This window comes from Zonotrichia leucophrys, unplaced genomic scaffold (assembly GCF_028769735.1).
Source record: "Zonotrichia leucophrys gambelii isolate GWCS_2022_RI unplaced genomic scaffold, RI_Zleu_2.0 Scaffold_334_56776, whole genome shotgun sequence".
Lineage (NCBI taxonomy): Eukaryota > Metazoa > Chordata > Aves > Passeriformes > Passerellidae > Zonotrichia > Zonotrichia leucophrys.
Genome location: NW_026992539.1, coordinates 1 through 56,776, shown reverse-complemented (window position 1 = coordinate 56,776; position 56,776 = coordinate 1). Strand labels below are relative to the sequence as shown.

At 49.2% G+C, this 56,776-nt stretch overlaps 3 protein-coding genes across 4 annotated transcripts; 2 read left to right on the top strand and 1 right to left on the bottom strand.

Moving 5' to 3' along the window:
* Positions 1 to 48: 48 nt before the first annotated feature.
* Positions 49 to 16,152, top strand: LOC135441538 (serine/threonine-protein kinase LMTK3-like; the record flags this gene model as incomplete). Its single annotated transcript, XM_064701090.1, has 10 exons — positions 49 to 167; positions 1,923 to 2,007; positions 4,444 to 4,640; positions 8,343 to 8,427; positions 9,687 to 9,811; positions 11,549 to 11,692; positions 12,791 to 13,390; positions 13,483 to 13,817; positions 13,860 to 16,103; positions 16,145 to 16,152. Coding segments are annotated over 10 exons (3,942 nt in total), but the record flags the coding sequence as incomplete, so codon positions are not given.
* Positions 16,153 to 31,693: 15,541 nt separating this feature from the next.
* Positions 31,694 to 39,770, top strand: LOC135441537 (GATA zinc finger domain-containing protein 14-like). The gene is made up of 6 exons (XM_064701089.1): positions 31,694 to 31,706; positions 32,349 to 32,512; positions 33,073 to 34,156; positions 35,382 to 35,614; positions 37,702 to 37,881; positions 39,538 to 39,770. The coding sequence occupies exons 1-6, from the start codon at positions 31,694 to 31,696 to the stop codon at positions 39,751 to 39,753; spliced, it is 1,890 nt and encodes a 629-aa protein (XP_064557159.1). The 3' UTR covers positions 39,754 to 39,770.
* Positions 39,771 to 43,132: 3,362 nt separating this feature from the next.
* Positions 43,133 to 56,291, bottom strand: LOC135441536 (cytohesin-2). 2 transcript variants are annotated; one of them, XM_064701086.1, is made up of 7 exons: positions 56,225 to 56,291; positions 55,562 to 55,710; positions 54,298 to 54,410; positions 51,291 to 51,369; positions 49,501 to 49,572; positions 47,357 to 47,511; positions 43,133 to 44,146 (listed from the first exon to the last, which is right to left on the bottom strand). In XM_064701086.1, the coding sequence occupies exons 2-7, from the start codon at positions 55,676 to 55,678 to the stop codon at positions 44,059 to 44,061; spliced, it is 624 nt and encodes a 207-aa protein (XP_064557156.1). In that variant the 5' UTR covers positions 55,679 to 55,710; positions 56,225 to 56,291; the 3' UTR covers positions 43,133 to 44,058. The 2 variants fall into 2 exon arrangements, with proteins under 2 accessions (XP_064557156.1, XP_064557157.1); XM_064701087.1 differs by lacking the exon at positions 56,225 to 56,291 and adding an exon at positions 56,062 to 56,119.
* Positions 56,292 to 56,776: the final 485 nt, after the last annotated feature.

The following is a 56,776-nucleotide window of genomic DNA, read 5'->3' as shown; positions in this document are numbered from 1 at the left end:
TGCCGTTTCTGTTTGGCTGCTGAATTTTGGTGTTTTTGGGTTTTCCAGGTGATCCTGGGGGAGCTGAGGGGGGGTCCCGGCCCCGCCCAGGTGGTGCTGAAGGAGCTGCGGGCGGGGGCCGGGACCCCCGAGAGGAGGCGATTCCTGGCCGAGGCCGAGCCCTACAGGTGCCAAAAACACCAAAAACGCCCCAAAAATAACCCAAAAACCAACCCAAAACCAAAAATAGCCAAAAAATATCCCAAAAACCACCCCAAAAATGCCCCAAAAATATCCCAAAACTGCCCCCAAAAATATCCCCAAAAATAGCCCAAAATTACCCAAAAAATACCCAAAAAACACCCAAAAATACCCCAAAAATAGCCCAAAAATAGCCCAAAAATAGCCCAAAAACCACTCCAAAACCACTCTAAGACTGCCCCAAAAACCAACCCAAAACCAACCCAAAAATAGCCCAAAACTGCCCCAAAACCGGCCCAAAAACTACCCCAAAAATAACCCAAAAAAACACCCAAAACCACCCCAAAATTCCTCAAAAACCACCCCCAAAACCACCCAAAAACATCCCCAAAACCACCCAAAAATACCCCAAAAAACAACCCAAAAAACCACCCAAAAACACCCCAAAAACCACCCCAAAAACCACCCAAAAATACCCCAAAAACAACCCAAAAATACCCCAAAAACCACCCAAAACCACACCAATATTCCTCAAAAACCAACTCGAAAATATCCCAAAAACCAACCCAAAACCGCCCCCAAACTGCCCCAAAAATAGCCCCAAAAATAGCCCAAAATTACCCAAAAACCACCCCAAAACCAACCCAAAAACACCCCAAAAACTACCCCAAAACTGCCCCAAAACTGCCCCAAAACTGTCCCAAAAACCACCCCAAAAACACCCCAAAATTCCTCAAAAACCACCCCAAAAACCCCCAAAAATACCCCAAAACCATCCCAAAACTGCCCCAAAACCAACCCAAAAATAGCTCAAAATTACCTAACAAAACACCCCAAAAACCACCCAAAAATACCCCAAAATTCCTCAAAAACCACCCCAAAAACCACCCCAAAACTGCCCCAAAACCAACCCAAAACCACCCCAAAAACAGCCCAAAATGCCCCAAAAACCAACCCAAACATAGCCCAAAATTACCCCAAAAACCTCCCAAAAAACCACCCAAAAATTCCTCAAAACCCACCCCAAAAACCACCCCAAAAACCCCCAAAATACCCCAAAACTGCCCCAAAAAACAACCCAAAAATAGCCCAAAATTACCCAAAAAACACCCAAAACCCACCCAAAAACCGCCCCAAAAACCCCCCAAAATACCCAAAACCATCCCAAAACTTCCCCAAAAACACCCCAAAAAAACACCCAAAACACCCCAAAAACTGCCCCAAAACTGCCCCAAAACCGACCCAAAAACCACCCCAAAAATAGCCCAAAAACCACTCCAAACTGCCCCAAAACCAACCCAAAACTGCCCCAAAATACCCCAAAAATAGCCCAAAACTGCCCCCAAAACAAACCCAAACATAGCCCAAAATTACCCAAAAAAACACCCAAAAACACCAAAAACCGCCCCAAAAACCACCCAAAAATATTCCAAAAACCAACCCAAAAATAGCCAAAAATATCCAAAAACCGTCCCAAATCCCCAAAAATTCCTCAAAAACCACCCCAAAAACCACCCAAAAACATCCCAAAATTACTCAAAAACCACCCCAAAAACCACCCCGAGATAGCCCAGAAAGACCCCAAAATTGCCCCAAAACCACCCCAAATTTTGGCTGAAATTTGGGGGATTTTGGGGCAGAATTTGGGTGAAATTGGGGTGATTTTGGGGCGATTTTGGGTGAAATCGGGGCGATTTTCTGCCAAATTTTGGGTGTAATTCCGGTGATTTCGGTGTCCCCAGGACGCTGCGCCACCCGAACCTGCTGCGCTGCCTGGGCGGGTGCCGGGAGCGCCCCCTGCTGCTCGTCTGGGAGTTCTGCCAGCTGGTGAGCGAAATCCGGGAAAATTCCGGAAAATTCGGGAAAATCCGGGAAAATCCGGGAAAATCCGGGAATTTCGGGGGGGGAAAAATGAGATTGGGGCCTAACATTGGGATTTTGGGAGGGAAAAGCAGAATTTCGGATGGGAAAAAAGCGAATTTTGGGGTGTAAAATTGGGATTTTGGGTTAATTTTTGATTTTTTTTTATTCCTTTTTAGGGTGACCTGAAGCGTTACCTGGGGGGTGATTTTGGGTTAATTTTTGATAATTTTTGATGATTTTTGATAATTTTTTTGTCCTTTTTTAGGGTAACCTAAAGCATTACTTGGGGGGTAATTTTGGGTTAATTTTTGATAATTTTTGATAATTTTTTATCCTTTTTTAGGGTGACCTAAAGCGTTACCTGGGGGTAATTTTGGGTTAATTTTTGATAATTTTAGGTAAATTTTGGGGGTTTTTTTATCCCTTTTTAGGGTGACCTGAAGCATTACTTGGGGGGTCATTTTGGGTTAATTTTTGATTATTTTTGATAATTTTTGATAATTTTTTTATCCCTTTTTAGGGTGACCTGAAGCGTTACCTGGGGGGGAATTTTGGGTTAATTTTTGATAATTTTTGAATTTTTTTTATTCCCTTTTTAGGGTGACCTGAAGCGTTACCTTGGGGGTGATTTTGGGTTAATTTTTGATCATTTTAGGTCAATTTTAATTTGATTTTTATTCCTTTTTAAGGGTGACCTAAAGCATTACTTGGGGGTTCATTTTGGGTTAATTTTTGATTTATTTTATTCCTTTTTTAGGGTGACCTGAAGCATTACCTGGGGGGTAATTTTGGGTTAATTTTTGATCATTTTTGATTTATTTTATTCCTTTTTTAGGGTGACCTGAAGCATTACCTGGGGGGTAATTTTGGGTTAATTTTTGATCATTTTTGATTTATTTTATTCCTTTTTTAGGGTCACCTAAAGCATTACTTGGGTGGTCATTTTGGGTTAATTTTTTGATACTTTTAGGTCAATTTTAATTTGATTTTTATTCCCTTTTAGGGTGACCTGAAGCGTTACCTGGGGGGTAATTTTGGGTTAATTTTTGATTTGATTTTTATTCCTTTTTAAGGGTGACCTAAAGCATTACTTGGGGGTTCATTTTGGGTTAATTTTTGATTTATTTTATTCCTTTTTTAGGGTGACCTGAAGCATTACTTGACGGGTATTTTTGGGTTAATTTTTGATAATTTTTGATAATTTTTGATTTTTTTTTTATCCCTTTTAGGGTGACCTGAAGCGTTACCTGGGGGGTAATTTCGGGTTAATTTTTGATCATTTTTGATAATTTTTGATAATTTTTTTTTATCCCTTTTTAGGGTGACCTGAAGCGTTACCTGGGGGGTAATTTTGGGTTAATTTTTGATCATTTTTGATAATTTTTGATTTATTTTATCCCTTTTAGGGTGACCTGAAGCATTACCTGGGGAGTAATTTTGGTTAATTTTTGGTAATTTTTGATAATGTTTTTATCCCTTTTTAGGGTGACCTGAAGCATTACTTGGGGGGTCATTTTGGGTTAATTTTTGATAATTTTTGATAATTTTTTTATTCCCTTTTTTAGGGTGACCTGAAGCGTTACCTGGGGGGTAATTTTTGGGTTAATTTTGGGATAATTTTAGGTCAATTTTAAATTGATTTTTATTCCTTTTTAGGGTGACCTGAAGCGTTACCTGGGGGTGATTTTGGGTTAATTTTTGATAATTTTATGTCAATTTTAATTTGATTTTTATTCCCTTTTAGGGTGACCTAAAGCGTTACCTGGGGGTCATTTCGGGTTAATTTTTGATAATTTTTGATAATTTTTGATAATTTTTTTGTCCTTTTTTAGGGTGACCTGAAGCGTTACCTGGGGGGTGATTTTGGGTTAATTTTTGATAATTTTTGATTTATTTTATTCCTTTTTTAGGGTCACCTAAAGCATTACTTGGGGGGTAATTTTGGGTTATTTTTGATTTATTTTATTCCTTTTTTAGGGTGACCTGAAGCGTTACCTGGGGGGTAATTTTGGGTTAATTTTTGATCATTTTTGATTTTTTTTATTCCCTTTTTAGGGTGACCTAAAGCATTACTTGGGGGGTCATTTTGGGTTAATTTTTGATAATTTTTGATAATTTTTTTATCCCTTTTTAGGGTGACCTGAAGCGTTACCTGGGGGGTAATTTTGGGTTAATTTTTGATCATTTTTGATATTTTTTTATTCCCTTTTTAGGGTGACCTGAAGCATTACTTGGGGGGTCATTTTGGGTTAATTTTTGATCATTTTTGATAATTTTTGATTTATTTTATTTCCTTTTTAGGGTGACCTGAAGCGTTACCTGGGGGTTAATTTTGGGTTAATTTTTGATCATTTTTGATAATTTTCGATAATTTTTGATAATTTTTTTATCCCTTTTTAGGGTGACCTGAAGCGTTACCTGCGGGCGCAGCGGGGGCAGGGCGTGGCCGGGGGCGTGGCCTGGGCAGGGGGCGTGTCCGGGGGCGTGTCCGGGGGCGTGGCCGCCCCGCCCCCCCGCGCTTTGGGGACCCTGCAGCGCCTGGCCCTGGAGGTGACGCGGGGGCTGCGCCACCTGCACCGCCACGGATTCGTCCACAGGTACCCAAAAACCCCCAAATTCAGCCCAAAAATAGGAGAAAATACGAAATTTTTAAAAAAATCCCCACGAAAATCCAAAATTCCCGCAAAAAATCCCGTCAAAATCCAAAATTCCCATCAAAAATCCCGCTAAAATCAAAAATTCCCATCAAAAATCCCGCTAAAATTCCAAATTTCCATTAAAAACCTATTAAAATCCAAAAATCACATTAAAATTCCCACCAAAAATCACATTAATATCCCCGTAAAAATCCAAAATTCCCATCAAAAATCCCGTCAAAATCAAAAATTCCCAGCAAAAACCCCGTTAAAATTCCAAATTTCCATTTAAAAAATCCAAAATTTCCCCATAAAAACCCCATTAAAATTCCCGCCAAAAATCACATTAAAATTCCCACCAAAAATCACATTAATATCCCCGTAAAAATCCAAAATTCCCATCAAAAATCCCATCAAAATTCCAAATTTCCATCAAAATCCTATTAAAATCCAAAATTCCCACCAAAAATCACATTAAAATTCACACGAAAAATCACATCGATATCCCCATTAAAATCCAAAATTCCCACAAAAAATCCCGTTCAAAATTCCCATAAAAATCCAAAATTCCCAAAAAAAATCCGATGAAAATCCAAAATTTCCCCACAAAAATCCCTGTAAAAATCCCCAATTCCATAAAAAAATCCCAATAAAAAAATCCCACCAAAAATCCCATTAAAATTTAAAATTCCCACCAAAAAGTCCCTGTAAAAGTCCCATTAAAATCCCCATAAAACTCCAAAATTCCCATCAAAAATCCCGCTAAAATTCCGAATTTCCGTTTAAAAAAATCCAAAATTTCCCCATAAAAACCCCATTTAAATTCCCACCAAAAATCACATTGATGTCCCCATTAAAATCCAAAATTCCCACAAAAAATCCCGTAAAAAAATTCCCATAAAAATCCAAAATTCCCGCAAAAAATCCCGTCAAAATCCAAAATTCCCATCAAAAATCCTGTTTAAAATTCCAAATTTCCATTAAAAACCTATTAAAATCCAAAAATCACATTGATGTCCCCATTAAAATCCAAAATTCCCACAAAAAATCCCGTAAAAAAATTCCCATAAAAATCAGAAATTCCCACAAAAAAAATCCGGTGAAAATCCAAAATTTCCCCACAAAAATCCCTGTAAAAATCCCGAATTCCATAAAAATCCCATTAAAAACCCCATTAAAAAAAATCCCACCAAAAAGTCCCTGTAAAAGTCCCATTAAAATCCCCATAAAAATCACATTAAAAGCCTCATCAAACTCCAAAATTCCCATTAAAAATCCAATTAAAATTCGCACGGATTCGTCCACAGGTACCCAAAATCCCCAGAATTCAGCCCAAAATTGGGGAAAATACGAAATTTAAAAAAATCCCCATAAAATTCCCGCAAAAAATCCCGTAAAAATCAAAATTCCCATAAAAAACCCCGCTAAAATTCCGAATTTCTGTTTAAAAAAATCCAAATTAAAATTCCCACCAAAAATCCCGTAAAAATAAAAAAATTCCCATCAAAAACCCCGTTAAAATTCCAAATTTCCATTTAAAAAAATCCAAATTAAAATTCCCACCAAAAATCCCGTAAAAATAAAAAAATTCCCATCAAAAATCCAGTTAAAATTCAAAATTTCCATTAAAAACCTATTAAAATCCAAAAATCACATTAATATCCCCGTAAAAATCCAAAATTCCCACAAAAAATCCCGTCAAAATCCAAAATTCCCATCAAAACCCCGTTAAAATTCCAAGTTTCCATTTAAAAAATCCAAAAATTTCCCCATAAAAACCCCATTAAAATTCCCACCAAAAATCACATTGATATCCCCATTAAAATCCAAAATTCCCACAGAAAATCCCGTAAAAATCAAAAATTCCCATCAAAAATCCCACTAAAATTCCAAATTTCCATTTAAAAAAATCCAAAATTTCCCCATAAAAACCCCATTAAAATTCATCCCGTAAAAATCCAAAATTCCCATCAAAAATCCTGCTAAAATTCCAAATTTCCGTTTAAAAAATCCAAAATTTCCCCATAAAAACCCCATTAAAATTCCCACCAAAAATTGCATTAATGTCCTCATTAAAATCCAAAATTCCCATAAAAATCCAAAATTCCCATCAAAAACCCCGCTAAAATTCCAAATTTCCATTTAAAAAATCCAAAATTTCCCCATAAAAACCCCATTAAAATTCCCACCAAAAATCACATTAATATCCCCGTAAAAATCCAAAATTCCCACAAAAAATCCCGTTAAAAATTCCATAAAAATCCAAAATTCCCACCAAAAATCCGATGAAAATCCAAAATTCCCACAAAAAATCCGATGAAAATCAAAAATTCCCACTAAAAATCCCACTAAAAATCCCATAAAAATGAAAAATTCCCATCAAAAATCCAGTTAAAATTTAAAATTCAGGTTAAAATCTCTGTAAAAATCTAAAATTCCAACAAAAAATCCCCCCCGGAAAATCCAAAATTCACACTAAAAATCAGATCAAAATCCCATCAAAATCCCAATATTATCCCATCTTCACTTAAAAAAATATATCCCATTAAAATTCCCTGCAAAAATCAAAAAATTCCTATAAAAATCCCATTAAAATCCCTTTAAAATTCCTGACAAAAATCAGAAAATTCCTATAAAAATCCCATCAAAAATCCCAATAAAATTCCCTGCAAAAATCAAAAAATTCTGATAAAAATCCCATTAAAATTCCTAACAAAAATCAAAAAATTCCTATAAAAATCCCGTCAAAAATCCCATTAAAAGTCCCTGCAAAAATCAAAAAATTCCTATAAAAATCCCATCAAAAAATCCCATTAAAATTCCTGTAAAAAATCAAAAAATTCCTTTAAAAATCCCATAAAAATCCCTTTAAAAATTCCTGTAAAAAATCAAAAAATTCCTATAAAAATCTCATTAAAATCCCTTTAAAATTCCCTGCAAAAATCAGAAAATTCCTATAAGAATCTCATTAAAATCCCATTAAAATTCCCTGCAAAAATCAGAAAATTCCTATAAAAATCTCATTAAAATCCCATTAAAATTCCCTGCAAAAATCAGAAAATTCCTATAAAAATCCCATTGAAATCCCATTAAAATTCCCTGCAAAAATCAAAAAATTCCTATAAAAATCCCATCAAAAATCCCATTAAAATTCCCTGCAAAAATCAAAAAATTCCTATAAAAATCCCATAAAAATCCCATTAAAATTCCCTGCAAAAATAAAAAAAATCCTATAAAAATCCCATTAAAATTCCTGACAAAAATCAAAAAATTCCTATAAAAATCCCATGAAAAATCCCATTAAAATTCCCTGCAAAAATCAAAAAATTCCTATAAAAATCCCATTAAAATCCCTGTAAAAAATCCCACAAAACCCCCTTTAAAATCCAAAATTCCCACCCAAAAATCCCATTGAAAAACCCCCAAAATCCCAGGATTTCATCCCAAAAATTTCACATTTCCCTCCTTAAATTTTGTTCTTTTTCCCCCAAATTTTCATCATTTTTCATCCAAAATTTTGAATTTTTTCATCCAAAATTTTGAGTTTTTTCACCAAAATTTTGAGTTTTTTCCCCAAATTTTCGCGTTATTTTCCTCCAAATTTTGGGATTTTTCTAAATTTTGGTGGTTTTACCCAAAATTTGCTTTTTTTGCCCCAAAAAGCGACCTGGCCCTCCGGAACGTTCTGCTGACGTCGGAGCTGACGGCGCGGATCGGCGACTACGGCCTGGGCCCCGCCCACTACCGGGTCAGATTGGGGGAAAAATGGGAATTTTTGGGAAATTTGGGATTTTGGGGGAATTTGGGATTTTTGGAGGAAATTTTGGGGTAAATTTGGGATTTTTGAGGGGGATTTTGGCGGAATTTTGGGGATTTAAAAGAGAATTTTAGGGGGAATTTTGGGGTAAATTTGGGATTTTTGAGGGGGATTTTGGCGGAATTTTGGGGGAATTTTTGGGGAATTTTTGGGGATTTAAAAGAGAATTTTAGGGGGAATTTTGAGGAAATTTTGGGGGAATTTTGGGGGGGATTTTAGAGGAAATTTGGGGAGATTTAGGGGAATTATTTGGAGGAAATTTTGGGGAAATTTTTGGGAGATTTGGGGAGCGATTTTGGGGAATTTTTTCAGGAGTTTTGGAGGGATTTTGGGCTATTTTTGGGGGATATTTTAGGGAATTTGGGGGAATTATTTGGGGAGGAATTTTGGGGGGAATTTGGGGAAATTTTTTGGATTTTGGAGAGGATTTTGGGGGAATTTTGAGGGAATTTGAGTGTAATTTTTATTAAATTTCATGGGATGTCCTCGGGATTTGGTGAATTTTGGGGGGATTTGGGAACTTTGCCGACATCAAAAAATTGTGGAATTCTTAAAAAAATTTCACAGGAATTTCTTGGGAATTTCCCTAAAATTCCACGGAAATCTCTCAGAATTTTGTTAATTTTGAGGAAATGGGGAGAGATTTTGGGAGAATTTTGGGGGAAATTTTGGAGGGATTTTTGGGGGTGCTTTGGGCGGAATTTTCATGAAATTTCCAGGAATTTCTTGGGAACTTCCTTAAAATTCCACGGTAATCCCTCAGAATTTTGTTAATTTTTGAGGAAATGGGGAGAGATTTTGGGAGAATTTTGGGGGAAATTTTGGAGGGATTTTTGGGGACGCTTTGGGCGGAATTTTCATTAAATTTCCAGGAATTTCTTGGGAACTTCCCTAAAATTCCACAGTAATCCTTCGGGATTTTGTTAATTTTGATAATTTTGAGGAAATTGGGGGAGATTTTGGGAGAATTTTGGGGGAAATTTTGGAGGAAGATTTGGGGGAAATTTTGGAGGGATTTTTTGGGGGCACTTCGTGCTGAATTTTCGTGAAATTTCGCCGAAATTTCTCGGAATTTCGCCGTAATTTCGCCGAAATTTCTCGGAATTTCGCGGGAATTTCACCAAATCCCCGGGATTTTTTTGGAATTTTCGGGAATTCCGTAAATTTCATGTTTTTCTCCCCGTTTTCAGGAGGATTACTACGTGACCCCCGAGCGCGCCCTGGTGCCCCTGCGCTGGGTGGCCCCCGAGCTGGTGACAAAGGGACCCCGGGGGAGCCTCCAGGTGGCGCCGCAGAGCCCAGAGAGCAACGTCTGGTACCGACGGGGGGATTTGGGGACATTTGGGGACTTTGGGGGGATTTGGGGGTTTTGGGGACATTTGGGGGGATGGGGACATTGGGGACATTTGGGGACATTGGGGGACATTTGGGGACATTGGGGGCATTGGGGGACATTGGGGGGATTTGGGGGGATTGGGGGGATTGGGGACATTTGGGGGATTGGGGACATTTGGGGGGATTGGGGGATATTGGGGGGATTTGGGGACATTGGGGACATTCGGGACATTGGGGGGATTTGGGGGGATTGGAGGAGTTTGGGGCGTTGGGGACATTGGGGACATTGGGGACGTTGGGGGGATTGGGGGGATTTGGGGGATTTGGGGACTTTGGGGACATTGGGGGGACATTGGGGATATTTTGGGACTTTAGTGGATTTGGGGACACCGGGGACACTCAGGGGTTTGGGGACAATGGGGGGATTTGGGGACATTGGGGGACATTGGGGGACATTGTGGGGATTGGGGACATTATGGGGATTGGGGGGATTTGGGGGAATTGGGGACATTGGGGGGATTGGGGGGATTTGGGGGATTGGGGGGATTGGGGACATTGGGGGGATTGGGGACATTGGGGGACATTGGGGACATTTTGGGACTTTGGTGGATTTGGGGACACTGGGGGGGATTTGGGGACATTGGGGACATTGGGGACATTTGAGGACTTTGGGGACATTGGGGGAAATTGGGGGCTTTTGGGACATTTTGGGACTTTGGTGGATTTGGGGACATTGGGGGGATTTTGGGGAGATTTGGGGACATTGGGGGACATCGGGATGACCCTGGGGGAGGTGACAATGGTGACAATGACGTGACAATGATGACATTGGTGACAATGGTGTAACAATGACAATAACAACGATGACATTGGTGTGACAATGGTGACCCCAAGGTGACAATGAAGGTGACAATGATGACAATGGTGACAATGGAGGTGACAATGGAGGTGACAATGGAGGTGACAATGTCCCTGTGTCCCCCCAGGGCTCTGGGCGTGACCCTGTGGGAGGTGACAATGGTGACAATGGTGACAATGGTGTAACAATGACAATAACAATGATGACATTGGTGACCCCAAGGTGACAATGAAGGTGACAATGAAGGTGACAATGGAGGTGACAATGAAGGTGACAATGGAGGTGACAATGGTGACAATGGTGACAATGAAGGTGACAATGATGACATTGCTGTAAGAGCGATGACAATGATGACAATGGTGACCCCAAGGTGACAATGGAGGTGACAATGGTGACAATGGTGTAACAATGATAATAACAATGATGACATTGGTGTGACAATGGTGACAATGGTGACCCCAATGGTGACAATGAAGGTGACAATGGAGGTGACAATGGTGACACCTTTGTCCCCCCAGGGCCCTGGGCGTGACCCTGTGGGAGGTGACAATGGTGACAATGGTGACAATGGTGACCCCAAGGTGACAATGGAGGTGACAATGAAGGTGACAATGGTGACAATGGTGACAATGATGTAACAATGACAATAACAACGATGACATTGCTGTAACAATGGTGACCCTAAGGTGACAATGGTGACAATGGTGACATTGGTGTGACAATGGTGACAACGATGACAATGGTGACAATGGAGGTGACAATGGTGACAATGGTGTAACAATGAGAATAACAATGGTGACATTGGTGACAATGGAGGTGACAATGGAGGTGACATTGGTGACACGTTTGTCCCCCCAGGGCCCTGGGCGTGACCCTGTGGGAGCTCCTGGAGTGGGGGGCTCAGCCCCTCCCCCACCTGTCGGACCTGCAGCTGATTGGGCGGCTCCGGAGCGGCCACGCCCCGGAAATGGCCCCGCCCCGGGCGGCGCTGCCACCGGCATGGTGAGAGTGGGGACATTGGGGACATTTGGGGGGGATTGGGGACATTTGGGGACACTGGGGGGGATTGGGGACAGTGGGGACACTGGGGGGATTGGGGACATTGGGGGACATTGGGGACACTGGGGGGGTTGGGACATTTGGGGGGGATTGGGGACATTTGGGGACACTGGGGGGATTGGGGACATTGGGGGGGATTGGGGACATTTGGGGACATTGGGGACATTGGGGACATTTGGGGGGGTTGGGGGTAAATTGGAGTTTTGGGGAAAATTGGGGGAATCCGTCCCTGATGTCCCCTCAATGTCCCCAATGTCCCCAAATGTCCCCAATGACCCCAAATGTCCCAAATCCCCTCAATGTCCCCAAAATCCCAAATCCCTTCAATGTCCCCAAATCACCCCAAATCCCCCCAATGTCCCCAAACACCCCAAAAGTCCCCAAATGTCCCCAAAATCCCAAATCCCCTCAATGTCCCCAACATCCCCAAATCCCCCCAAATGTCCCCAAACTCCAAAAATCCCCAAATGTCCCAATTCCCTCCAAATGTCCCCAATGTCCCCAATGTCCCAAATCCTCTCAATGTCCCCAAATGTCCCCAAATGTCCCCAAACTCCAATGTCCCAAATATCCCAAATCCCCCCAATGTCCCCAATGTCCCAAATGTACCCAACATCCCCAAATCCCCCAAAATGTCCCAATCCCCCCAAATCCCCTCAATGTCCCCAAAATCCCAAATCCCCTCAATGTCCCCAAATGTCCCCAATGTCCCCAATATCCCAAATCCCCCCAAATGTCCCCAAATGTCCCCAAACTCCAAAAGTCCCCAATTCCCCCCAATGCCCCCAAATCCCCTCAATGTCCCCAATGTCCCCAATGTCCCCAATGTCCCCAAATCCCCTCAAATCCCCCCAAATGTCCCCAAATCCTCTCAATGTCCCCAATGTCCCAGTGTCCCCAATGTCCCCAAATCCCCCAATGTCCCAATGTCCCCAATGTCCCCAAATCCTCTCAATGTCCCCAATGTCCCCAATGTCCCCAATGTCCCCATTCCCCTAAGTGTCCCCAGTGTCCCCTCAATGTCCCCTCTGTGTCCCGCAGGTCGGAGCTGCTGCGTTCGTGCCGCCTGCCCGCGGCCCAGCGCCCGACGCTGGAGCAGCTCCACGCCCGCCTGTCCTCGCTGCTGGCCCGGCCGTGTCCCCAACTGTCCCCAACGGTGCCACCCCCAATGTCCCCAACGCTGTCCCCAACGCTGTCCCCAATGTCCCCAACGCTGTCCCCAATGTCCCCAACAATGTCCCCGTTCCCGCTGCTGGAGCCGCTGCCGGACGCTGGGGGAGCCCCGGCCCCACAGCGCCCGTGGGGGAGCCAAAAGGGTGGTGATGATGTCACTGATGACGTCATCGGTGACGTCACCCAGCCGTCCCCGCCCCCCGGGGTCCTGCCCGTGCTGGGGGCTCGGAGCCCCTCGGGGGCGTCGGAGTTTTTCGTCAGGTTGGAGGAGCAGCACGGGGCGGCGGTGACGTCATCGGTGACGTCATCAGTGACGTCATCAGTGACGTCATCGGGGGTGGCCAAAGAGCCGCCCCACCCAGCAGCGTTGTCACCCCCAGGGGGCGGTGGGGGAGGAGGAGGCGGCAGTGACGTCATCATCGGTGACGTCATCGGTGACGTCACGGTCGGGGAGGTTTTGTCGCCCGAGTGGGGGAGGGGACGGAGGTTGGGCGGGGAGGGGTCGGCGCGGGGTCAAGAGCGGTCATCGTTGGGTCAAGAGAGGTCATCGTTGGGTCAAGAGTGGACATCAACCCAGGACCGGCCATCGTTGGGTCAAGAACGGACATTGGGCCAAGAGAGGTCATCGTTGGGTCAAGAGTGGACATTGGGCCAAGAATGGTCATCGTTGACCCAAGAGAGGTCAACGTTGGGTCAAGAGCGGTCAATGTTGGGTCAAGACCGGACATTGACCCAAGACCGGTCATCGTTGACCCAAGACTCAACATTGAGCCAGGACCGGTCATCGTTGGGTCGAGAGTGGACATTGACCCAAGACCGGTCATCGTTGGGTCAGGACTGGTCATCGTTGGGTCAGGACTGGTCATCGTTGACCCAAACAAGGTCAACGGCCCAAGTGACGTCACCGTTGTCCCTTGAGATGACCCCGTGGGGTCAGGGCCGGACATTGACCCCAGACCGGTCACCGTTGGGTCAAGAGTGGACAGTGACCCAAGATTGGTCATCGCTGACCCAAGACTGGTCATCGTTGGGTCACGACAGGTCACTGTCACCGTTGTCACCGGAGGTGGCGCCTTGGGGACAAAACCGGACATTGCTGGCCCAAGAGCGGTCACCGTTGGGTCAAGACCGGACATTGCTGGCCCAAGAGCGGTCACCGTTGGGTCAAGAAAGGTCAACGGCCAAAGGGACGTCACTGGAAATGACCCCAAGGGGACAAGGCCGGACATTGACCAAGGACCGGTCACCATTGGGTCACAACCGGACATTGGACCAAGACTGGTCACCATTGGGTCAAGACCGGACATCGTTGGGTCAAGACCGGTCACCATTGAGTCAAGACCGGACATTGACCCCAGACCGGTCACCGTTGACCCAAGATTGGTCATCATTGACCCACGATCGGTCACCATTGGGTCAAGACCGGACATTGACTCTGGACCGGTCATCGTTGACCCAAGACCGGCCATTGACTCTGGACCGGTCATCGTTGACCCAAGACCGGTCGCCGTCGGATCAAGACCGGCCATTGATGGCCCAAGACCAGACATTGACCCCAGACCGGTCACCATTGACCCAAGACTGGACATTGGATCAAGACCGGTCATCCTTGAGCCAAAACCGGACATTGACCCCAGACCGGTCACCATTGACCCAAGACTCAACATTGATCCAAGACCGGTCACTCTTGGGTCAAGACTGGACATCGTTGGGTCAAGACCGGTCACCGTTGACCCCAGACCGGACATTGGACCAAGACCGGTCATCGTTGTGCCAAGACCGGACATTGACCCCAGACCGGTCATCGTTGACCCCAGACCGGACATCGTTGACCCAAGACTCAACATTGAGCCAGGACCGGTCATCGTTGACCCAAGACCAGATATTGACCCAAGACCGGACATTGGACCAAGACCGGTCATCGTTGTGCCAAACTCGGACATTGACCCCAGACCGGTCATCATTGTGCCAAACTGGGACATTGACCCCAGACCGGACATTGACCCCGGACCGGTCATCGTTGTGCCAAGACCGGACATTGACCCCAGACCGGTCATCGTTGACCCCAGACCGGACATTGACCCCAGACCGGTCATCGTTGACCCAAGACCGGACATTGACCCAAGACTGGACATTGACCCCAGACCGGTCATCGTTGACCCCAGACTGGACATTGACCCCAGACCGGTCATCGTTGACCCCAGACCGGCCATCGTTGACCCAAGATCGGTCACCATTGGGTCAAGACCGGTCATTGCTAGGTCAAGACCGGACATTGACCCCAGACCAGACATTGACCCCAGACCAGTCATCATTGACCCAAGACCGGCCATTGACCCAAGACCGGCCATCGTTGACCCAAGATCGGACATTGACCCCAGACCGGTCATCGTTGACCCAAGACTGGTCACCATTGGGTCAAGACCAGCCATCGTTGGGTCAAGACTGGACATTGACCCCAGACCGGCCATCATTGACCCCAGACCGGACATTGACCCCAGACCGGCCATCGTTGGGTCACGCCAGGTCACCGTTGACCCCAGAGCGGTCACCTTTGGGTCAAGGCCGGACATTGACCCCAGACCAGTCAGTGACCAAGGACCGGTCACCGTTGGGTCACGACCGGTCATCGTTGACCTTGGACCAATCATCGTTGGGTCAAGGCCGGACATTGACCCCAGACCGGTCACCTTTGACCCCAGCCCGGTCACCTTTGACCCCAGCCCGCCCCCTGCCCCCGGTGCCCCCCCGGACGTCGCAGTTGTCACCGGCGGTGTCACCGTGGGGACGAGGGACGGCGCCGCTGAGCCCGGCCATGTCCCCAAGGCCACCCGAGATGCCACCAGGGTCACCAGAACTGTCCCCAAAGCCATCAGAGATGCCACCAAGGCCACCAAGGCCACCAGAGGTGTCACCAGGGTCACCAGAACTGTCCCCAAAGCCATCAGAGATGCCACCGGGGTCACCAGAACTGTCCCCAAAGGCACCAGAGGTGTCACCAAGGCCACCAGAGGTGTCCCCAAAGCCACCAGAACTGTCCCCAAAGCCACCAGAGGTGTCACCAAAGCCACCCGAGATGCCACCAAGGCCACCAAGGCCACCAGAACTGTCCCCAAGGCCACCAGAACTGTCCCCAAAGCCATTGGAGATGTCACCAAGGCCACCAGAACTGTCCCCAAAGGCACTAGAGGTGTCACCAAGGCCACCCGAGGTATCCTCAAGGCCATTAGAGGTGTCCCCAAAGGCATCAGAGGTGTCAACAAGGCCACCAAGGCCACCAGAGGTGTCCCCAAGGCCATTAGAGATGTCCCCAAAGCCACCAGAGATGCCACCAAGGCCACCAGGGTCACCAGAACTGTCCCCAAAGCCATTGGAGATGTCCCCAAAGCCACCCAAGATGCCACCAAGGCCACCAGAGGTGTCCCCAAGGTCACCAGAACTGTCCCCAAAGCCATTGGAGATGTCCCCAAAGCCACCAGAACTGTCCCCAAAGGCATCAGAGGTGTCCCCAAGGCCATTAGAGATGTCCCCAAAGGCACCAGAGGGGTCACCAAGGCCACCAGAGGTGTCCCCAAGGTCACCGGAGGTGTCCCCAAAGCCATCAGAGATGTCCCCAAAGCCACCAAGGCCACCAGAACTGTCCCCAAAGCCACCAGAGACGCCCCCAAGGCCACCAGAGGTGTCCCCAAAGCCACCCGAGATGCCACCAAGGCCACCAGAGATGCCACCGGGGTCACCAGAACTGTCCCCAAGGCCACCCGAGGTATCCCCAAAGCCACCCGAGATGCCACCACGGCCACCAAGGCCACCAGAACTGTCCCCAAAGCCATTGGAGATGTCACCAAGGCCACCAGAGGTGTCCCCAAAGCCATCAGAGGTGTCCCCAAGGCCACCAGAGATGCCACCAAGGCCACCGGGGCCACCAGAACTGTCCCCAAGGCCATTAGAGATGTCCCCAAGGCCACCAGAACTGTCCCCAAGGCCACCAGGAGCTGGGGACCCCCTTGGGGACACCCCCGGGGACCCCCTGGGTGGCACCGCAGGGGGGGGGTGTCCCCAAATGTCCCCAGGGGGGTCCCCAATGTCCCCGGGGGGTCCCCGATGTCCCCAAAGGTGTCCCCGATGTCCCCAAGGGTGTCCCCGAGGAGGAGCCCCAAGTCCCCGGCGCGGTCCCCGAGGAAACGCTGCGAGGTGACCCCGAAAACGTCCCCGAAATGCCGCGAAATGTCCCCAAAAATGTCCCCAAAAATGTCCCCAAAGTCCTCGAGGGGGTCCCCAAAAAAGTCCCCAAAAAACCCCGAAATGTCCCCAAAAATGTCCCCAAAAAGCCAGGAAATGTCCCCAAAAATGTCCCCAAAATGCCACGAAATGTCCCCAAAAATGTCCCCAAAGTCCTCGAGGGGGTCCCCAAAAAAGTCCCCAAAAAACCCCGAAATGTCCCCAAAAATGTCCCCAAAAAAGCCCGAAATGTCCCCAAAAATGTCCCCAAAAAGCCAGGAAATGTCCCCAAAAATGTCCCCGAGGAGGAACCTGGAGATGTCCCCAAAACGCCACGAAACGTCCCCAAAAATGCCCCTAAAAATGTCCCCAAAGGGGTCCCCGGAAATGTCCCCAAAAAACCTCGAAATGTCCCCAAAAATGTCCCCAAGGGCATCCCCAAAAACAGACCCAAAAAACCTCAAAATGTCCCCAAAAAACCACGAAATTACCCCAAAAATGCCCCCAAAAATCCTCGAAATGTCCCCAAGGGGCTCCCCAGAAATGTCCCCAAAAATGACTCAAAAAAAACCCGAAATGTCCCCAAAAAACCCGGAAATGTCCCCAAAAATGTCCTTGAGGGAGTCCCTGGAAATGTCCCAAAAAACGTCCCCCAAAATGTCCCCAAAAAACCTCAAAATGTCCCCAGAAATGTCCCCAAAAAACCTCAAAATGTCCCCAAAAACGTCTCCAGAAATGTCCCCAAAAAACCTCGAAACGTCCCCAGAAATGTCCCCAAAAATCCCCAAAATGTCCCCAAAAACGTCTCCAGAAATGTCCCCAAAAAACCTCGAAATGTCCCCAGAAATGTCCCCAAAAATGTCCCCAAAAAACCTGGAAATGTCCCCAAAAACGGCCCCAAAAAACCCCAAAGTGTCCCCAAAAATGTCCCCAAAGGGGTCCCTGGAACACCTCGAGATGGCCCCAAAAACGGCCCCAAAAAACCTGGAAATGTCCCCAAAAATGTCTCCAGAAATGGCCCCAAAAAACCTGGAAATGTCCCCAAAAACGTCTCCAGAAATGGCTCCAAAAAACCTGGAAATGTCCCCAAAAACGTCCCCGAGGAGCTCCCTGGGACATCCCGAGATGTCCCCAAAAGTGTCCCCAGAAATGTCCCCAAAAATCCTCGAAATGGCCCCAAAAAAGGCTCCAAAAAGCCTCGAAATGTCCCCAAAAATGTCCCAAATGGAGTCCCTGGAACATCCCGAGATGACCCCAGAAATGTCCCCAAACCAACTCGAAATGTCCCCAAAAATGCCCCCGAAATGTCCCCAAAAAGCCTCGAAATGTCCCCAAAAATGTCCCAAATGGAGTCCCTGGGACATCCCAAGATGACCCCCAAAACGTCCCCAAAAATGTCCCCGGAACACCTCGAGATGGCCCCAAAAAGCCCCGAAATGTCCCCAAATCTGCGCGGCGGGGGCGGGGCCGAGAGCCCAGGTGTGTCCTGGGTGTCACCTCAGGTGACCCCAGGTGTGTCCCCACCCCCCCAGGTGTCCCCAGGTGTGTCCCAGGTGTGCCAGGTGACCCCTCAGGTGACCCCAGGTGTGTCCCAGGTGACCTCGGGGCTGTCCCCAGGTGTGTCCCCACCCTCCCAGGTGCCCCCAGATGTGTCCCAGATGTGCCAGGTGACCTCGGGGCTGTCCCCAGGTGTGTCCCAGGTGTGCCAGGAGCATCTCCAGGTGTCCCAGGTGACCCCTCAGGTGTCCCCAGGTGTGCCCCAAATGTCCCCAGGTGTGTCCCAGGTGTGCCAGGAACATCTCCAGGTGTCCCAGGTGACCTCGGGGCTGTCCCCAGGTGTGTCCCCGCCCCCCCAGGTGTCCCCAGGTGTGTCCCAGGTGACCCCAGGTGTGTCCCCAGGGCTGTCCCTGTCCCAGGTGACCCCTCAGGTGTCCCCAGGTGTGTCCCAAATTTCCCCAGGTGTGTCCCAGGTGACCCCAGGTGTGTCCCAGGTGTGCCAAGAGCATCTCCAGGTGTCCCAGGTGACCCCCCAGGTGTCCCCAGGTGTGTCCCAGGTGACCCCAGGTGTGTCCCAAGTGTCCCCAGGTGTGTCCCCATCCCCCCAGGTGACCCCTCAGGTGACCTCGGGGCTGTCCCCAGGTGTGTCCCCACCCCCCCAGGTGACCCCAGGTGTGTCCCCGCCCCCCCCGGTGTCCCCGTCCCCCCAGGTGTCCCCGTCCCCAGGTGTGTCCCAGGTGTGCCAGGAGCGCCTCCAGGTGTCCCAGGTGACCCCTCAGGTGTCCCCAGGTGTGTCCCAGGTGATCTCGGGGCTGTCCCCAGGTGTGTCCCAGGTGTCCCCAGGTGTGTCCCCGCCCCCCCAGGTGACCCCCCAGGTGTCCCAGGTGACCTCGGGGCTGTCCCCAGGTGTGTCCCCGTCCCCAGGTGTGTCCCCGCCCCCCCAGGTGTCCCCAGGTGTGTCCCCGTCCCCAGGTGTGTCCCAGGTGTGCCAGGAGCGCCTCCAGGTGTCGCTCACCGAGGGCGTTTCCCGCCACCTCCTGCGGCCGCGCGCGGGGGGCGTGGCCAAGGCAGAGGGCGTGGCCAGCACAACCGGCGGCGCGGCCAAGGCGGAACAGGGGCGTGGTCAGGCTGGGGGCGTGGCCACGGAAGGAGGAGGCGGAGGAAGCGGCGGGGGAGGGGGCGGAGCCACGGAGGGAGGCCCCGCCCCCAGCCGGCGGGAGAGCAGCGCCGAGATCCGAGGTGGGGGAGGGGGGGAAAATATTGGGGGAAAATTCGGGGATTTTGGGAAAAATTTGGGGGAAAAATTGGGGGAAAATTTGGAGGTTTTGAGGCGGTTTTGGGGGGAAATTTGGGATTTTTGGGAAATTTGAGGGAGGTTTTGGTGGTTTGGGGAAAATATTGGGGATTTGGGGGAGATTTTAGGGGGAAATTTTGGGGATTTTGGGGGAAATTGGGAGATTTGGGGATTTTGGGGGGGGGAAATTGGGGAAAACTGGGGGATTTGGGGAAAAATTGTGGGATTTTGGTGGAATTTTGGGGGGAAATTTGAGGGTTTGGGGGGAAATGTCGGGATTTTGGAGGGAGCGTGCATTTTGAGGGAGATTTTGGGGGTAATTTGGAAATTTTGGGGAAAAAATATGGGGATTTCAGGGAGGATTTGGGGGAATTTCGGGGATTTTGGGGGGAATTTCCCCTCATTTTCCCCCAATTTTCCCCTAATTTCCCGCAATTTCTCTCATTTCCTCCCCCGTTTCCCTCATTTCCCCTCATTTTTCCCTAATTTTTTCCCAATTTTCTCAAAATCCCCCCCCTAAATTTTCGCCCCAATTCCCCCCCCTCATTTTCCCTTATTTTTCTCTCATTTTCCCTTTATATTCCTTGATTTTAACCCCCTTTTATCTCACTTTTCCCCAATTTCCCCTCATTTTCCCCATTTCCACCACTTTCCCCTCCCTTTCCCCCTCATATCTCCCCATTTCCCCCCATTTTTCCCCCATTTTCCCCTCACATTTCCCTCATTTCCCCTCATTTTCCTCCTTTTCCACCACTTTCCCCTCCCTTTCCCCCTCATATCTCCCCATTTCCCCCCATTTTTCCCTCATTTTCCCCTCACATTTCACTCATTTCCCCTCATTTTCCCCATTTCCACCCCTTTCCCCTCCCTTTCCCCCTCATATCTCCCCATTTCGCCCCCTTTTTCCCTCATTTTCCCCTCACATTTCACTCATTTCCCCTCACTTTCCCCCTCATATCTCCCCATTTCCCCCCATTTTTCCCTCATTTTCCCCTCACATTTCCCTCATTTCCCCTCATTTTCCTCCTTTTCCACCACTTTCCCCTCCCTTTCCCCCTCATATCTCCCCATTTTTCCCTCATTTCCCTTCATTTTCCTCCTTTTCCCGCCCTTTTCCCCTCAGCCAAGGCCTCCCGCCTCTCGCTGCCGTTGCCGCCTCTGGCCCTGCGCCCTCTCCCCCCGCGCTGGGGCGGCCCCGACGCGGCCCGGGCGGCTCCGGACGAGCCCGACGAGGACGCGGAGGACGCGGAGGAAGCTCCGGACGCCGCGGGGGCCTCACCGGGCCCGGTCCCGCTCGTGGTTTCCACCTGGAGCGGCCGCGGCCTCCGCGGCCTCCTGAAACCAACGCGCCGCCCGCCGGAAGTGGGACTGAGCTCCAACCGGAAGCGCAAGGCGGTGTCGTTCTTCGATGACGTCACGGTGCACCTCTTCGATCAGGTGATTGGTCCTCGCTGAGCGGGGGGGTTTGATTGACGGCGGTGTTGGCCAATCGGAGGGTGAGCGCCGCCATTTTGTTGCAGGAGACACCGACCAACGAGTTGAGCGGCCAGAGCGGCCCTGAGGAGGCCCCGGCGGCGGCGGTGGCGCCCCCTGACGGCCTGGGTGGGTCCGGGGGGCAAAAAAATCGGAATTTTAGGGGAAAAAAAGGGAAATTTTGGGAAAAATTTGAAAGATTGAGGGGAAATTTGGGAGTTTTGGGCAAAGTTTGGGGGGAAATTGGGAATTTGGAGGAAAGAAAGGGAATTTTGGGGGGAAAATTTTGGGGGGAAAATTTTGGGGAAAATTGGGGAATATTTGGGAAGTTTGGGGGAAATTGGAAACCTGGAGAAAGAAGGGAATTTGGGGGGAAAATTGGGAATTTTGGGGCAAAAATTTGGGGGGGAATTTTAGGGGAAATTTGGGAAGTTTGGGGGGAAAAAAATTGGGAAAAATTTGAGGAAAAATCAAGAAGGATTTGGGGATTTAGGGGAGAAATTTCGGAGAAAAAATTGGGGAATTTTGGGAAGAAAATTTGAGGATTTTGTGGAGAGATTTTTGGGATATAGGGGAGAAATTTGGGAATTTTTTGAGAGACATTTGGGGGGGCAAATTTGGGAGTTTGGGGATTTCAGGGGGAAATTTGAGGAGAAACTTGGGAATTTTGGGATTTATGGGGTCCTGGAGAGGGAAATTTTGGGATTTTTGTTGAGAAATTTGAGGTGAAATTTGTGAATTTGTCAATTTTTGGGATTTTCCTTCCGCAGCCGCCGTGGAGAACTGAGCCCGAGGGGATGGGGGAGGGGAGGGACCGAAGCCCCTCCCCCTTTTAAAGCCCCGCCCCCTTTCATCAAGCCCCGCCTCCTCATCAAGCCCCGCCCCCAGATTTGGGGGGTGGGGGAGGGGCAATAAAGAATTCCAGGGATCCTGGAGTTTACTGGGAGTGGGCGGAGTCTGAGTGGTTTGTACTGGTTTGTACTGGTTTGAACCGAGAGGGAGCAACTGGTCTGAACTGGGAGCACTGAAAAAGAGCCCGGTTGGAATCCTGGCGTTGTTGGAGATCCCAGTGCGTCCCAGTGGGGGAAAGGCAGGAAGTGAGAGAGGAAAAAGGGCAGAAAATGTGAGGGGAAAAGTGAGAAATGTGAGGGGGAAAAAGGGAGGGAAACGTGAGGGGGACAAAATGGCGGAAAATGTGAAGGGACAAAATGGCGGGAAACGTGAGGGGGACAAAATGGCGGAAAATGTGAGGGGGGGAAATGGCGGGAAATGTGAGGGGGAAAAAGGGAGGGAAACGTGAGGGGAGAAAATGGTGGAAAATGTGAAGGGGAGGAAATGGCGGAAAATGTGAAGAGGAAAAGGTAAATCTGAGGGGGAAAGGGAGGGAAATGTGAGGGGGAAAAAGGGAGGGAAACGTGAGGGGACAAAATGGTGGAAAATGTGAAGGGGAGGAAATGGGCGGGAAACGTGAGGGGGACAAAATGGCGGGAAACGTGAGGGGGACAAAATGGCGGAAAATGTGAAGGGGAGAAAATGGTGGAAAATGTGAAGGGGAGGAAATGGCGGGAAATGTGAAGAGGAAAAGGTAAATCTGAGGGGGAAAGGGAGGGAAATGTGAGGGGGAAAAAGGGAGGGAAACGTGAGGGGACAAAATGGTGGAAAACGTGAGGGGGAGGAAACAGCGGGAAACGTGAGGGGGAGGAAACGGCGGGAAACGTGAAGAGGAAAAGGTAAATCTGAGGGGGAAAAAGGGAGGGAAATGTGAGGGGGAAAAAGAGAGGGAAACGTGAGGGGGACAAAATGGCGGAAAACATGAGGGGGAAAAAGGGAGGGAAACGTGAGGGGAGGAAATGGCGGGAAACGTGAGGGGGACAAAATGGCGGAAAACGTGAGGGGGGGGAAATGGCGGGAAACGTGAGGGGGGGAAAATCAGAGGGAAACGTGAGGGGACAAAATGGCGGAAAACGTGAGGGGAAGGAAACGGCGGGAAACGTGAGGGGGAGGAAATGGCGGGAAATGTGAAGAGGAAAAGGTAAATCTGAGGGGGAAAGGGAGGGAAATGTGAGGGGGAAAAAGGGAGGGAAACGTGAGGGGACAAAATGGTGGAAAACGTGAGGGGGAGGAAACAGCGGGAAACGTGAGGGGGAGGAAACGGCGGGAAACGTGAAGAGGAAAAGGTAAATCTGAGGGGGAAAGGGAGGGAAATATGAGGGGGACAAAATGGCAGGAAACGTGAAGGGGACAAAATGGCGGAAAACATGAGGGGGAGGAAACGGCGGAAAACGTGAGGGGGGGAAATGGCGGAAAACGTGAGGGGGAGGAAATGGCGGGAAACGTGAGGGGGAGGAAATGGCGGGAAACGTGAGGGGAGGAAACGGCGGGAAACGTGAGGGGGGGAAATGGCGGAAAACATGAAGGGGAGGAAATGGCGGAAAACGTGAAGGGGAGGAAACGGCGGGAAACGTGAGGGGGAGGAAATGGCGGAAAACGTGAAGAGGAAAAGGTAAATGTGAGGGGGAAAGGGAGGGAAATGTGAGGGGGAAAAAGGGAGGGAAACGTGAGGGGACAAAATGGTGGAAAACGTGAGGGGGACAAAATGGCGGGAAACGTGAGGGGGAAAAAGGGAGTGAAACGTGAGGGGGACAAAATGGCGGAAAACGTGAGGGGGAGGAAACGGCGGGAAACATGAGGGGACAAAATGGCGGAAAATGTGAGGGGGACAAAATGGCGGGAAACGTGAGGGGGGAAATGGCGGGAAACGTGAAGAGGAAAAGGTAAATCTGAGGGGGAAAAAGGGAGGGAAACGTGAGGGGACAAAATGGCAGAAAACGTGTGGGGGACAAAATGGCGGGAAACGTGAGGGGGACAAAATGGCGGAAAACGTGAGGGGGAGGAAACGGCGGGAAACGTGAGGGGGAAAAAGGGAGGGAAACGTGAGATCTTCTCCTGCCCAGTTCCCTCCCTGTCCCCGCTGCAATCCCACACTCCCCATTCCCAGATCCCCCCCAGTTCCAAGGCACCCCCGTTCTCAAACATCCCCCAAATCCTTTTCTTCCCCCTCCAGACCCCAAACCCCAAACATCCCCAGATCCCAAATCCCAGATTTTTTAACTCTGCGGAGCAAACGTAAGAACTTATCATTTTATTAAACAAAGCCAAAAGGGAGCGAAGCAGGTCTGAAGTGGGACACCCCAACCCCGGGGTGTCCATGAGGGCCCGGGGGTGTCCAGAAGCTCCTGGTGGTTCCCCCGAGGTTCTCCTCAAGATTCCTCAGGTGTGTGTGGAGCTCTGGAGATGCCTGCGGAGCTCTGGAGGTTCCTGTGGGGCTCTGGAGGAGCCTGCGGGGCTCTGGAGGTTCCTGTGGAGCTCTGGAGGTTCCTGTGGGGCTCTGGAGGTTCCTGTGGAGCTCTGGAGGTTCCTGTGGGGCTCTGGAGGTGCCTGTGGGGCTCTGGAGGTTCCTGTGGAGCTCTGGAGGTTCCTGTGGGGCTCTGGAGGTTCCTGCGGAGCTCTGGAGGTTCCTGTGGAGCTCTGGAGGTTCCTGCGGGGCTCTGGAGGTTCCTGTGGAGCTCTGGAGGTTCCTGTGGAGCTCTGGAGGTTCCTGTGGGGCTCTGGAGGTTCCTGTGGAGCTCTGGAGGTTCCTGTGGGGCTCTGGAGGTTCCTGTGGAGCTCTGGAGGTTCCTGCGGGGCTCTGGAGGAGCCTGCGGAGCTCTGGAGATGCCTGTGGAGCTCTGGGGGTTCCTGCGGGGCTCTGGAGGAGCCTGCGGGGCTCTGGCAGTGCCTGCGGGGCTCTGGCAGTGCCTGTGGGGCTCTGGAGGTTCCTGTGGAGCTCTGGAGGTTCCTGTGGAGCTCTGGCAGTGCCTGTGGGGCTCTGGAGGTTCCTGTGGAGCTCTGGAGGTGCCTGCGGAGCTCTGGAGGAGCCTGCGGAGCTCTGGAGGTTCCTGTGGAGCTCTGGAGGTTCCTGTGGAGCTCTGGAGATGCCTGCGGAGCTCTGGAGGTTCCTGTGGAGCTCTGGAGGTTCCTGTGGGGCTCTGGAGGTGCCTGCGGGGCTCTGGAGGTTCCTGTGGGGCTCTGGAGGTTCCTGTGGAGCTCTGGAGGTTCCTGTGGAGCTCTGGAGGTTCCTGTGGAGCTCTGGAGATGCCTGCGGAGCTCTGGAGATGCCTGTGGGGCTCTGGAGGTTCCTGTGGAGCTCTGGAGGTTCCTGTGGAGCTCTGGAGGTTCCTGCGGGGCTCTGGAGGTTCCTGTGGGGCTCTGGAGGTTCCTGTGGAGCTCTGGAGGTTCCTGCGGAGCTCTGGAGGTTCCTGTGGTGCTCTGGAGGTTCCTGTGGGGCTCTGGAGGTTCCTGCGGGGCTCTGGCAGTGCCTGCGGGGCTCTGGAGGTTCCTGTGGAGCTCTGGAGGTTCCTGTGGAGCTCTGGAGATGCCTGCGGGGCTCCAGAGGATCCCACGGGGGGCATTCCTAGCCCTGCCAGTTGAAGCGCTGCCCGCCGCGCTCCTCCAGCCGCACCTTGAGGAGTCTGGCGCGGCGGGACACGGTGGCCGTCACCTCGTAGCGGCCGGCGCTCAGCGGGAGGGACACCTCGCCCAGGCCGGAGAGCTCGCAGCGCGCCACGGCCATCGTGCTGCGGTTCGGAGGCTCGGCCATGTTGATCATGCGGATGAAGGTTCCGCGCAGGTCGCGCAGGTGAGCCTTGTCCACAGCCAGCTCCAGCTGCAGCGCGCTCGGCAGCCCGCGGTGCATGAAGACGAAGACGGCCACGCTGAAGGACTCGGCCTCGTACACCAGCAGCCCCACGGAATGCTTGGAGGTGCTCGAGACGCGGCAGCGGTCGGAGGAGCCGGGGGGCAGCTCCAGCCGGAGCTGGGGGGGGCTGTCGAATGGCGTCTCAAACCTGGGCAGGGGGAAAAAGGGAGTGGGACCCCAACCCAGGATGAGACCCCAGCCCAGAGTGAGACCCCAGCCCAGGGTGAGACCCCAGCCCAGAATGGAGACCCCAGCCCAGAGTGAGACCCCAGCCCAGGGTGGAGACCCCAGCCCAGGATGGAGACCCCAGCCCAGAGTGAGACCCCAGCCCAGAGTGAGACCCCAGCCCAGGATGGAGACCCCAGCCCAGGATGGAGACCCCAGCCCAGAGTGAGACCCCAGCCCAGGGTGAGACCCCAGCCCAGGGTGAGACCCCAGCCCAGGATGGAGACCCCAGCCCAGGATGGAGACCCCAGCCCAGGATGGAGACCCCAGCCCAGAATGGAGACCCCAGCCCAGGATGAGACCCCAGCCCAGGATGGAGACCCCAGCCCAGAATGGAGACCCCAGCCCAGGATGGAGACCCCAGCCCAGGGTGAGACCCCAGCCCAGGGTGAGACCCCAGCCCAGGGTGAGACCCCAGCCCAGAGTGAGACCCCAGCCCAGGATGGAGACCCCAGCCCAGGGTGAGACCCCAGCCCAGGGTGAGACCCCAGCCCAGGGTGAGACCCCAGCCCAGGGTGAGACCCCAGCCCAGAGTGAGACCCCAGCCCAGGGTGGAGACCCCAGCCCAGGACGGAGACCCCAGCCCAGAGTGAGACCCCAGCCCAGGATGGAGACCCCAGCCCAGGGTGAGACCCCAGCCCAGGATGGAGACCCCAGCCCAGGGTGAGACCCCAGCCCAGGATGGAGACCCCAGCCCAGGATGGAGACCCCACCCCAGAGTGAGACCCCAGCCCAGGGTGAGACCCCAGCCCAGGGTGGAGACCCCAGCCCAGGATGGAGACCCCAGCCCAGGATGGAGACCCCAGCCCAGAGTGAGACCCCAGCCCAGGGTGAGACCCCAGCCCAGAATGGAGACCCCAGCCCAGGGTGAGACCCCAGCCCAGAGTGAGACCCCAGCCCAGGATGGAGACCCCAGCCCAGAGTGAGACCCCAGCCCAGGGGGAGACCCCACCCCAGGGTGAGACCCCAGCCCAGGGTGAGACCCCAGCCCAGAGTGAGACCCCAGCCCAGAATGGAGACCCCAGCCCAGAGTGAGACCCCAGCCCAGGATGGAGACCCCAGCCCAGAATGGAGACCCCAGCCCAGGGTGAGACCCCAGCCCAGGATGGAGACCCCAGCCCAGGGTGAGACCCCAGCCCAGGGTGAGACCCCAGCCCAGGATGGAGACCCCAGCCCAGTGTGAGACCCCAGCCCAGAGTGAGACCCCAGCCCAGGATGGAGACCCCGGCCCAGAGTGAGACCCCAGCCCAGGGTGAGACCCCAGCCCAGGGTGAGACCCCAGCCCAGGATGGAGACCCCAGCCCAGGGTGAGACCCCAGCCCAGGATGGAGACCCCAGCCCAGGATGGAGACCCCAGCCCAGGGTGAGACCCCAGCCCAGAATGGAGACCCCGGCCCAGGATGGAGACCCCGGCCCAGAATGGAGACCCCAGCCCAGGATGGAGACCCCAGGCCAGGATGGAGACCCCAGCCCAGGATGGAGACCCCAGCCCAGGATGGAGACCCCAGCCCAGGGTGAGACCCCAGCCCAGGATGGAGACCCCAGCCCAGAGTGAGACCCCAGCCCAGAGTGAGACCCCAGCCCAGAATGGAGACCCCAGCCCAGGATGGAGACCCCAGCCCAGGGTGAGACCCCAGCCCAGGATGGAGACCCCAGCCCAGAATGGAGACCCCAGCCCAGGATGGAGACCCCAGCCCAGGGTGAGACCCCAGCCCAGGATGGAGACCCCAGCCCAGGGTGGAGACCCCAGCCCAGAGTGAGACCCCAGCCCAGAGTGAGACCCCAGCCCAGAGTGAGACCCCAGCCCAGGGTGAGACCCCAGCCCAGAGTGAGACCCCAGCCCAGAGTGAGACCCCAGCCCAGGATGAGACCCCAGCCCAGAGTGAGACCCCAGCCCAGGGTGAGACCCCAGCCCAGGGTGAGACCCCACCCGCAGCTGCTCCTCCCTGCACCCCCCGAGGGTCCCTCTGGTGTCCCCCAGCCCCACCTGAGGTACTGCAGGATGGTGGTCCAGGTCGTGTTGGAGATCCGGAACTCCAGAGACCTCTGGTTCTTCCCTTCTGCCATCTCAGCTCTGGGATTTCTTCCTGATTTAAAAATGCCTCCTTTCCTTTCATGGAAAAAAAAAAAAAAAAAAAAAAAAGCCAAAGGTTCATTTATTTCACCCAAACAAAAGGACAACACAAAGATTAAATAAGGACAAACAGAGCTGAAAGTCCCCAACGCTGACATGACCTCCTGCCCTCCTCAGGCAAGGCCGCACCCACGACAAATTCCTGCAAAATTTCTTCCTCTGTCCTCGAGAGCAAACCACAAAAACCGAGCTGTGCATCAATAAAAATACCACGAAAAAGGATCTGCACACCAAAAAAAAAAACCCACAAAAACCGAGCTGTGCATCAATAAAAAAAAAATTTCTCTTCATATTCCCACAGTAATCATCGCTTAACTGCAGGAGCAATTAATCATCTCATTACCAAAGATTCTTGGCCTTAAAATCGGTCAGAAGTAGAAAAGTGAAACAATAAAAAGATAAATAAAACCGCGATAAATAAATCAAAGAAGAAAGAATAGTAAAACAGTAAAGAATTTCAAAGAGAATTTTTAAAAATGCTCTGTGTTTTAAAAACCCTTGGCTCTGCTCCAGAAAATTATACCGAGCGAGATATTAAGAAGCTGATAAACCGGAAAATTTACAATTTTTTTCTCTCTCAAAAAGGGAAAGATTGGTTAAAGTAAGTGAACAGATCTAACGGAGAGATTGGAAGGAAATTATGGCAAAATAAACTCTCCCCAACCCCAAATACCCGAGGCTAAAATTTACGATTTATTCTCTCTCAAAAAGGGGAAGATTGGCTAAAATGAAAAGATCTAACAGAGAGATTTGAAAGAAATAATCGCAAAATAAACTTTCCCCAACCCCAAATACCCGAGGCTAAAATTTACAATTTTTTCTCTCTCAAAAAGGGGAAGATTGGCTATAAATGAAAAGATCTAACGGAGAGATTTGAAAGAAATATTCGCAAAATAAACTTTCCCCGAACCCCAAATACCTGAGGGTGAGCTCCACGCGGCTCCGAGCCCGCCCGCTCCGAGCTGAGCCCGGAATCCGCCGTTTCTCTCTCTCCGCGCTTCCGGATGGTTTTGGAGCTTTGTAAAGGAATTTTGCCCTTGTCTTCATTTTACCCAGAGAGACGGTCATGCTATCCAATCTTCCAACCCGAAATTCCGGGGAAATTTCCGCTGTTTTTCGACAATTTGGGGTGGCGGTGGGGGGTGCAGCACTCATGCATCTTGTTCTAGGGAGGACGAGGTGCCCGGCAGATGAAGAATTTGGGGCAGTTTGGAGAAATCTTGGGGTTTGTTTGTTTGTCGGGTTTGTGCGAAGTAAAAGTGGAGCAAAGCGAGGAACGGAGAGAGGGAGGAAGGAAGCGGGGGCGGAGGGACGGCGGGGCGGGGCGGGCTCATGGAGGCGCTTCCCTCCCGTAACCCCTTCGTGCCCAGAACGCCCAAACTGGTCTGAACTGGGAGCCCCAAACTGGTCTGAACTGGGAGCCGAGAACACTCAAACTGGTTTGAACTGGGAACCCCAAACTGGTCTGAACTGGGAGCCCCAAACTGGTTTGAACTGGGAGCCCCAAACTGGGAGCACCAAACTGGTCAAACTGGTCTGAACTGGGAGCCCAGACCCTCCAAACTGGTTTGAACTGGGAGCCCCAAACTGGGAGCACAGAACCCCGAACTGGTCCAAACTGGGACCCCCATAATGGTCCATACTGGGAGCACAGAACCCCCAAACTGGTCCGAACTGGGAGCCGAGAACACTCAAACTGGTTTGAACTGGGAAATCCAAACTGGGAGCCCCAAACTGGTTTGAACTGGGAGCCCCAAACTGGTCTGAACTGGGAGCCCCAAACTGGTTCGAACTGGGAGCCCCAGACTGGTCTGAACTGGGAGCCCAGAACACTCAAACTGGTTTGAACTGGGAAATCCAAACTGGTCTGAACTGGGAGCCCCAAACTGGTCTGAACTGGGAGCCCCAAACTGGTCTGAACTGGGAGCCCCAAACTGGTTTGAACTGGGAAATCCAAACTGGGAGCACCAAACTGGTCAAACTGGTCTGAACTGGGAGCCCAGACCCTCCAAACTGGTCCGAACTGGGAACCCCAAACTGGTCTGAACTGGGAGCACAGAACCCCCAAACTGGTCTGAACTGGGAGCCCCATAATGGTCCATACTGGGAGCACAGAACCCCAAACTGGTCTGAACTGGGAGCCCCAAACTGGTCAAACTGGGAGCCTAGAACACAAACTGGTTTGAACTGGGAAATCCAAACTGGGAGCCCCAAACTGGTCCAAACTGGGAGCCCCAAACTGGTCAAACTGGGAGCCTAGAACACAAACTGGTTTGAACTGGGAAATCCAAACTGGGAGCCCCAAACTGGTTTGAACTGGGAGCCCCAAACTGGTTTGAACTGGGAACCCCAAACTGGTTTGAACTGGGAAATCCAAACTGGGAGCCCCAAACTGGATTATTCTGGGAGTTCAGAACCCAAACTGGTTTATACTGGTTTTTACTGGTCCGTACTGATTTATACTGGTTTATGCTGGTGTATACTGGTTTTCACTGGTTTCTGTTGGTTTATACTGGTCCATACTGGTTTCTACAGGCTCATACTGGTTTGTACCGGTTCCTACTGGTTTCTACTGGTTTTTACTGGTTTTTAATGGTCCATACTGGTTTGTACTGGTTTGTACTGGTCCATACTGGTTTGTACCGGTTCCTACTGGTTTTTACTATTTTTTACTGGTTTCTATAGGTCCATACTGGTTTCTATAGGTCCATACTGGTCCATACTGGTTTGTACTGGTTCCTACTGGTTTTTACTATTTTTTACTGGTTTTCACTGGTCCATACTGGTTTATACTGGTTTGTACTGGTCTGTACTGATTTATACTGGTTTTTACTGGTTTCTGTTGGTTTATACTGGTCCATACTGGTTTGTACCGGTTCCTACTGGTTTTTACTATTTTTTACTGGTCCGTTCTGGTCCATACTGGTTTATACTGGTCCATACTGGTTTGTACCGGTTCCTACTGGTTTTTATTTTATTTTACTGGTTTGTACTGGTCCGTCCTGGTTTCTGTGCCCCGCTCCGGCCCCTCCCCCCCCCCTCTCTGGCCCCTCCCCCCCTCCCTTGATCCGCTCTGATCCCCCCCAATCCGCCCCTCCCCCCCCTCCCAGTCCGTCCCAGTTCAGACCAGTCCGGATCGGGAGCGGAGCGGGAGAGGGGAGGGGGCTGCAGGGGAGGGGGGGGAGGGGCGGGATGGAGGGGGGGGGTGGGGGAGGGGTCGGACAGGTGAGGGGTGGGAGGGGCGGGAGAAAATTGGGGGGGTGGGGGAGGGGATTGGGGGGTGGGGGAGGGGATTTGGGGGGGTGGGGGAGGGGATTTGGGGGGGTGGGGGAGGGGTGGGAGAAAATTGGGGGGGTGGGGGAGGGGATTTAGGGGGATTTGGGGGTGGGGGAGGGGGGAACAAAGGGTGGGGGAGGGGTGGGAAAGGTGGGGGAGGGGCGGGATTGGGGAAAAGGGGAGGGGATTTAGAGGTGGGGGAGGGGGGAAACGGGGGAGAAAAAGGGGATTTGGGGGGTGGGGGAGGGGTCTCCGGGTGGGGGAGGGGTCTCAGGGTGGGGGAGGGGTCTCAGATACCGAGGACCCTCCCTGACCCCTCCCCCACCCCCTTTCTTCCCCTCCCCCCCCCTTTTTTTGTCTCCGCAGCCGCCCGGACGCCGCCCCTCCCCCACCCCGCGCTCATTAATTATTGATTCATTTATTTTACCCCTCATTAATTATTCATTCATTACCATGGCCCCGCCCCTCCCCCTCCTCCTGCTCCTCCTCCTCTCGGCCTCGGCCGCCCCTCCCCCACCCCGCCCCTCCCCCCCCCTCCGCTTCCTCTGCACGCCCCTCCCCCCCCCTTCAGGACAAGGGGGCGTGGCCTGGCCGGGCGTGGCCTTGGAAGGGGGCGGGGATTGGGGGGAAGGGGCGGGGCGGTGCCGGGAGGAGGGGGAGGGGCGGGAGGAAGAGGAGGGGGAGGGGCCAATGAGGGCCCTGCAGGAAATGCGGGAGCGGCTGCGGGAGCTGCAGGTGAGGGGGCGGGGCTTAAAGGGGCGGGGCTTGAAAGGGGAGGGGCTAAAGGGGGCGGAGTTTAATGGGTGGGGGTGGGGCGAACGGAATGGGGGAGGGGTTTAAAGGGGTGGGGGCGGGGCCTTAAATGGGCGGGGTTAAAGGGGGAGGGGCTTTAAAGGGATTAAAAGGGAAGGGGCTTAAAGGGGAGGGGCTAAATGGGCGGGGCTAAGTAGGGTGGAGGAATAGGTGTGGCTAAGGGGGAGGGGTTTAAAGGGCTGGGGGAGGGGCTAAAAGGACTGGGGGAGGGGTTAAAGAGGGAGGGGCTGAAATGGGGAGGGGCTAAAGTGGAGAGGCGGGGCCTTCCGGGGCCATTTTGGGGCCATTTTTTGGGTCACTTTTGAGTCATTTGGGGGCCATTTTTGGGGTCACTTTGCAGCGATTTTGGGATCATTTTTAGGGTAAATTTTGGTTCATTTGGGGCCATTTTTGGGGTTGTTTTTGGTGTAATTTTTAGCTGGTTTTGGGTGATTTTTGGGGTAATTTTGGGTGATTTTGGGGCCCGTTTTCCCCCTCTGTAGAGCCGGAACGTGTCGGGGCTGCGCGAGGCCCTGCAGAGGAAAATCGAGGCCCTGGAGCTGCAGCTGCGTCTCCATGGCAACGGCTCCCATCATCACCATGGCAACCACCACGGGGACCACCATGACGGTCACCATGGCAACCACCACGGTCTCCATGGCAACCACCACCATCACCACGAGAAGCACGGGGACCACCACCACGAGCATCACGGTTACCATGGCAACCACGGCCACCACCATGAGGAGAAGCATCCCCATGATCACCATGGCAACCACGACGGTCTCCATGGCAACCACCATGAAAAGCACGGGGACCACCACGGCGGTCACCATGGCAACCACCACGAGAAGCATCCCCATGGTCTCCATGGCGACCACGACGGTCACCATGGCAACCAGCACCACCACCAGGAAAAGCACGGGGACCACCTGAGCGGTCACCATGGCGACCACCATCACAGTCACCATGGCGACCATGATAATCACCATGGCAACCACCATGAGAAGCACGGGGACCACCATGATGGTCACCATGGCAACCACCATGAGAAGCATCTTCACGGTTTCCATGGCAACCACCACGATGACGACGAGGAGGAAGAGAAGCATCCCCACGGTCTCCATGGCAACCACAATGGTCTCCATGGCAACCATCACCAGGAGAAGCACGGGGACCACCACGACGGTCACCATGGCAACCACCACCAAGAGAAGCAGCTTCACGGTCCCCATGGCAACCACAACGATCTCCATGGCAACCACCACCAGGAGAAGCATCCCCACGGTTTCCATGGCAACCACCACGGTCTCCATAGCAACCACGCCCCCCACGATCACCACGGCGACCCCGAGAAGGACCACGGCGACCGCTCCGACGGTTTCCATGGCAACCAGCATCACCTCGGTTACCACGGCAACCGCGCCAAGGCCGCCGACCCCTCCCACCCCCACGGTTACCATGGCAACCGCAGCAGCCTCCTCCATAGCAACCACCCGCCCGGTCTCCATGGCAACGGCAAACCCGGCAACCGGCTGGAGGGCGGTAACCATGGCAACCGGCATCCGCTCCACGGCAACCACTACGGTAACCATGGCAACCGCCAATGGGTTCAGGATTTTTTTGGGATGTTTTTGGGAGATTTTTTTGGATTTTGGGAAAATTTGGGGGGATTTTTGGGATCGAGATTTTTGGGGATTTTGGTGATTTTTGGAATTTTTGGGGATTTTTAGAATTCAGATCTTTGGGATTTGGGGAATTTTGGGAAAATTTTTGGGTTTTGGGGGTTTCTTGGGATTTTTGAGTCTTTGAGATTGGGATTTTGGGGCAATTTTTGGGTGAATTTGGGAGAATTTGAGGGAGAATTTAAGGGGAATTTGGGCAAATTTGGAGGCAAATTTGGGCAGATTTGGGTGTGAGTTTGGAAGGGAATTCAGAGAGGAATTTGGAGCAAATTTTGGGGGAATTTGGGAGTAGATTTTGGGGTCAACAGGGGCGTGAATTTGGAGAAGAATTTGAAGGGGAATTTGAGTGAAATTTTGGGGATTTTTGGGTGAATTTGGGTGAATTTTTGGGGGGATTTTAGGGGCCAATTTAGGCATGAATTTGGACAGAAATCTGGGGTGAATTTGTGGGTAAATTCTGGGCGAATTTGGACAAAATAAATTGGATTTTTGAAGCGATTTTTGACCAAAATTTCAGGATAAATTTGAATTTTTTCCAATTTTCCCCGCAGGCGTCCCCAGGGGGTTCCGGGTGTCCTTCCCCCTCCGCACCAATTCCATGTTGGGAATTGGGAATTTGGGGGCATTTTGGGGAATTTGGAACTCCTGGGTTGGGATTTTTGGGGGCAAATTTGGGGAGAATTTTGGGTGACTGGGAGTGAATTTGGGGCCATTTGAGGAGAATTTGGGACTCATGGGATGGAGATTTTGGGGGACAAATTTGGGGAAAGTTGAGGGGATTTTGGGGGAATTTCAGACTCCTGGGATCGGGATTTTTGGGATGAATTTGGGGCAAATTTAGGGGAATTTTCAGGAGGAATTTGGGCAATTTTCGAGCAAATTTCAGCAGGTTTTTTTGGGGAAATTCAGGTGAAATTTCAGGATAAATTTGAATTTTCCCCGCAGGCGTCCCCAGGGGGTTCCGGGTGTCCTTCCTACTCCGCACCAATTCCATGTTGGGAATTGGGAATTTGGGTGAAATTTTGGGGAATTTCAATCAATTTTCGAGCAAATTTCAGCTGGTTTTTTTGGGGAAATTCAGGTGAAATTTCAGGATAAATTTCAATTTTTTCCCATTTTCCCCGCAGGCGTCCCCAGGGGTTTCCGTGTGTCCTTCCCGCTCCGCACCAATTACATGTTCGCCCGCGTCCGTCCGTCCGTCCGCAGCCCGCTGGGCGCCGTGTCCGTCTGTCTGTGGCTGCGCCCGGGGGGCGCCCCCAACCTGGGCACCCCCTTCTCGTACGCGGCGCCCGGGCAGCCCAACGAGCTGGTGCTGCTGGCCTGGGGCGGGCGGCCCCTCGAGCTGCTCGTCGACGACCAGGTCAGAAAAAATTCACATTTTTTGGGGGTTTTTTGGGGGTTTTTTTGGGATTTTTTTGGGATTTTTTTGGGATTTTTTTGGGATTTTTTTGAGGATTTTTTTGGATTTTTTTGGATTTTTTTGGGGATTTTTTGAAAGATTTTTAAAAAATTTTTAGGGGTTTTTTGGGATTTTTTGGGGATTTTTTGGGATTTTTTTGGGATTTTTTGGGGATTTTTTTGGGGATTTTTTTAAAATTTTTTAAAAATTTTTTAGGGGGTTTTTTTGGGATTTTTTTAGGGATTTTTTGAAAGCTTTTAAAAATTTTTTTAGGGTATTTTTTGGGATTTTTAGGAATTTTTTGAAAGTTTTTTTAGGGATTTTTTTTTTTTTGATTTTTAGGAATTTTTTTGAGAGTTTTTTAAGAATTTTTTAGGGTTTTTTTTGGGGGATTTTTAGGAATTTTTTAAAAATTTTTTAGAGTTTTTTTTGGGATTTTTTTTAGGAATTTTTTGAAAGTTTTTTAAAAATTTTTGAGGGTTTTTTTGGGATTTTTTTGGGGTTTTTTTAGGATTTTTTGGGATTTTTTTGGGGTTTTTTTAGGATTTTTTTTGGATTTTTTTAGGAATTTTTTGAAAGTTTTTAAAAAAATTTTTAGGGTTTTTTTTTGGGGATTTTTAGGAATTTTTTGAAAGTTTTTAAAGAATTTTTTAGGGGTTTTTTTGGGATTTTTTTGGGATTTTTTAGGAATTTTTTGAAAGATTTTTAACAATTTTTTAGGGGTTTTTTTTGGGGATTTTTAGGAATTTTTTGAAAGTTTTTTAAAAATTTTTTAGGGTTTTTTTGGGGTTTTTTTAGGGTTTTTGGGGATTTTTTGGGGTTTTTTTAGGAATTTTTTGAAAGTTTTTTAAAATATTTTTAGGGGTTTTTTTGGGGATTTTTAGGAATTTTTTGAGAGTTTTTAAAAAACTTTTTAGGGTTTTTTTGGGATTTTTTTAGGATTTTTTTGGGATTTTTTGGAGTTTTTTTGGGATTTTTTTTGGATTTTTTAGGAATTTTTTGAAGTTTTTTAAAAATTTTTTAGGGTTTTTTTGGGGGATTTTTAGGAATTTTTTAAAAATTTTTTAGGGGGTTTTTTTGGAGGGTTTTTAGGAATTTTTTTAAAGGTTTTTAAGAAATTTTTAGGGGGTTTTTTTTGGGATTTTTAGGAATTTTTTGAAAGTTTTTAAAAAATTTTTTAGGGTTTTTTTTGGGGGATTTTTAGGAATTTTTTGAAAATTTTTAAAAAAATTTTTAGGGTTTTTTTGGGGGGATTTTTTTAGGGATTTTTTGAAATTTTTTAAAAAATTTTTTAGGTTTTTTTTGGGATTTTTGGCGATTTTTTTGGTACAGGCAATTTCAGGGATATTTTGGAATTTTTGGGGGATTTTTTTTTTAGGGATTTTGGGCAGTTTCTGGGGGGATTTTTTGGGACTTCTTGAAGTTTTTTCAGGAATTTTTGAGGATTTTTTTTTTTTTTTATTTTGGGGCTTTTTTGGGGGGAATTTTTTTAGGAATTTTGGCGATTTTTGGAGGGGGGTCAGGAGGAATTTTTAAAGGGATTTTTTGGGTTAATTTTCTATAATTTTATGACTCTCCCCCAGGCCGTTTTTGGGGCAGTTTGGGTTATTTCGATGCGGTTTTTTGGGTTAATTTTCTATAATTTTGTGACTCTCCCCCAGGCCGTTTTCGGGGCAGTTTGGGTTATTTCGATGCGGTTTTTTGGGTTAATTTTGTGTAATTTTGGTTTTTCTGTCTCCCCCGGGCAGGTGGCAGCACCTTTGTGTCACCTGGGCGGGGTTTTTGGGCTGATTTCGGGGCAGTTTGGGTTATTTCGATGCAGTTTTTTGGGTTAATTTTCTATAATTTTGGGTTTTTCTCTCTCTCCCAGGCGGTGGCGCTGTCGCTGTCCCCCGCCCCCGGCAGGTGGCAGCACCTTTGTGTCACCTGGGCGGGGTTTGGGCTCACCTGGGCGGGGTTTTTGGGCTGATTTCGGGGCGGTTTGGGCTATTTTGATGCGGTTTTTTGGGTTAATTTTGTGTAATTTTGTAATTTTCTCTCTCCCCCAGGCGGTGGCGCTGTCGCTGTCCCCCGCCCCCGGCAGGTGGCAGCACCTTTGTGTCACCTGGGCGGCCTCGGGGGGCACCTGGAGGAGCTTCCAGGACGGGATCCCCCGCGGGAGGGGGGAGGGGCTGGCGCCGGGCCACCCCCTGAGGCCGCACGGGGTCCTCGTGCTGGGCCAGGAACAGGTGAGCGACACGTGGGGACAGGTGTGTGTGTGAGTGTGCCCAGGTGTGTCACTGATATCCCCAGGTGTGAGCTCAGGTGTGTCTGTGAGTGTGTCTGAGTGTGACTCTGAGTGTGCCCAGGTGTGTCACTGAGACCGCACGGGGTCCTCGTGCTGGGCCAGGAACAGGTGAGCGACAGGGGGGGACAGGTGTGAGCTCAGGTGTGTCTGAGTGTGCCCAGGTGTGTCTGTGAGTGTGCCCAGGTGTGTCACTGAGGCCGCACGGGGTCCTCGTGCTGGGCCAGGAACAGGTGAGCGACACGTGGGGACAGGTGTGTGTGAGTGTGTGTGTGTGTGTGTCTGAGTGTGCCCAGGTGTGTGTGTGAGTGTGCCCAGGTGTGTCACTGAGACCGCACGGGGTGCTGGTGCTGGGCCAGGAACAGGTGAGCGACAGGGGGGGACAGGTGGGGACAGGTGTGTGTGTGAGTGAGTGTGTGTGTGTGTGTGTGAGTGTGTCTGAGTGTGCCCAGGTGTGTCTGTGAGTGTGCCCAGGTGTGTCTGTGAGTGTGCCCAGGTGTGTCACTGAGGCCGCACGGGGTCCTCGTGCTGGGCCAGGAACAGGTGAGCGACAGGTGTGAGCTCAGGTGTGTCTGAGTGTGACTCTGAGTGTGCCCAGGTGTGTCTGTGAGTGTGCCCAGGTGTGCCCAGGTGTGTCACTGAGAGCACACGGGGTCCTCGTGCTGGGCCACGAACAGGTAAGGGACAGGTGTGAGCTCAGGTGTGAGCTTAGGTGTGAGCTCAGGTGTGTCTGTGAGTGTGTCTGATTGTGACTCTGAGTGTGCCCAGGTGTGCCCCTGAGACCGCACGGGGTCCTCGTGCTGGGCCAGGAACAGGTGAGCGACAGGGGGGGACAGGTGTGAGCTCAGGTGTGTCTGTGAGTGTGTGTGAGTGTGCCCAGGTGTGTCTGTGAGTGTGCCCAGGTGTGTCACTGAGACCGCACGGGGTCCTCGTGCTGGGCCAGGAACAGGTGAGCGACATGTGGGGACAGGTGGGGACAGGTGTGAGCTCAGGTGTGTCTGTGAGTGTGTGTCTGTGTGACTCTGAGTGTGCCCAGGTGTGTCACTGATATCCCCAGGTGTGAGCTCAGGGGTGTGTGTGTGTGTGTGTCTGTGAGTGTGCCCAGCTGTGCCCCCTGTCCCAGGTGTGCCCAGGTGTGCCTGTGGATGGGTTCAGGTGTGCCCAGGTGTGCCTGTGACTGTGCCCAGCTGTGCCCAGGTGTGCCTGTGACTGTGCCCAGGTGTGTGTGACTGTGCCCAGGTGTGTGTGAGTGTGCCCAGGTGTGTGTGAGTGTGCCCAGGTGTTTCACCTGTCCCAGCCGTGCCCAGCTGTGCCTGTGACTGTGCCCAGGTGTGCCCCCGTCCCAGCTGTGCCCAGCTGTGCCCAGGTGTGTGTGACTGTGCCCAGCTGTGCCTGTGAGTGTGCCCAGGTGTGCCCAGGTGTGCCCAGGTGTGCGCTGTCGTTGCAGGACGCCCTGGGTGTGTCTGTGAGTGTGACTCTGAGTGTGCCCAGCTGTGTGTGACTGTGCCCAGGTGTGCCCAGGTGTGCCCAGGTGTGCCCAGGTGTGTGTGACTGTGCCCAGGTGTGCCCAGGTGTGCCCAGCCGTGCGCTGTCGTTGCAGGACGCCCTGGGCGGCCGCTTTGACGCCTCGCAGGCGTTCGTGGGTGACCTGGCCGAGCTGCACCTGTGGGGCCGCGCCCTGGCCCCGCCCGAGGTGGCGGCGCTGGCGCGGTGCCAGAGCCCCTCCCCCGCCCGGGGGGACCTGCTGGCCTGGGCCCAGGCGGGGCTGGAGCTGCACGGGGGCGTCACCGCCCTGCCCTTTGACCCCTGCGCCTGACGGACACCTGACAGACACCTGGACACACCTGAGAGACACCTGAGAGACACCTGAGAGACACCTGAGAGACACCTGAGGGACACCTGGGACACACCTGGGACACCTGGACACACCTGGGACACACCTGGACACACCTGGAACACACCTGGGACACACCTGGGACACACCTGGAACCCCAAAACTCACCTGAGATACACCTGGACACACCTGAGATACACCTGGGACACACCTGGACACACCTGGGACACACCTGGGGGCGTCACCGCCCTGCCCTTCGACCCCTGCGCGTGAGGGGCACCTGAGACACCTGAGACACACCTGAGATACACCTGAGATACACCTGGGACACACCTGAGATACACCTGAGACACACCTGGGGGCGTCACCGCCCTGCCCTTTGACCCCTGCGCGTGAGACACACCTGGGACACACCTGGGACACACCTGGACACACCTGGGACACACCTGGACACACCTGGGACACACCTGGACACACCTGGGACACCTGAGGGACACACCTGGACACACCTGAGATACACCTGAGACACACCTGAGATACACCTGAGATACACCTGGGGGCGTCACCGCCCTGCCCTTCGACCCCTGCGCGTGAGGGACACCTGGGACACACCTGGGACACACCTGAGATACACCTGAGACACACCTGGACACACCTGAGATACACCTGAGACACACCTGGGGGCGTCACCGCCCTGCCCTTTGACCCCTGCGCCTGAGGGACACCTGGGACACCCCAAAAGTCACCTGAACACACCTGAGGGACCCCAAAATTCGCCTGAGAACTCACCTGGGAATCACCTGAGAGACACCTGAGAGATCCAAAATTCACCTGAGACACATCTGGAATACCTGGAACACCCCAAAACTCACCTGAGATACACCTGGAACACACCTGGAATACCTGGAACACCCCAAAACTCACCTGGAACACACCTGGAGGACACCTAGGACACCCCCAGAATCCCAAAATTCACCTGAGAGACCCCAAAACTCACCTGAGATACACCTGGAATACCTGAGAGACACCAAAAGTCACCTGAGAACTCACCTGGAACCCCAAAACTCACCCGAGATACACCTGGAACACACCTGGAATACCTGGAACACCCCAAAACTCACCTGGAAATCACCTTGGAGACCCCAAAACTCACCTGGAACACACCTGGAACACACCTGGAACACCCCAAAACTCACCTGGAACACACCTGGAACACACCTGGAATACCTGGGACACCCCAAAAGTCACCTGAACACACCTGAGAGACCCCAAAACTCACCTGAGAACTCACCTGGAACCCCAAAACTCACCTGAGATACACCTGGAACACACCTGGAACACACCTGGAGGACACCTAGGACACCCCCAGAATCCCAAAATTCACCTGAGAGACCCCAGGACTCACCTGGGCATCACCTGGAGGCGCCACCACCCCGCCCTTCCCTGCTCTGTTAGAGTAGTTCCGATGGGTCGTTTTATTTTAATGGAATAGAGATCATAAATTAATAAACCGTGGAATGATAAATTACAAATTAATAAAGTGGTGAGATAATGAATCCTCCTGAGAGGCCCCCGAACGCCGGGTGGGGCCTGTCCGGGCAGCAAGAAATAAAATAAAATTAAAATAAAATAAAATAAAATAAAATAAAATGAAATGAAATAAAATAAAATAAAAATGAAAATAAAATAAAATAAAATATAAATAAAATGAAATAAAATAAAATAAAATTAAAATAAAATAAAATAAAATAAAATAAATAAAATAAAAACCTTTAAAAAATTATAAATAAAAAATAATTAAACAAAAAAACCAATTAAAATTAAAAAAAAAAAGAAATTTGTTAAAGATAAATGAAAAACAAAATAAAAACACGTAAAGTGCATTAGAGAGAAGGACCATAATAGTTACATAAAAGGAAATGCCATAAATGGTGTAAAAGGTGCCGTAAAGCGCGACTGTCGTAAATCGCGACTGTCGTAAAAGGCAGCGCCATTTAGCGGTGTTTCCCGGGGATTTTTGGACACAGCTTTTATTAAGCTCTGTATGTATTTATTTATTATTTATTTATTTATTGTTCTCCCGCCGGGCCGCGGCTGCCGCTCCGCCCCTGCAGCCCCGGGCCCGCCCCCGCCGCGCCAACATGGCCGCCGCCACAGCCAACATGGCCGCCGCTGCTGCCGCCGGCCCCGGCCACCAACTCCCGCCAGCCCCGGCATCACCTCCCCCCGCCGCCGCCGCCCGTGCTCCCTTTCCTGTTCCCGCCGCCGCCACCGCGGCGCTCCCGCTCCCGAACGGCGCAAGCACGGCCGTGCCGCCGCTCCCTTCCGCGAGCGCGGCCGCAGCCCCGTGTCCCGTTCCCCTCACAGCGCCGGCTCCCGTTCCCGCAGCCCCGGCTCCCGTTCCCCTCACAGCCCCGGCTCCCGATCCCTTCCCAGCCCGGGCTCCCAATCCCTTCCCAGCCCGGTCTCCCGTTCCCGCAGCCCCGTGTCACGTTCCCCTCACAGCCCCGGCTCCCGTTCCGCAGCTCCGCCATCGTCCCCGGTTCCAGCAGCCGCGGCTCCCGTTCCCTTCACGGCCCCGTGTCCGCTGCTCCTCCGCCGCCTCCCGCCCGCCATTTTGGCTTCCCCTCACACTGCCCGAGGGCCGCTCCGCGCGCATGCGCGGTTCCGGAAGCGCCCCCCAGCCTCTCCCCCTCAGCGATATCCCTCCGCGCCGCAGCATCCAAGCGCTCCCGGGATCGGCCGCGCGCATGCGCGTTTCAACACATTCACTGTGTCCTTCCGCGTCTCTGCCGGAGCTTGAGGAGATCCGGACGCGGCCGCATCACTGAGAGATCCCTCCGCACGCTGCGCGCCGATGCGTAATATCCCTCCGCGTATCGCCCTGCCCGCTCCCAGATAGAGAGGGACTACTTTCCTCTCGAATTTCCCCAAAATTCCCCAAAATGGGCCCCAAAGGCCCCCAGAATTTGCCCCAAAATTCTCCAAAAATTGGCTTCAAACCCTCCTAAAAATTCCCCCCAAAATTGGCCCCAAAATTTCCTAAAAAATTGCCTCAAAATTGGCCCCAAAGTCCCGTAAACTTTGCCCTCAAAATCGGCCCCAAATTCCTCCGAAAACTCCCCAAAATTGGCCCCAAATTTCCCACAAAATTGGCCCCAAATCCCCCCAAATTTCCCCAGAATTTGCCCCAAATTCCTCCCAAAATTCCCCTCAAACCCCCACCCAAAATTGCCCCAAATTCCTCCCAAAATTTTCCCCAAAATTTCCAAAAATTGGCTCCAAACCCCCCCAAAATTTCCCCCAAAATCCCCAAAATTCCCTCCCCTCCCGAATCCCCCAGAAAATTCCGGAATTTTCGCAATTTTGGGATTTTATTTGGGATCATAAATAAAGGGGGGGGAGGGGCCGGGACCCCCAGGGAGCCCCAAACGAGGAAATTCCCAAATTTTGGGGGAAATTTTGGGAATTTTGGGGGATTTTGGGATTCCCAAAGGGAAAAATTTGGGGGATTTTGGGGGAAAAATTGAGAAATTTTGGGGTTTTAGATGGAATTTTGGGATTTTTGGGGAGAAAATTTGGGAATTTTGGGACTCCAAGAGGGGATTTTTGGGAAGGATTTTTGGGAAGGATTTTGGGAAATTCCCAAAGGGAATTTTGAGGGAAATTTTGGGAATTTTAGGAAGAATTTTGGGAGGAATTTTGGGGCTTCAAGGGGTGAAATTTTGGGAATTTTGAGATTCCAGTGATGAAATTTTGGGAATTTTTTGATTCCCAGGGGGGGAAAATTTTGGGAATTTTGGGGCTCCAGAGCTGAAATTTTGGGAATTTTTTTGATCCCAGTGATGGAATTTTGGGATTTCAGTGATAAAGTTTTGAAAAATTTGGGAATTTTTGGATTCCCCAAGGGCTAAAATTTTGGGAATTTTGAGGTTCCAGTGATGAAATTTTGGGAATTTTTTTTATTTCAGTGATGAAATTTTGGGAATTTTGAGATTTCAGTGATGAAATTTTGGGAATTTTTGGGAATTTTGAGGTTCCAGTGATAAATTATTGGGAATTTTTTGATCCCAGGGCTGAAATTTTGGGAATTTTTGGGAATTTCGAGGTTCCAGAGCTGAAATTTTGGGAATTTTTGGGAATTTCTGGGGCTCCCGGAGCCTCTTGGTCCTTTCCCAGTCCGGAGGAATTTTGGGAGAAATTTCCCCAAAAATTTTTTGGGAATTTTTGGGAGGTTCCAGGTGGGAATTCCGGGGGTCCCGCCCCCTTTGGGAATTTTGGGAATTTTCAGGGATTTTCCGGCTTTTTCTTGACAGAAATTCGCTTTTTCCGCGCCGCCAGCATCTCGTAGAAGGGATCCACGCTCACCGCTGCCCTGAAGGGGAAATTCGGGAATTTTTAGGAATTTTTGGGATTTTTTAGGAATTTTTGGGGTCCCAAATAGTTGGGGAATCCCCTGGAAAAAATTCCCCCCAAAATCCCAAAAAAAACCCAATTAAAATCCTCAAAAAAATAAAAAAAAAAGCTCCAAAATCCCCTAAAAATTCCCCAAAAAATCCGAATAAAATTCCCCAAAATAAAATAAAAATCCCCTAAAAATTCAATTAAACCCCCCCCCCCCAAAAAAAAAGAAAAAACCCATCCCAAAAAATCCAATTTTTTGGGGATTTTTTGTCATTTTTTGTGATTTTTTTAGGGAATTTTTTGTGAATTCTTTTGTATTTTTAGGGGAATATTTTTGCGATTTTTTTTTCTGATTTTTTTGGGAATTTTTTGTGGATTTTTGGGGATTTTTTTCTGAATTTTTTTGTGACATTTTTGTGAATATTTCATGAATTTTTTGGGATTTTTTCTGACATTTTTGGGGAATTATTTAGGATATTTTGATGAATTTTTGGGGATTTTTTGAGAATTTTTTCTGAATATTTTGGGATATTTTTGTGAATTTTTTTGTAATTTTTTGGCACATTTTTGTGATTTTTTTCTGAATGTTTTGGAAATTTTTTTTTAAGTTTTGTGGAATTTTTGGGGATTTCCTGGGATATTTTTGTGAACTTTTGGGGGGAATTTTTGGGCCCTCACTGGACGGATTTAACCCCAAAAATTCACATTTTAACCCCGAAAAATCCAATTTTAGCCCTGAAAAATCCCATTTTAACCCCCCAAACCCCCGTTTTTCAACCCCCCGATTTTTTTAATTCACAATTTAAATTTTTTTGGGAATTTTTTTGCCCCTCACTGGATGGATTTGATCCACTCGTCCTTCTGCTCGCGGGTGGGCGCCGATATCCGGTACACGACGGGTAAAGGAAACCCCAGAGCTTTTATGGAGATTTCAGGAATATTTGTGAGTTTTTTGTGAATTTTTTGGGGCTTTTTTTTGTGATTATTTTTAGTGAATTTTTGGTGATTTTTTTGTGAATTTTTGGTGATTTTTTTAGTGAATTTTTGGTGAATTTTTAGTGATTTTTTTGTGATTTTTTGGTGATATTTTTGGTGAATTTTTTGGGGATTTTTTCTGAATTTTTTGGGATTTTTTTCTGATTTTTTTGGGAATTTTTTGCGATTTCTTTGCAAACTTTTTGGGGAATTTTTTAGGGATTGTTTGCCCCTTACTAGACGGATTTAACCCCAAAAATTCACATTTTAGTGCCGAAAAATCCCATTTTAACCCCGAAAAATCCCATTTTTTAGCCCCAAACCCCCGTTTTTCAACCTCCCGAATTTTTTGGGAATATTTTTGGAATTTTTCTGTGCCCCTCACTGGATGGATTTGATCCACTCGTCCTTCTGCTCGCGGGTGGGTGCCGATATCCGGTACACGACGGGTAAAGGAAACCCCAGAGCTTTTATGGACAATTTCTGAATTTTTGGGATATTTTTGGGGCTTTTTTTGTGATTATTTTTTGTGAATTTTTGGTGATTTTTTTGTGATTTTTTGGTGAATTTTTTGTGATTTTTTTGTGAATTTTTGTGAATTTTTTGTGATTTTTTTTGTCAATTTTTGTGAATTTTTTGGATATTTTTTTCTGATTTTTTTGGGAATTTTTTGTGATTTTTTTGCCATTTCTTTGCGAATTTTTTAGGGATTGTTTGCCCCTTACTAGACGGATTTAACCCCAAAAATTCACATTTTAATGCCTAAAAATCCCATTTTAACCCTGAAAAATCCCATTTTAACCCCCCAAACCCCCGTTTTTCAACCTCCCGAATTTTTTGGGGATATTTTTGGAATTTTTGTGTCCCTCACTGTATGGATTTGATCCACTCGTCCTTCTGCTCCCGTGTCGGGGCCGATATCCGGTACACGACGGGTAAAGGAAACCCCAGAGATTTTATGGAGATTTCAGGAATATTTGTGCAATTTTTCTGATTTTTTTTGTGATTTTTTTGGTGAATTTTTTCTGATTTTTTTGGTGAATTTTTTGTGAATTTTTGGTGATTTTTTGGTGAATTTTTGGTGATTATTTTGTGATTTTTGGGGGATATTTTTGTCGATTTTTTGTGAATTTTTTCGGGATTCTTTTCTGAATTTTTTGGAATTTTTGGTGAATTTTTTTTTATTTTTTGCGGAAATTTTCATGATTTTTCGTGATTTTTTTGGTGATTTTTGGGGGATATTTTTGTGAATTTTTTGTGAATTTTTGGGGGATTTTTTGGGGGATTTTTTTGAGATTTTTTTGGGGCCTTTTTTGTGATTCTTTGCGCTTTTTTTTGGGATTTTTTTGTGATTTCTTTGGTATATTTTCTGAATGCTTTTTGCGATATTTTTGCTACTTTTGGGGAATATTTCAAGATATTTTTTGGGGGGAATTTTGGGCCCTCACTGGACGGATTTAACCCCAAAAATTCACATTTTAATGCCGAAAAATCCCATTTTAACCCTGAAAAATCCCATTTTAACCCTGAAAAATCCCATTTTAACCCCCCAAACCCCCGTTTTTCAACCCCCCGAATTTTTTGGGGATATTTTTGGAATTTTTGGTGCATTTTTTTGCCCCTCACTGTATGGATTTGATCCACTCGTCCTTCTGCTCCCGTGTGGGGGCCGATATCCGGTACACGACGGGTAAAGGAAACCCCAGAGATTTTATGGAGATTTCAGGAATATTTGTGCAATTTTTCTGATTTTTTTGTGATTTTTTTGGTGAATTTTTTCTGATTTTTTTGTGAATTTTTGGTGATTTTTTGGTGATTTTTTTGTGAATTTTTGGTGATTTTTTGGTGATTTTTTTTGTGATTTTTCTGTGAATTTTTTGTGATTTTTTTTGTCAATTTTTGTGAATTTTTTGGGGATTTTTTTTTCTGAATTTTTTGGGATTTTTTTTGTGATTTTTTGGGGATTTTTTTTGTGATTTCTTTGGGGAATTATTTAGAGTATTTTGATGAATTTTTGGGGATTTTTTGGGGGGAATTTTGGGCCCTCACTGGACGGATTTAACCCCAAAAATTCACATTTTAATGCCGAAAAATCCCATTTTAACCCCGAAAAATCCCATTTTAACCCCCCAAACCCCCGTTTTTCAACCCCCCGATTTTTTTAATTCACAATTTAAATTTTTTGGTGCATGTTTTTGCCCCTCACTGTATGGATTTGATCCACTCGTCCTTCTGCTCGCGGGTCGGGGCCGATATCCGGTACACGACGTGGTTCCCCTCCACCACCCGCCCGTCCGCCTCCGTCTTGCAGGCCTTGATCAGCTGCCCTTTGTTGTTGGGGATGAACAGCTCGAAACAGTGCTGGGAAAAACGGAAAAAACGGGAAAAAATGGTGAAAACCGGGAAAAAAAATGGCTGGGAAAAGATTTTTGGGGTGATTTTGGTGAATTTTGGGGTGATTTTGGTGAATTTTGGGGTGATTTTGGGGGTGATTTTGGGCTGATTTTTGGGGTGATTTTGGTGATTTTGGGGTGATTTTGGTGATTTTTGGGGTGATTTTGGGCAGATTTTTGGGGTGATTTTGGGCTGATTTTTGGGGGTGATTTTGGTGATTTTGGGATAATTTTGGGCAGATTTTTGGGGTGATTTTTTGCAGATTTTTGGGGTGATTTTGGGGCGATTTTTGGGGTGATTTTGGTGATTTTTGGGATAATTTTGGGCAGATTTTTGGGGAAACTTTGGTGATTTTGGGGCAGATTTTTGGGGTGATTTTGCTGATTTTGGGACAATTTTGGGAAGATTTTTGGGGTGATTTTGGGGCAGATTTTTGGGGTGATTTTGGTGATTTTTTGGGTAATTTTGGGCAGATTTTTGGGGAGATTTTGGTGATTTTTGGGGCAGATTTTTGGGGGGGATTTTGATGATTTTTGGGGTAATTTTGGGGCAGATTTTTGGGGTGATTTTGGGCAGATTTTTGGGGTAATTTTGGGCAGATTTTTTGGGTAATTTTGGGGTAATTTTGGGCGGATTTTTGGGGTGAATTTGGTGGATTTTGGGCAGATTTTTGGGGTGATTTTTGGTGATTTTTGGGATAATTTTGGGCAGATTTTCGGGGTGATTTTGGGCTGATTTTTCGGGTGATTTTGGTGATTTTTGGGGTGATTTTGGTGATTTTTGGGGAGATTTTGGGGCAGATTTTTGCGGTGATTTTGGTGATTTTTTGGGGCAGATTTTTGGGGAGATTTTGGTGATTTTTGGGGTGATTTTGGAATAATTTTGGGCAGATTTTTGGGGTGATTTTGGGAGGATTTTTGGGGTGATTTTGGTGATTTTTGGGGTAATTTTGGGCAGATTTTTGAGATTATTTTGGAGAAATTTTGGGCTGATTTTGGTGATTTTTGTGCAGATTTTTGGGGTGATTTTGGGCAGATTTTGGGGTGATTTTGGTGATTTTTGGGGTGATTTTGGGCGAGAATTTCTGGGGTGATTTTGGGGTAATTTTGGGCAGATTTTTGGGGTGATTTTGGTGATTTTTGGGGCAATTTTGGGCAGATTTTTGGGGTGATTTTGGTGATTTTGGAGCAGATTTTTGGGGTGATTTTGATGATTTTTGGGATAATTTTGGGCAGATTTTTGGGGTGATTTTGGTGATTTTTGGGATAATTTTGGGCAGATTTTCGGGGTGATTTTGGTGATTTTGGGGCTGATTTTTGAGATTATTTTGGGCAGATTTTTGAGATAATTTTGGAGTAATTTTGGTGATTTTTCAGGTAATTTTGGGCAGATTTTTGGGGTGATTTTGAGATGATTTTTGGGGTGAATTTGGCGAGAATTTCTGGGTGATGTTGGCGATTTTGGGGCAGATTTTTGGGATGATTTTGGTGATTTTTGGGGTAATTTTGGGCAGATTTTTTGGGAGATTTTGGTCATTTTGGGGCAGATTTTTTGGGTGATTTTGGGGCAGATTTTTGGGGTGATTTTGGTGATTTTTGGGGAGATTTTGGTGATTTTTGGGATAATTTTGGGCAGATTTTTGGGGTGATTTTGGTGATTTTTGGGATAATTTTGGGCAGATTTTTGGGGTAATTTTGGTGTGATTTTGGTGATTTTTGGGGTGATTTTGGGCAGGTTTTTGGGGTGATTTTGGGGATAATTTTGGGGCGATTTTGGGGATAATTTTGAGGTAATTTTGGGGTGATTTTGGGGTGATTTTGGTGATTTTTGGGGTGATTTTGGGGTAATTTTGGGGTAATTTTGGGGAGGTTTTTGGGGTAATTTTTGGTGATTTTTTGGGGTGATTTTGGGCAGATTTTGGGGTGATTTTGTTGATTTTTGGGAATTTTCTCTCACCGGTTTGCGCGGATCCTCGACCTCGCGGATGCTCAGGTTCTCCAGGGGGATGATTCCCCGCGGCTCCTTGTCCTGAAATTCCACAATTTCGGGAAATTTCAGGAATTTTTGGGAATTTTGGAATTTTTTGGGAGGATTTTTGGGGAAATTTTGGGATTTTCGGTGTTCCCAAAGTGGATTTTGGGGTGAATTTTGGGTTTTTTTGGGCAGATTTTTGGTGAATTTTGGAGCAGATTTTTCAGGATTTTGGAATTTTTGAGGTGAATTTTGGGGTGAATTTTGTGATTTTTGGGCAGATTTTCACCATTTTTGGGACGTTTTAGGGCATATTTTCAGGATTTTGGAATTTTTGAGGTAAATTTTGGGGTGAATTTTGTGATTTTTGGGATTTCACCGTGGTGTACTCGAAGTAGTAGAGACGGATTTGGGATTTTTGGGTGAATTTTGGGTGGATTTTGGGGGATTTTCAGTCAATTTTTGGGATTTTGGGGCAGATTTGGTGGAATTTGGGGTTTTTGGGGTGAATTTTGGGGATTTGGGGCAGATTTTTGCCATTTTTGGGGCAGATTTTTGCCAGTTTGGGGGGATTTTGGGGTGGATTTTCAGGATTTTGGGATTTTTGGGGTGAATTTTGGGGATTTTGGGGCACCAAGGTGGAATTTGGGATTTTGGGGGCTCCCAAAGTGGATTTTTGGGTGAATTTTGACATTTTCAGGGCAAATTTTTGCCATTTTTGGGGTATTTTAGGGCAGATTTCCAGGCTTTTGGAGTTTTGAGGTGAATTTTTGGGGTTTTGGGTGAATTTTGGGTGATTTTGTGCCGATTTTTTGGCGATTTTTGGGTGTTTTGGGGTTCCCAAAGTGGATTTTGGGGTGAATTTTGTGGATTTTGGGTCTCACCGTGGTGTACTCGAAGTAGTAGAGGCAGATTTGGGATTTTTGGGTGAATTTTCACTGAATTTTGGTTATTTTGGGGGGTTTTGGGGTAGATTTTGGGGTTTTTGCAGTTCCCAAAGTGAATTTTTGGGTGAATTTTGACATTTTCAGGGCAAAGTTTTGCCATTTTTGGGGTATTTCAGGGCAGATTTCCAGGCTTTTGGAGTTTTGGGGGTGAATTTTGGGGTTTTTGGGGTGAATTTTGGGTGATTTTGTGCCGATTTTTGGGTGGTTTGGGGTTCCCAAGGTGGAATTTGGGATTTTGGGGGTCCCCAAAGTGGATTTTTGGGTGAATTTTGACATTTTCAGGGCAAATTTTTGCCATTTTTGGGGTATTTTAGGGCAGATTTCCAGGCTTTTGGAATTTTGGAGGTGAATTTTTGGGATTTTGGGTGAATTTTGGGTGATTTTGTGCCGATTTTTTGGCGATTTTTGGGTGTTTTGGGGTTCCCAAAGTGGATTTTGGGGTGAATTTTGTGGATTTTGGGTCTCACCGTGGTGTACTCGAAGTAGTAGAGGCAGATTTGGGATTTTTGGGTGAATTTTCACTGAATTTTGGGTTATTTTGGGGGGTTTTGGGGTAGATTTTGGGGTTTTGAGGGTTCCCAAAGTGAATTTTTGGGTGAATTTTGGCATTTTCAGGGCAGATTTTTGCCATTTTTGGGGTATTTCAGGGCAGATTTCCAGGCTTTTGGAGTTTTGAGGTGAATTTTGGGTTTTTGGGTGAATTTTGGGTGATTTTGTGCCGATTTTTTGGGGATTTTTGGGTGTTTTGGGGTTCCCAAGGTGGAGTTTGGGGTTTTTGGGGTTCCCAAGGTGGATTTTGGGGTGAATTTTGGGTTTTTGGGGTCTCACCGTGGTGTACTCGAAGTAGTAGAGGCAGTTGTCGGTCAGGATGAACCAACGGCGCTTCCACGTCTTCACCCGCCCGCCTGCGGGTTGGGGGAAATTGGGGAAATTCGGGAATTTTGGGGGAATTTGGGGATTTTTGGGGATTTTTTTTGGAAATTTTGGGGGGGATACTGGGGAATTTTTTGGGATTTTTTTGGGATTTTTTTTGGGAAATTTTTGGGGAATTTTGGGATTTTTTTTTTAATTTTTGGGAATTTTTGGGGAAATTTTGGGGATTTTTGGGGGATTTTTTGGGAATTTTTTGGGAAATTTTGGGGGGAAATTGAGGAATTTTTTGGGAATTTTTTGGGGAATTTTGGGGGGATTTTTGGGGAATTTTTTTTTATTTGGGGGATTTTTTTGGGGATTTTTTTGGAGAATTTTGGGGAATTTTGGGGAATTTTTTGGGAAATTTTGGGGGAAAATTTTGTGAAATTTTTGGGGGGTTTTTGGGGGATTTTTGGAGGATTTTGGGGATTTTTTGGGGGATTTTTTGGGGGATTTTGAGGAATGTTTTGGGAAATTTTGGGGGGATTTTGAGGAAAATGTTGAGAAATTTTGGGAGCATTTTTGGGATTTTTTTTTAATTTTTGAAAATTTTTTGGGAAATTTTTGGGGATTTTTTGGGGGATTTTGGGGAAAATTTTGAGAAATTTTTTGGGGATTTTGGGGAATGTCTTGGGATATTTTTTGGGAATTTTTTGGGGGATTTTGGGGAAAATTTTGAGAAGGTTTTGGGAAATTTTTCGGGGATTTTGGGAAATTTTTGGGGAATTTTGGGGGGATTTTTGGAGGATTTTTGGGGGAGTTTTTGGAGGATTTTGAGAAATTTTTATGGGATTTTTTGAGAGTTTTTTGAGAAATTTTTGGGGGTTTTGGGGGGAAATTTTGAGAAATTTTTGGGGGATTTTCGGAGAATTTTTGGGAAATTTTTGGGGGATTTTGGGGGGAAGTTTGGGGGGATTTTGGGGGATTTTTTTGGGAATTTTTTGGGGAATTCTGGAGGATTTTGGGAAAATTTGGGGGATTTTTGGGACATTTTGGAAATATTTGGGATTTTTGGGGGGATTTTGGGAAAATTCTTGGGGATTTTAGGGGGAATTCTTGGTGATTTTTGGGATTTGATATTTTCGAGAAAGTTTGGGGGGATTTGGGAGGAATTTTGAGGTTTTGGGGGGGAATTTTGGTATTTTTGGGAAAATTTGGGGGTTTTGGAGGGAATTCTTTGGGGTTTTTGGGGAAAATTCGGGGAGATTTTGGATTTTAGAGGGAATTTTTGGAATATTTTGGGGGGATTTTGGGAAATTTTGCACTCACCTCCTGGGGGGTCCCAAAGGCAGCACCGGGGAAATTTGGGAAAATTTGGGAAAATTTGGGAAAATTTTGGGGGATTTTGGGAAAAATTTGGGGGAAAATTTGGGAAAAATTTGGGGGAAAATTTGGGAAAAATTGGGAGATTTTGGGGGAAATTTTAAGGGAATTTTGGGGAAAATTTTAAGGAAATTTTGGGGGAAATTGGGGGGAATTTGGAGAAATTTGGGGGGAGTTTTGGGGAAATTGGGGAAATTTTGAGGAATTTTGGGATTTTGAAGAAAGAAAAGAAAGAAAAAGAGAAAAAAATTTCATTAAAATTCAGCAAAACCAAACTGGGAGAGACTGGGGGGGGAAATGAGGGGGCGTGGCCAAGCAAGGTGGGCGTGGCTATGTGAAGTGGGCGTGGCTTATGTGCGGTGGGCGTGGCCAAGGGACTTTCCCCACCCACATTAACCCCATAAAAGGTAAAAATAATTAAAAAGTGCATTTTTTTAATCATTTAAGTGAAGTTTTTTTGGGCGTGGCCCGGTGAGGGCGTGGCCCAGGTGAGGTGGGCGTGGCCTAGACATGGTGGGCGTGGCCAAGTCCAAGCCCCACCCACCTTTAGGCACATTCAATCCCATAAAACAAACAAACAAAAAAAGCCTAAAAACTGGAATTTTTGCATAATTTAAATGGAACTTTCTGGGCGTGGCCACATCAGGGTGTGGCCCGGGGAAAGTGGGCGTGGCTTGGGTTAGATGGGCGTGGTCAGGGCCACTTCCAGCCACATAAAACCTTAAAAAATGCCCAAAAATTTCAATTTTTGAGCAATTTAACCGGGATTTTTGGGGCGTGGCCAGGTGTGGGCGTGGCCCAGGCTCGGTGGGCGGGGCTTGGGTGAAATGGGCGTGGCCAGGGCCACTCCCAGCCACATAAAACACCAAAAAATGCCCAAAAAATTCAATTTTTGAGCAATTTAACCGGGATTTTTGGGGCGTGGCCAGGTGTGGGCGTGGCCCAGGCGCGGTGGGCGGTGCTTGGGTGAAATGGGCGTGGCCAGGGCCACTTCCAGCCACATAAAACACCAAAAAATGCCCAAAAAATTCAATTTTTGAGCAATTTAACCGGGATTTTTGGGGCGTGGCCAGGTGTGGGCGTGGCCCAGGCGCAGGGGGCGTGGCCAGACACGGTGGGCGGTGTTTGGGTGAAATGGGCGTGGCCAGGGCCACTTCCAGCCACATAAAACCTTAAAAAATGCCCAAAAATTTCAATTTTTGAGCAATTTAAGTGGGATTTTTGGGGCGTGGCCAGGTGTGGGCGTGGCCCATGTGCGGTGGGCGGTGCTTGGGTGAAACGGGCGTGGCCAGGACCAATTCCAGCCACATAAAACACCAAAAAATGCCCAAAAAATTCAATTTTTGAGCAATTTAACCGGGATTTTTGGGGCGTGGCCAGGTGTGGGCGTGGCCCATGCACAGGGGGCGTGGCCCAGGCTCGGTGGGCGGTGCTTGGGTGAAATGGGCGTGGCCAGGACCAATTCCAGCCACATAAAACCTTAAAAAATGCCCCAAAAAATTCAATTTTTGAGCAATTTAACCGGGATTTTTTGGGCGTGGCCAGGTGTGGGCGTGGCCCAGGCACAGGGGGCGTGGCCAGGCGCGGTGGGCGGGGCTTACCCAGCTTGAGCAGCCAGCCCTCGCGGTCGGGGTTGAAGAAGGTGTGCGTGAGGTCGTTGCCGTCGTCCTCGGGGATCTTGAAGGGCTCCGAGCGGATGCTCTCGTACAGGTTCTGGGAATTTGGGGAGAATTCGGAGAAATTCGGGAAAATTTGGGAAAAATTTGGGAATTTTGGGGTTTTTTGGGGGGATTTTTGGGTAAAATTTGGGGATTTTTTTGGGAATTTTTGTGGATTTTGGAAGAGTTTTTAGGGGATTTTTGAGGGAATTTTGGATAAAATTTGGGGATTTTTTTGTGGATTTTGGAAGAGTTTTTAGGGGATTTTTTGAGGGAGTTTTGGATAAAATTTGGGGATTTTTGTGGGGAAATTTGGGGTTTTTTTAAAGAATTTTTGGGATTTTGGGGGAGTTTTGGTGGAATTATTAGGATTTGGAAGGAAATTTGGGGAAAATTGGGAAAATTTGGGGGTTTTTTTGAGGGATTTTTGGGTAAAATTTGGGGATTTTTTTGGGAATTTTTGTGGATTTTGGAAGAGTTTTTAGGGGATTTTTGAGGGAATTTTGGATAAAATTTGGGGATTTTTTGGGGGGAATTTTTTATGGATTTTTGGAGGAGTTTTTGGGGATTTTGGAGGGAATTTTGGATAAAATTTGGGGATTTTTGAGGGGAAATTTGGGGATTTTTTAAAGAATTTTTGGGATTTTGGGGGAGTTTTGGTGGAATTATTAGGATTTGGAAGGAAATTCGGGGAAAATTGGGAAAATTTGGGGGTTTTTTGGGGGATTTTTGGGTAAAATTTGGGGATTTTTTGGGGAATTTTTGTGGATTTTGGAAGAGTTTTTGGGGTTTTTTTGAGGGAATTTTGGATAAAATTTGGGGATTTTTGTGGGGAAATTCGGGGATTTTTAAAAGAATTTTTGGGGGAATTATTGGGATTTGGAAGGAAATTTGGGGGAAATTGGGAATATTTGGGTTTTTTTCACATTTTTAACCCCAAATCCCCTTTTTTCCACATTTTTCTACCCAAATTTCACCCTGAATGTGGCCACACCCACACCTGACCACACCCTCACAAGCCACGCCCCCAACCCATCATCCAAACCACGCCCCCAAACCCCTCCCAACCACCCCAAAATTCCCATTTTTTTCACATTTTTAACCCTAAAATCCCCATTTTTTCACCTTTTCCCCCCGGGATTTCGCCGTAACTCCGCCCCCCAAGCTCCGCCCCCCGTGCCCGGCCCCGCCCCCGGCCCCGCCCACCCTGAGCAGCTCCTCGGGCAGGTCGCCGCCGTCGTTGATGCCGCGGTTCATGGCCACGAAGCGCTCGGCCGACGGCTTGTCCCGCACGTTGGGGTTGTGCAGGCTCGTGTTGAGCATGATCACGGCGAACGACAGCACGTAGCACGTGTCTGACAGGTGGGACAGGTGTGGGACAGGTGTGTCACAGGTGTGTCACAGGTGTGTCACAGGTGTGCCCAGGTGTGTCACAGGTGTGTCCCTGTGTCACCCAATTGTGTCCCTGTCCCACCCAGGTGTGACCCTGAGTCACTCCAGGTGTGCCCCAGGTGTGCCCAGGTGTGCCCAGGTGAGTTTGTGTCACCCCAGGTGTGTCACAGGTGTGCCCAGGTGTGCCCAGGTGAGCTCAGGTGTGTCCCTGTGTCACCCAATTGTGTCCCTGTCCTACCCAGGTGTGACCCTGAGTCACCCCAGGTGTGTCAGTGATACCCAGGTGTGCCCAGGTGTGCCAGGTGTGCCCTCACCTGTGCAGGTGAACACGCCCGGGTTGCACAGGCAGTAGCGCTGGGTGTGTCAGTGATACCCAGGTGTGTCAGTGATACCCAGGTGTGCCAGGGCAGTGCCCAGGTGTGTCAGGGCAGTGCCCAGGTGTGCCCAGGTGTGCCCAGGTGTGCCAGGTGATCTCACCTGTGCAGGTGAACACGCCCGGGTTGCAGAGGCAGTAGCGCTGGGTGTGTCAGTGATACCCCAGGTGTGTCAGTGATACCCAGGTGTGTCAGTGATACCCAGGTGTGTCAGGGCAGTGCCCAGGTGTGCCCAGGTGTGTCAGTGATACCCAGGTGTGTCAGGGCAGTGCCCAGGTGTGTCAGTGATACCCAGGTGTGTCAGTGATACCCAGGTGTGCCAGGGCAGTGCCCAGGTGTGTCAGGGCAGTGCCCAGGTGTGCCCAGCTGTGCCCAGGTGTGCCAGGTGTGCCCTCACCTGTGCAGGTGAACACGCCCGGGTTGCAGAGGCAGTAGCGCTGGGTGTGTCAGTGATACCCAGGTGTGTCAGGGCAGTGCCCAGGTGTACCCAGGTGTACCCAGGTGTGCCAGGTGCGTTACCTGTGCAGGTGAACACGCCCGGGTTGCAGAGGCAGTAGCGCTGGGTGTGTCAGTGATACCCAGGTGTGTCAGGGCAGTACCCAGGTGTGCCAGGTGCGTTACCTGTGCAGGTGAACACGCCCGGGTTGCAGAGGCA

Bases quoted from the DNA above. Each gene is read 5' to 3' on its own strand.
- LOC135441537 (XM_064701089.1), top strand. The intron at 32,513-33,072 runs GTGAGGGGGCGG...CCCCCTCTGTAG, and splicing joins AGCGGCTGCGGGAGCTGCAG to AGCCGGAACGTGTCGGGGCT. The intron at 37,882-39,537 runs GTGAGCGACACG...CTGTCGTTGCAG, and splicing joins TCGTGCTGGGCCAGGAACAG to GACGCCCTGGGCGGCCGCTT.
- LOC135441536 (XM_064701086.1), bottom strand. From the start codon at position 55,678: ATGCTCAACACGAGCCTGCACAACCCCAACGTGCGGGACAAGCCGTCG. The intron at 49,573-51,290 runs GTGAGACCCCAA...GTGGAATTTCAG, and splicing joins ACTACTTCGAGTACACCACG to GACAAGGAGCCGCGGGGAAT. The intron at 44,147-47,356 runs GTGAGGGGCAAA...TTTCCCCTTCAG, and splicing joins GAGTGGATCAAATCCATACA to GGCAGCGGTGAGCGTGGATC.